The sequence below is a fragment of the Pollachius pollachius genome, assembly GCF_949987615.1.
Source record: "Pollachius pollachius genome assembly, chromosome: 5".
Classification (NCBI taxonomy): Eukaryota; Metazoa; Chordata; class Actinopteri; order Gadiformes; family Gadidae; genus Pollachius; species Pollachius pollachius.
This window is the reverse complement of record NC_136938.1, coordinates 14289496-14358041: the sequence shown is the minus strand read 5'-3', so window position 1 is coordinate 14358041 and position 68546 is coordinate 14289496. Positions and strand designations below refer to the sequence as shown.

Sequence of the window (68546 nt, the reverse complement as noted above, 5' to 3'; positions counted from 1 at the left end):
AGGTTCTTCAATTTGGAAGGAACTTTACCATTTTGAAGAAACTCATCGGCTTGCACACTGTTGAAGTCTCCACAAAGTCCACACGTTAGGCCCTGATACTTCTCGCTCATTTCAATCTGCAAGACACAGACAAACCTATCATTACAGTACTGTATCTCTGTGTGAAAAATCATCATGTGAATGATTGATCTCCTAAATGGGATAAAAAGCATTTGACGTATTTTTATTGCATGTATTGAAGTGGTGCCGCTCTCTGCTGACGGCTGAGGGGTCATTTTAGGATATAATCAATCTATCCACGGCTAAACGCTCAGTGAAATCCTTTGTTCATTAGCTCTCTAAAAGTCACACACTCCAACACACACACACACACACACACACACACACACACACACACACACACACACACACACACACACACACACGCACACACACACCCACACACACACACACACACACCACTAGGAGACATATGCATGCAATTAATGTATAATCTATGACAGATATTTGTACTGCTATGTATATTAGTACATTCTGAAACGTGTAAATTAAAGCAACTATATTGCTTCGTCATGTGAAATCAAGAGTTTGTTTGTGTGTGTGTGTGTGTGTGTGTGTGTGTGTGTGTGTGTGCTTGTGTATGTGTGCATGTGTGCTTGTGTGCATGTGTGTGCGTGTGTGTGTGTGTGTGTGTGTGTATGTGTGTATGTGTGTATTTACATCAAGTGAGTCGTCCATATTCCAAAAAGCTATGATTCCCAGTTTAGCTTTGATGGTTAACGAAGAGAAGACCTTCTCAATGGACACACCAGATACGATGGTTGGCAGAGATACCCTGAAACAGACAGGGAGCTCCTTCAGTGATGAGTGCATTACTGTATGACTGTGTACAACTAACATTTCACCTCCTAACACCACTTGAGTTTGACTTTTCAAGCTGAATGGTGGTTCTTTCCAAATGAGTAAACCCTGTATTAATGTCTAAGTGAAATTTATTTGATATGTGTGTAGCCAAAGTTAACTTTTAATCCTTAGCTGGTAGGATTGGGCATCATAGGGTAAACGTACTCCTGGCCATTGACGACTACTAAAGTCTTCGTCAGCTCAACCACAGTCCCATCCAGCTTCATGACGATCTCAGTGATGGTAGCGGTGCCGTTGACTATCTGTCGTCTGATCTGGATGTTGAAATCCTCATAGCTGTTCTTGCAGTCTGAGGTGAGGACATAGTTGCAGGTGGATGGCAGCTGGAAGAATTCTCCGTCAAAGGTCTTTAAGTGAAAGTTTCCCCAAGTCGAGCACACTCGGTTGATGTGGAATTCTAAGGAGGAAACAGAAAGTATTAATAGCCTTTAGTCCCCCCCCCTATTGTCCTATTTAGATTTACTTTAGCCACTTAATCTTGACCTATGTCTTGTGAGGATTGCCCTAAATTAACCCAGCCTTAAGGCACCCTAAACTTATTGGGCTTATCTGTCCAGCGGCCATGTTGTTGCAGTTGATGGGCTCCTTAGGAACATTTCAATTAATAGGGTTAAGTTGCATGACCGGAGGTCTTTTTTAGTCGATTACTATAGCGATGACTCCAGAGCAATTAATGACCCATGTGACTTGACGGATATCACGTATGATGATAATTGGCTGATGTTAACCATGCCTTTTGCAAAACAACACGGCGGCAAGAGGCCCATAATTTTCCAATTTCTACCATTTTGGGCATCCATGTTGTTTTGTCAGTAGACTACATCATACTTTAGCAGGTAGAACCATCGACCCCAAAGGTCACAAAGTTATGTGACCTTTGTTAGCTGTGGTAATTTAAGTCACAAGCCATTTTTATGCCACGCCCCAATTTAACAAACTTGCATATTAAGCAGGACTTAAATCAGAATGGGTACTGGGTACTGGTTACACTATTATGATGACCTTAAAAAAAAGTTTTTTACTAAAAGTACTAAAAGTTAGTTGACAGAAAGAAAGAATTAAAGAAAGAATGTACTTCCTACAATATTTGTTTTACGTACTGACATAACATCAATCACACCAATTTATTCTAAACTTAGCTTACCGGACATCTTAAACCCTTAAAATCTAGTCAATCTTTACACAAATTGTTAAATTCAAGGGATCCAGGTGATTATTAAAGAATGATGAATACAAATGTGTATATATATATATATATATATATGTATATATAAAGATTCACCAACCAGTGTGAGCGAAGGACGAGGTGAAAAGCAGCAGCAACAATAGAAGCCCTACTGGGAAAATAAGTTTAGTCCCCATGGCTGTCGTGAGGACCGATCGACTGTGAGACACACCTGAGAAACAGGTGTCTTTATAAGTCGGTTGAGGTGGGGCTTTCCTTACTCATGTACGTGAATATGCATATTCCGGGATGTGTGTCTACAAACGTGGCTTAGTCTAACTCATAAAACCCTCCTTTTACCTACAATGCAGAGTGTGTGTGGTGTGTGTTTGTGTGTGTGTGTGTGTGTGTTTTGACAGCGTTGACATTTGAATCTAGCATACACCCATTAAACTCAGGCACATTGGCGTAAGAGGTGCACTGTCCAACAGTGTCAATCACTACCCTAGTGAGGCTCTTGTCTTATAAGAGACTACGCCGTTTTTTCTGTCCCAACAACCAGCATTGCACAGTGTACTGAGTGCTTTGCAGTCAACAATTGAATCAAATATATTACACTTGAATGTAACAAAAAAGAATCAGATTGCTTCCTTTTGTCAATAATTATAATATTGATTTGAATTTGTTAATGTGACAAGCCAACCTCAGGACATCGCAGCACTTGTAATCGAAACACCTGCATGCTCACGCATTTAAGTGGCACTGACAAAGGCCAAGCTCATACTGAAATTAAAGATGAGACCATATTACTACTTGAAGTAAAATTCTGGCTAAAATTGTAGTTGTTGCATGCCAACTGTAGACATAAATGAACTTTTTTTGTTCTTTCCCAAGAACAGATGGAAGGGACATAATTAAGGGTTCACAATGCACTAACCTTCCCTATCTAACCTTAAGGCTTTATCATAACAACCGACTCCCTTAATAAATACATCATCGCTGTGACTTAATTTATAAATAAATGTATTCAGCATCTGTCATCTTCAGGAATTTAACCTTCACATCGAGGAGAACTGTAATGAGCTAGATTTTAGAGTAGAAGTAGCAGTTAATATATATATATATATATATATATATATATATATATATATATATTACATACATATTCCGTTTAGGTTGTGTGTTAGAATGAGTGTCCCTTATATCTACTGTAGAGATAAGCTTACCAATGAAGTCAAACATTCAAGATAAGGGAATAGATCCAATTATCTTATGTATATAGATGGAACCTACAACTAATAAATGGTGGGTCTAATCGTGTCTGTAGTGCCATTAATTGGCCAACAGAGCAGAAGCTTCACTAAGATGTACAATTGGGGTAATGGAGCTGTAATGTATTTGCTCAAAAAAGGAGCAAGTGGATGTTTGTTACCAATATGACCTTTACAGCTACCAATAGGACCTTTATTTAAAATAGAACATTTGATTTGTTTGAGAAGTGGTCCTTCTTAAAACCACATAAAAGTTGTGGTTACTATGTCATTGAAAAGTGATAAGATTGTCAACAGTGTCAAAAAATTGCTTACGCTATATTGAGTAACAATGATGAACTCTACTGTCTAGTAGTGGAGATTATATAATAGCCTAGTCTTCCGAACAAAGATTAACTATGTTTTATTAGGTAGGCAGAGTAACCTAAAAGCCATGTGTTCATTATCTTTTAGCAACTCTTAAATTTAAATTAGTAAAGGTCATTATTATTGAATTGTTATTATTTATATTAATTCATTCAAAAGAGGGTTTTATATCCATTTTAATTCTTCCACTATTTCTGGAATGGTTGCACATTTCATTTTTCTTTCTTCTTTTGTGCAATTTGGCAAATTCATCTAGTTTGATCCAAATTGAGTCCAGCTGCCGGAAGTCTGCCTTCACTTGATCAAGAGCCAAGCTATCCAGGTCAAGAGAACTGCAAATATTTAGAAACATGGAACAGGTGCCACAACACACAAACAACGAAGCCTAATGCACGGTACAGAAATGCTTGTAGGCTAAAACCTAGGACCTAAACCTAGCTGTCAGAAAATGATTATGAAGATACGATAAGATAATGCTTTATCTATACCAATAATTATTATAATATGGAAATATGATGATCTGTTGAGCTGTAGGAACCTAAAGTTGGAGAAATACAGTGAATTGTATTGATTTAACTGGTTGAATAAAATCTTATTTTATATCTTACACTTTATATATATTCTTATTGATAAGATATCACTTACTCAGGGATCAGTGATCACTTTAAGCACCCAATATTCACAGGCATTTGATCATCTTATAAACCACTTTGTCTTAAGTGAATTGACTTCCCTACTACCTCAACCAACGAAAGGATTCAATAAAATTACTAATAATAACAATAAAAAGCACTTTTTAAGTTTTGATAATTAAGGTAAGAGCTTAAATAAAACAGCTAGCTTTGGAGTTTATTTACAATTGTTATGCTGAATAAGCATACACATTCTTGCATTTGAGAAAAACATTCATTGTTTCACCTGACTCACTGAGCAATACAAAACAAAAAGCAAAATGAGCTTGCTATAATCTGTTCAGCAGTATTAATTCTTAATATCTTAGATAGGGAACACAATATTGTCCATTGTCTCAGTGTCAACATGACTCGTGTTGCTCTAAGGAGGACTGTTGCAGTGGTGGCGTTGAAATTAGAATGCATTTGTATTCATCGTTCTGTGAGTCAGCACTCCAAATCCAGGATATGCATCCTGTGGTGCTTCCTAATGAAACACAGCTTTCCTTTTTTTCATTTTGGTAATTTAATAATTATTTAGGAATGTCCAATGGAATAGGTTTGGGCCTTGGAACACAATCTGTGCTCAATGATTTGTAGAAAACTTTACATGAGCTCCAATAAAAAAAACAAAAACTTTAACTTTTCACTTTATAATATGTTTAGCATGTTTCAGTATGTGTATATATATATATATATATATATATATATATATATATATATATATATATACAGTGGGGCAAAAAAGTATTTAGTCAGCCACCAATTGTGCAAGTTCTCCCACTTAAAAAGATGAGAGAGGCCTGTAATTTTCATCATAGGTATACCTCAGCTATGAGAGACAAAATGAAAAAAAATAATCTAGAAAATCACATTGTCTGATTTTTAAAGAATTTATTTGCAAATTATGGTGGAAAATAAGTATTTGGTCACCTACAAACCAGCAAGATTTCTGGCTGTCACAGACCTCCATCTTTAAGAGGCTCCTCTGTCCTCCACTCGATACCTGTATTAATGGCACCTGTTTGAACTCCTTATCAGTATAAAAGACACCTGTCCACAACCTCAAACAGTCACACTCCAAACTCCAGGATATGCATCCTGTGGTGCTTCCTAATGAAACACAGCTTTCCTTTTTTTCATTTTGGTAATTTAATAATTATTTAGGAATGTCCAATGGAATAGGTTTGGGCCTTGGAACACAATCTGTGCTCAATGATTTGTAGAAAACTTTACATGAGCTCCAATAAAAAAAACAAAAACTTTAACTTTTCACTTTATAATATGTTTAGCATGTTTCAGTATGTGTATATATATATATATATATATATATATATATATATATATATATATATATATATATATATATATATATATATACAGTGGGGCAAAAAAGTATTTAGTCAGCCACCAATTGTGCAAGTTCTCCCACTTAAAAAGATGAGAGAGGCCTGTAATTTTCATCATAGGTATACCTCAGCTATGAGAGACAAAATGAAAAAAAATAATCTAGAAAATCACATTGTCTGATTTTTAAAGAATTTATTTGCAAATTATGGTGGAAAATAAGTATTTGGTCACCTACAAACCAGCAAGATTTCTGGCTGTCACAGACCTCCATCTTTAAGAGGCTCCTCTGTCCTCCACTCGATACCTGTATTAATGGCACCTGTTTGAACTCCTTATCAGTATAAAAGACACCTGTCCACAACCTCAAACAGTCACACTCCAAACTCCACTATGGCCCAGACCAAAGAGCTGTCAAAGGACACCAGAAACACAATTGTAGACCTGAACCAGGCTGGGAAGTCTGAATCTGCAATAGGTAAGCAGCTTGGTGTGAAGAAATCAACTGTGGGAGCAATTATTAGGAAATGGAATACATACAAGACCACTGATAATCTCCCTCGATCTGGGGCTCCACGCAAGATCTCACCCTGTGGGGTCAAAATGATCACAAGAACGGTGAACAAAAATCCCAGAACCACACGGGGGGACCTAGTGAATGACCTCCAGAGAGCTGGGACCAAAGTAACAAAGGCTACCATCACTAACACACTACGCCGCCAGGGACTCAAATCCTGCAGTGCCAGACGTGTCCCCCTGCTAAAGCCAGTACATGTCCGGGCCAGTTTGAGGTTTGCTAGAGAGCATTTGGATGATCCAGAACAGGATTGGGAGAATGTCATATGGTCAGATGAAACCAAAATATAACTTTTTGGTAAAAACTCAACTCGTCGTGTTTGGAGGAGAAAGAATGCTGAGTTGCATCCAAAGAACACCATACCTACAGTGAAGCATGGGGGTGGAAACATCATGCTTTGGGGCTGTTTTTCTGCCAAGGGACCAGGACGCCTGATCCGTGTGACGGAAAGAATGAATGGGGCCATGTATCGTGAGATTTTGAGTGAAAACCTCCTTCCATCAGCAAGGGCACTGAAGATGAAACGTGGCTGGGTCTTTCAGCATGACAATGACCCCAAACACAGCGCCCGGGCAACGAAGGAGTGGCTTCGTAAGAAGCATTTCAAGGTCCTGGAGTGGCCTAGCCAGTCTCCAGATCTCAACCCCATAGAAAATCTTTGGAGGGAGTTGAAAGTCTGTGTTGCCCAGCGAAGGCCCAAAAACATCACTGATCTAGAGGAGATCTGCATGGAGGATTGGGCCAAAATACCAGCAGCAGTTGTGTGAAAACCTTGTACAGACTTACAGAAAACGTTTGACCTGTCATTGCCAAAAAAGGGCATGTAACAAAGTATTGAGATGACCTTTTGTTATTGACCAAATACTTATTTTCCAACATAATTTGCAAATAAATTCTTTAAAAATCAGACAATGTGATTTTCTAGATTTTTTTTTTTTCATTTTGTCTCTCATAGCTGAGGTATACCTATGACGAAAATTACAGGCCTCTCTCATCTTTTTAAGTGGGAGAACTTGCACAATTGGTGGCTGACTAAATACTTTTTTGCCCCACTGTATATATATATATATAAATATATATATATACATATATGTATCAATTAATTTTTTTGTTTGTTGGTTTAATCATGTCTTATATTTAATGTCGATTTTTGAGAGGCGAGCGAAGGGAGAGAATTTCTAAGAATTTCACATTGCTTTGTCAAATTCGTAGTCTCACTCATCAAACCCTCCTTTAACCTACAATGCAGACTGTCGAATTCCTCAACATGTTTTCTTGTTTTTCCTTGTTTTTCTTCTTTTTGTCATGTTCAAATTCCGCTCTCTCTGGGGATTGCTAACTGGCGTACACAGCCCACAGGAAGTATGAAAATGGAAATTGAGTTGTATTACGGATAACGGTACAAATCATGACCCAATCTCAATCTAGGTCCCTGGGCTTTTAATGGTACTAATCAATTGCAGATGCATGTGTTTTCTTGTTAACGCATGGGTTACATCCTCAGTCTAGTCAACACAGTGTCACCCCGAGTTCGTCAAAAATCGACGCTTGTTTTGGGCTTTTGGCGTTAACTGCTGCACAAAGGGTGTCCTTGTGCGTCTTAATTCGACACAGGAAGTTTTCAACTCCCTTTCAAATCCCTCCACGGCTATATTTGACGGCCAGGGAAAGCGCTCCTGCAAATCTTTTTTCGTAGGATGGTAGGCACTGAAACGGGTTAGGGTTAGGGTAGTAGAGGTTAGGGTTAGGGTAGTAGTGGTTAGGGTTAGGGTTAGGGTTAGGGTTAGGGTAGTAGTGGTTAGGGTTAGGGTTATTATCACTGTTTGACGTGGAGGGATTACATTTGAAAAAACCCTGCGTCGAATGTAGACGCACAAGGACACCCTTTGCGTCAGAAGTTAACGCCAAAAGCCCCTGAACAAGCATTGATTTTTGACGCACTCAGAGTGAGACTGCGTTGGTTTAGTTCAATTACACTTTTTTATATGACTAAAATATTGAACGGTTCACATATACCTCTACTTTTATTTATACATGGCGCCTACGGCATTTATATCTGTTAGAGATGAATGAATAAATGTATATAGTTGTTGCAGAACATCTCTCTTAAATTGTCCCACCTTGGTTTATTTGCTCTCCATTCATCGTTTTCCATGACACCATGGACTGTGGCCAGGCCTTTATTGAGTACATGGTTTGCTTTCAATGACGAATCTGACTTGATGAATGTTGAACTAATTAGCCATGGCTATTTACCAAGGCTCTGAATACTTGTACTATACACCCATCGTTCAAAGAAAGGCGGGACCTCAGGCTGTGTGCTGGATGTAGTTATGATGCTCTGACGGTATTCATCCTGTCTTGATGCTGTAAGAAGCCGCAGTGTTTTCAGGAGCCTCTGGAAAAGACAAGTGCAAACACATGCATGCACGCACTAAAGTGTGCCGACACGCTACTTTTATCTGTGTTGTGCATTACCAGTGTCCCTAAAGCGCCGTCGCAAACCCTGTCTACAAGAGGACCATCTCTACACTCACAATATCAATATGAGAACTATCATTTTATAGACCCATTTTATCAACTAATGTTGTGGTGTCCCGCCCCTGGTTGGTTCATTTAAGTACGTTTGTAAAAACAATAGGCTATGCTGCAGCCGACGCCACATGCTATACAGTGTATGTCGCCTTTAACCGTACCATTTCATTATCTCAGGGTATGTATGTTATTTCATGGGAGACCACAAATAGCTAAATAGCCCTTCTTTGACAGTGGTCACACAAGAGAGGTTTTGAGATATCCAGCCTTGAAAAAATAGGTAGACCATTTTTTTTACATTATTATCCTTACTATTATGGTGAAAATACGATGCTTTAAGTTATCATAGGCTGTAAAGTGAATCGGCCACTTCTCCAACTGTTAATATCTATGAGATTGAATAAACTCACTGTAAAAGCAAACATCATTAAACAAAAAGTTTTGTGGATGTGCTGTGGAAGACTTACACCTTTTAAACTGATTAAAAATAGTATAACGATGTGCAAGGGAGCCTAATTAAGATGAATAGTTATCAATAATGTCTAAAACAGGGCTTACCAGGTTTTGTCTCATCGCAACCCTTGGCAAAGAAATGTATTCAACTCTTATGACAATGAAAGGCAATTGATTTGGCATGCATTTCTCTGCACAACACCTGTATTGTGCTTGACCCCAGCGTTCCGACCAATGTTCCAGGAGGTGGTCGAGCTACCTTGACTGCAGCATCCCTGTAGGACTGCATGAATAAAGTTGAGTAAAGAATTAAAATACATCCAGTCACAGGGGGGCATACAATTGGGATTCAGTTGGAGATGTGCAAGTCATAAGAGTAGGGATTTTACAGCTTGTTGCTTCGGTACCTGGCAATGAAGATTTGTTCAAATGGTCTGTTGTTATTCTTTTCCACAACCTAATGTCCACAAGACTGCAGAGGTGTTTCTTCGGAGCCGGTGTATACAAAAATGATTATTTCCAATTCTGAGATGCTGTTGACAAAGTTTTCCAATTAGATAATTAGATGCAAGTTACATTCCTGTTTCTACTTTTAGGACTGCTATTTATTATTATTATTATTTATCTAATAAATATATTTCATTCTGAATTGTTTCTCCTTTTTATTGTGGTGCAGTTTCAAGAGAATAAGACATAAGACGGGGTGACATATAACTATGCCATGCAGGTGTTGCTTTGTGTCCCAAGATATAACAGTGCTAGCCCTAGGTTTGTCAGTGTTGGTATACCAAGTTGACAAAACGACACTAGCCATTGAATTTGTATGGTGGTATGGTGGTTAGCACTGTTGCCTCACATCTTGAAGATCTCAGGATCAAACCCCTGTGGGACCTTTCTTCGCTTGTATAATTTCCTCGTATACACATTGGTTTCAGTCTGGTGCTCCTCGAGTCATACATGTTAATACTCCTGATGTTGCCATTGAACAAGGCCCCAACAGCAGACCTTGAGTTGTTCCAAGGGTCTCTCTCTGTCTACTATGGACCTCCTCCTCAAACTTAATCAAGGACATGATTAAGTCTGAGAACCTTTTATTGTCTTATTTACATCTAATTGTCTAGCCACAGGACCCATGGGGCTATAGTAGGATGTTGATGTTGATGTTTTTCCTCAATATAGTTTGAGAATAAGACAATCCTGCATGCTATACAATTAACATTATGTTATAAGACAAATACTGGGGCCAGTAATTACCATAATGAATAACAAAATTCAAGAGAAGAATCTGGAATTTGCCCCATTTGTTCAATTAGAGGCAGGGTGAGGTAAAAGAACCAAAAGGTGTGTAGAGGTTATATTTGCTTGCTTTAGGTCCTTTGGGTCACAGGGGGGGTTTAGATGGAACATTTTATGTCCTTTTATGTGATGTTTGTATTAGTAGCGGTCACTGCTGTGGTCATTTGGTCTTCTACTTGCCAGAGAGACCAATATGGAAATTAAATCACTATAAGCTGAAGCTTGATGTTTCATACCAGTAAGAATTCAAATTAGACCACCAGGTCTGGTGGTGCAAAGAAAGTCTGCAATTGTTGATTTAATGCATTTACACACACACAGACACACAAACAAACATGAGCCACACACGCAAAATAAAAATAGACGGAAGCACAATGAGCTGCATTGAGTGGGTTTAATTGTTGTAAATAATGAAGAAAAAACGAATATGACAATAATAAAATCTAACAATAACATTGCATAACTGCGAGACTATATATAGATTTGTATTCCTACACACTTGATGACTTCCAAAAAAGTATATCATATGTTAGTATTTCGCTTAATACGAACAAAAATGAATAGGCCATAGGTTTGGTTCTGTAACGTGGTGTCATGTGATCTCCCTCATCTCCTCCGTCGGCTGGACTTCAACACCCCGGGCGAGGCTGCGTGCCCCACGGCGCTGCACTCGGTCTTCAAGCATCCACAGGTGTTGATGTGGTCGTACGTGAAATCCACCTCGGTGCTGTCGGGGCAGATCAGGCGGACCGTGCGCTCAGATGTTGAAATCTCCCGACAGCAGGTGCAGGTATGCTCCAGGGACCTCCTCTGGGAAGAGAAGCTAGAGGTGGAGGTAGAGGTGGGGGTAAGTAGGAAACACAGAAGGTGTGTTGAGGAGAACCGCATTGATTATCATGTAATAGCAATGCAAAGTTGTTGGGGGTTTGATGAGTTGATGAGTTATAGGTAGGAAGGATGCTTAAGGACAGTGGTTGACTTACTATGTGAAGGTTCCACATGCTCCACCGCAGGATGTCATATTGATAAGCTCCTTTGAGAGGCAGCCCATGTTCTCAATAGTGATGGCTGTTGTGGTCAAGTTGCACAGGTCACGTCTCATGCCTGGGCCGCATGGAAAATGAAAAAGAGCAATTACAATGAGCAGACGGCAATATGTAGAAATGTTTATTACATTTAAATTTAAGTTTTATTTAAATATAAGAAAAAGTCTTCAAGGAAAACAAACGCACAAGTATAGCAGCATCCATCCAAGAGAGTTTCAGTTCCCTAGGAGGAAAGAGACAGATATCAATTCTAACTACCAATGTGTCAGTAGGAGAACATCCCTAACCCTAGGGTTATTGGGGTAGTAGACATCAGTTTCCATGATTAATTGTTGTGTGTGTGTGGATGCATATGTGTCTGTGCTAAATGTGTTAGTCTGCATGAAATTGTGCATGTGTGTGTGTGTGTGTGTGTGTGCACATTTGCATACAGGTATGCATTCGCTTGGGTTGTAGGGAGGACAGATGATCTTGGCCTCAATGGTGACCAACTGACTGGCAATCTTCAGGCACTCAAACTTCAGACATGGGAACCCAGGTGCTGTCCAAATGCTACCAGGCTTTATGAAATGAGAGACACAGGATAGTCTTGATGGTTTCCTTATGATGTCCTTACACAACCATACATATCTATATCCATTCTGGATGGCACATAGTCACATGTATATCACATGTTCATGTGTATGCAAGTTCGTACACATACCAGGAACGTGTTTGTGGTGTTGTCGGGCAGCACAGCAATGCAACTTGTTTGGACACATTTTCCACAGCAGTGGCCTGCAATGGTCTGGTACTCATAACCCTGGAAACATAGACAGGCACAAACATAAAGATACGTACATGCAAGCGTGCAAGAACGGACAAACGTGCCCACACACACAAATACATTTAGGACTAACAACAAAGTCACAATGAAAGAAAAAACAGAGGTGTATGCACTAGTGTGTGTGTGTGTGTGTGTGTGTGTGTGTGTCTGTGTGTTTGTCTGTGTGTGTTTCTGTCTGTCTTTAAAAAAGAGAGAAGTGGAACTCTTACCAGGGTGCAGAGTGTGTCACATGGTATAGGCTGGCATTGTGCTAAATTTAGTTTGGTGCTGTTGTCGATCATGGCAGTGCAGATGCACTTCTCGCATGGAGGTCCATTCATCTGGTCACCAACCTATAGAGTTTTGGAAGTGGGTACATTTCTGCTTAAGCACCCTTGTTCAGACTGAATCCTGTGCCAGCCATCTCTAAATGTAAGTTATCTTAACATCGAGATTAGTGCGAACTTCTAAGATAAAAAAAATCAATCTTAAGCATCCTTGAGCAAACCCATACACTTATTTACCCCCAAAATTATTCACTGTAGGTTTCTATTGAGGAAATGATGTAATGTATTAGCTGTTCCTGTTGGTTAGAACTTTAGCGAGGTCATGAGTATATCTTATTTGAACTAATCAGAAATCACCAGAAATGCTCCTGTATCTCCAGTTTGCAGATTTCTTACCTGATACGTGTGGTTTCCGTAAACACACACTCCCGGTTTTGGTGGAACTGCGGAAAAAACAAACCGTGGGTGAATTTAAATAGTGAAATGAATAGTTAACTCACATTTCCCACATTATATCGGTCTCCAACAGATTTAATCAAGAGCATTTTTCATATCGATTTTTGGCCAACCCCCTTAAGGCTAGACATGCAATGTCTATGCACTCACCACATTCAGGCTTGGGGCAACAGGCTCCCATTTTTATGGAAAGGCTGTAGCCAGGAGGGCAGGAGGGAATAGGTTTGCACTCCTGTGGATTGCACTCTGTTAGAAGAAACAGGTAGTTAATGAAAGAAAACCTGCTTGTCCTGCTTCCAAAAACAAACTTTCTGCCTATTATTTTCATGAATATTATTTTGCTTATCAAAAGCGTGCCTAGTGCTAACAGCATTCCCTCGAGTGTTGACTTAATTAAACACATAACCTCCTTTCTTTTAAAATAAGACAATTTCCCATCCAGCATCCCCTGTGGTAATAATTTAATGAAATACATAACCTCTTTGAAAGGAAGTGAAATGTGTTGATACTAAAGCTTAAATGTGTTGAAAGTAAAACTGATTTGAATGTGCAAAATAGGCCTTATTCACCTAGCGACCATCTTCTAGATGATAGCTTGGAGGGAAATGTAATAAATTGGCCACTAGGTGATTAAGGCCTATAGCAGATTATTATTTTACCACACTCTTACCACACATCTGCTTGGAGCAACATTCCACCGTCTCTGTGACTGTGATTTGGCCCTCTTGAACACAACTGACAGGTGGTAGTATTGGGCATGACATATTCTGGCACATGTAGTGTTCCCTGCCCAGACAGGTGCACACTTCACAGCCCTGTTCCCATGTCTCATTGACCTGTAAAAGAAAAGTAGACGCAGGCGCTTTAATGGTCTGCCTTACGCTGGGCGGTTATTGGACGGTATTATTGGACAGTATAATATTCCTGTAAAAAGGGAAGGAGGATGAAGGAATTCAATATTTACCATCTTCCATTCACCATTTTGCAAGATACAAATATCTGTCGGGAAAACAAAAGACACAATATATTGAATCAACTAAGTCTACCAATCGATTGAGTTCTGAAATTAGGCCCATATGACTCGGCTCCTGAATTCACTGTAAAATGTTTACTAGATAAGGGGTGCTACAGCATGCATATAGTGCTATGCTTATTTGTGAGCGCTTTATGGGTCTGAATTAAATAGTAAGACATTGCTATTGAAGCAAATGGCAAAATGTCAATATACATAGCAAAAGCAATGTAATTAGGTCTCTTACCACAAGACGGCACACATATGTTTGAGGCAGAGTTGAGCTCAACAGAGTCCGGTGGGCAGTAACACCCCTCCAACTTCATGTAGTCCAAGGCAGTAAACACGTTCTTGTTGTAGATGAACTCATAATTGTATCTGGATGTAGAAAATGCACACACTATGTCATGGTCGTAATTGTCCCCACACGAAGAATGATCCCATGCATTTTATATCATAAATAGGTGTTAACAGTATAGCCAGGCACCGTCAAGATAAAGGTAGGCTACACAAGCCATGAAGCACTAACAATTATTACATTGAACACCTGTTATGCAACTAGACATATCTGATACTTATTCCAATAATGCGTTGTATTCCCCGAGACCACTGCCACATCCTTAATGTAATACTTTGCTCAATCAAAACAATAACAAAATACAGTCGTTTGATCGTCGTGAAGTAACCTGGGATAATGTGAGTTGCTGTCATACCACCATTGAGAGTGAAAATCGATCAGACGGTGACTCATGTTGATGTGCAGGTTAATAGTTACGATGTCATTTCATTCTAATATAATTTCCGCAATTAACTGATGAAGTGTCATTTTGAGGCTTCCGATATCGTGCTTTTCGGTGCTAAGCATGGCTCGAACAATGGTAAAGGTTCGACACTATTGTTTATTCAGAGATACAAGGTAAACGGACAAATATTCAGTCTACATATGTGTGGACGGAATGGTAAAGAAGCCACGTCTATAGCGTCTGATTTATCTCAGAACCCTACAACTACAGTATATATGGTGTTGTCTTGACCACTTATGTTTAGAAGCATAAACTATTCAGAACTTGCATTAGCATTACGAATGTTTGGCCCTATCAGTTAAAATTGTTAGCTTTAATATCGTGTCGTCTAATGCGTTAATATGATAAATGAATTTACCTGATAACATAACGAGAAGACAGTCGGGCAGCAGCACTACATTGTTCGGACAATATTTATACGCAATAGGCGAATTACAAAGTACACTTTACTAAACAATAGCCTAACTAAAATTTCAATTAAAGAGATGACTCACGTTTCAAAATGTTCCCAATGGATTAAAATCTGTTATGAAGTGTAACTCGATAACTACAAGAGCTGCTTGGCCAATGGTGCTCTAGTGTGGCTGTAGCGCACATAGACCGCATATAATACAGGTTAACCCGAACTAACATAGACCGTATGTAATGCAAATTAAACAGATTTGCATGCATTGGTTGATTGTGTCAGTGGCGAGCAGTGACTTTGACGCGACCAGAAATTAAGGAGTAATGGTCACAGCTTCGGGCACTGGTGCGTGAAACAGTAGTATCTTGTTAAATGTGAAATTCAGCTCAAGTTTATTTCCACCACACGGTGGAAATAAACGGTCAGGCAGCAATTTAGCCAATATGCCCAGAAATACTGTAGTCTTTCAAAACGCCTGCACATGCGCTACATTTGCAGTTCATATGGACCGCTCGCCACTGGTATGTTGATGAGGGGAGAGCAAGACCAATGTTTAGCACGCAGCCCTACAATGAAATTATATTTGATCAATGGGAAAAACTATCGAACGCGTGAGTCGTCGTTTAAGGACATTAAAAAAATTAAGTAGAGTCTATGTATGGGAAACACTTCATTAGATTCATTGCTGGCGTGACCTAGGCCTACTTGTTAAAGTATGACATCGTAGTTCGCTAGATTGCAACTGAGCATGAGGCATCAAAAACAACAAGCATTGTTTTTACGATACCTGTGATCACAAGTAGGCTCCACCCAAGGGCCGCAGGCTTCATACACTTTGGGACTACCGCAAGTGTATTCTGTAATTACAAAATAAGAACAAAAGGGTTGATGCAAATAGAGACCTATATACACTGAAGGCTTGAATAGATAGAAAAGGTGCGATTGTGTGTGTGTGTGTGTGTGTGTGTGTGTGTGTGTGTGTGCGCGCGCGCGTGTGTTTGTGTTTGTGGGTGTGTGCATGTGTTTGTGTTTGCTTGTAAAATTTCATGAACATTCCTCGCGTGTGCATACTATGCTGAGATGAAACACATTGTACTTTACATTCCTATTGTTAACAGCTCTAGTGTGGGTTTGAAATGAGATCTAAGGCCCACAATGCAGTCCGGTCACAGGTTTGGTTTTAACTCAATATCATAAAATGACATAGTACACACCACAGACTCCATCAGTGGCATTCCTCCAATCTATGCAAATACCGGCTTCAGCACATGCATAAGCGTAGGTCTGTATGCTTGTGCAGCCAATGATGTCAATGTCCATGCTGCAGACGTCGAATTTGCAGGCCACCACAAATGGCTCAAAAGGAACCACCTTATGGCACTCTCCAAACACACTGGAGAAGGGATTAAATATTGTGAGTATAGAGAATACAGAGACTGACTATAGGAAGCCAGTGTACCACTGTAGTACATTTAAGGTAATTAGCAGACGCTTTTATCCAAAGCGACTTACAATAAGTACATTGTTCAGAAGAAAGAAACAATATATCGCTGTTGGTACAGTAAGGATGTACATAGAACCAAGTGCCAATCAATAACAATTGTTACGTATACAATAAAGATAGCTAGGGTAAGATGCTACACAATGCTAAGTACTATATTAAAAAACATACAATACATGTGTAAGAGGGTGGTCGAGGTCGAGGGAGGGGGGGGGAGAAGAATTTGAATTTCTAAAATGCGATTTCCTGCATTCTAGTCAATTTTAGGGTGACCTGCGGGACATTGGCAAATCCTAAATCTCTGAAATATCAGTGCATTATCATTATCAATTTAATTTAATTTTAATTTTAAATAATAATGATAATGCACTGAAGTATTATACATATGCACACAAATAAGTACTACATTGTTTTAGAGGTTTGTCCGCATCTATCACTCTGGTAGAACTCATTTAAAAAGGGGTCAAAGTTCAATGAACGTGGATATTGTAATGACCTCGCCGGTGACATAACAATGTCCAGTCATATGTATTTGAAGGAACTTTTAACGTTACAAAAACCAGGTCACTGAAACGGGTAATCAACGACAACAATCCCACACCAAACAACAACCGGTTACCCGGGCAACCCCCAACCCGGTCCCTTCGACGTGCAAGCCCCCACCCTCCTGTTCTCCCAAGGCCCTCCCCCAGCTGACCTAATGATTCGCCCCCCACACTGATTGACAAGAAGAACACTGCAATACATGCACACAGAACAACTGGCGTAACGGACAACGAAATACAATGCAACACATAACACACAAACTCTTTAAATGTCCCAGGGTCGCTACAATATGGGCGCAAGCTGAAAGTAAACAAGACGGTCTAGCACCAGCCACGCATCGGTAACATCGTTAACATGTTGGCTGCTGGTCAAACAGCGAATGCAGCAACGCGATATCTGTACATTTCTTATCTAAATCCTTAATAAAGTTTGAGTTTAAAATAACCGATATGTCAGACATAGATATGTTTTACCTCTTCATGATATTCAGTGGACCTCAACATTTAATTTCATTTGGTAACACACAACACTACAATATTGGCTGAGACAGAATCGCAATCAGAAAAACGGATTTCTGACATTTTAAACAACGCTGGTAATCTATTTTGTGTTAAAGGAGTAATTATCATAGCAGCCTAGCTAGCCCATGCAGGCTAGTTAGCACTAGCACCAGCACATCAAGGTAATCTCACTGACCTGAAACATTTGACAGGTCATTGGCAGGGGCTGCTGCTGCTACGGTATCACTGGATGTTGGTTTAGAACAATAATTTCTAATGTCCATGGTAATGTTTGTTCCACACCCTGAGGCTACTTTAACAAGACTGTCCCTAACCCTAACCATGAGGCTACTTTAACAAGACTGTCGCTAACCCTAACCCTAACCCTGAGGCTACTTTAACAAGACTGCTGAGAGACGTGAATGGTTAGAAAACGTCACGTTGTCCAGGCAACCGTTCTAAACAACCGAACGAGAGATGGCATTTTCCATTGCTTCCATGTGTTGTTGCTTTCAAAATGAAAATAAATCAATTTCAAGAGGTGAAAATCACTACCAGTCGAAACATGAGGTAACATGTCAGGGTTGTCATAACTTCAAAAGCTTAAAAAAGATCCGGGACTTTTGACGTGAGATTCGGGGCTTCAGTCCCGAAAGCCACCCCAAGCTCCGCGCATGGTCTAGTTGAACTCTGAACTACTACATGTACGTTAGTATTAATGTGAAACCGGACAACACTTAGTAAAATAGAGTTAAAAACATCTACTTGAAATCAATAGTGTGATGAATTGATTGAAAACACAATATTTAGAAACCCACTCATGGAGGGTCGGTGTTCTGACCTGCTGCGGATGATCTCACAGAGAGTCGCCTTGCAGGGGGCAACGGTCACAGGGCTCGTCGGAGATGGTGTAGGAGGATGCATGCACACACTGTTGTTCAGATGCCACTCATGGCCCATGTATGGACAGGACAAAGCAATCTCCCCACTGGGCAACATGCAATCATTTGTTCGGTTGTTGTCGCAAGTACCTAGAGGAAGCCGTGCGATGATCAATTTCGGAAGTGTTTACGTAATAATCATTCACATGGCACCACAAACTATTGTTAGCTGTGATGAAATGCAGTAAACAGTTGTAAATAAAAGTATGTCATTATAGTTAAACCATTATAGTTTAAAGCTAGACCTCGGACATGCACAGCAAGTTCTGGAATATTCTAAATGTCCTAGGGACGATATAGAGTATGAGATATAAGGTAAGACAATAGACTAGACTGACCACACTGTCCCTCTGTGTTATGGTTGAATTTTTCATATGGTAGGTTGACGCTGAACATGAGTCCTGAGAAGGTAATCCTAGCTCCAATAGCGTTGATGACAAGCACCGTATCTATACCACTGGTCGCTAAACCAAAGTCCTTATTTTTGAATGCAGGATTCACACGAAGGCCATCCACGAAAACCTAGGGCAAGAACATTGTTAATAAACATTACAAATAGTCTTTAGCTTTGTAGCGACAATATTTGCAGAAAACAAATACTGTTTTCAGATACTGGTTGGGGTGAGTTGAAGAGCCAACTAATGATTGTCAACTAACATGTATCAATATATTTTGAATTAATATAATATAAATTCAATAAATATGCAATCAATTTAAATTACCATGTTGGTGAAAACACCATTAATGTCCTTCTGGGTAATAAGGATTGTGTATTGCTGGTAGTATACAGTTAAAGACTGTGGGCAGGAAAGACCATCGGCTGCACCACAGTAGAAGTTCTCGATCACAACGCTGAAGTTGTAATTGGGGTGGATCTCCTTTACGAGCACGTAGGAACAGTTGCCTTGGAAACCATAGTAGGTTCCATCAAAGGTAACATAATGGGGGTCTCCCCAGCCATAGCAGATGCCTTTATAGAGAGAGAGTTTAGATAAAGATATAAATATACACGCCAATATATTCAATAAAGGGAGTTTTTGTGCTCCTCATGTCAACATTCTGTTGAATTTGTCATGCAGAGGTTTTCATAAAACAGCAACTCAATAATCAGATGAGACTTACATTGGCATTCATAGTGGGGGCAGCAATCACCCTTGTCATTAACTAAGACAGCGGGAAAGTTGTTAGCGCACACTATCGGTTCCAGTTTTTGACATTCTGTCACGTTAGTGGACACGTGACCATCAGAACACAATGCTGTAACACAATTGCTCTCTTTCCAATGCTCTCCGTTCTATGGAAAAAAATAATAATATAAGTTAGGTGTACAATCAAGATGATGTTTTGACCCAATAGTGTTTAAGTGAAAGCTACATACAAATATTGAATGGGATCTCATGATGTACCTTTCTGGGAGGATTCAGGTGAGGGCACGCTTTAAAACCTCCAGGACTTGTGGTGGTGAAATGCTGGGTTGTTGTAGAAGGCCTACTTGAGACCCGATGTTGTGTGGAGCTCTCAGTTGTAGTGGGAACCGCAGTGGTAGATTCAATACAGTAGGAAGGCTTTGTAACCACCACTTGGCAGGTTTTATTGATTTTTTTGCAGTGAGCAATATAGCACCAGCCTCCATGGTCAGACACATTGTATATCATGGAACCTAAAGATAAATGAAGATAGTTGGATGTGGTTAAGCATCTACCCTGCATTTGTGGTGTTGTTACACCATTAAGAAAAACTTCAATAATTTTGTTTTGATATTTTCTGAAGTTAATGTTTTCAAAGGGATCTAACTGTACATTGGGCTGAATAAGGACATTTGCAGCATGTTTTGCAATCTTGGCGCCTTTGAAAACATCAGCTGATTTTCTTGGCAGACAGGTGTCTTTAAACTTTTTCCTCAGGTTATAACGTTAAATTACACTGTTGAATGGTTGATTTTGAACGTGTCCTGTCAGGTTTATAACAAATAGACTACAACAGCCAATATAGTCTGAGATTGAGTCTCTGTTACAAACCCAGTGTGTTAAGTACTCACCAACTTGATACTCTGTGCCATTATAATGGCAAGCGCAGGTGACGACGTGACCGGTGGTTGGAGAAGATGTGCTATGAGTCTCCACCGATTCAAAGGTGGTTATTGGCGTAGTTGTTGGTAAAGTTTTTGATGTGGTGGTAGGTGTTGCCGAAACTGTAGCAGTTGTAGTTGTCAAAGTAGAAGGGGAGGTTGTTGAAGGTTTGGTTATTGGAACCGGTGGTGGCGTATGTGGCACTAGTGTACTCTTCATTGTAGTGATGGTAGATGTTTTAGTTGTAGGTGTGGTTGTTGCAAATGGTGTTATTGTAGGTGGCACTGGTGTACTCCTCATTTTAGAGGTAGGGGAGGTGATAGTAGTAGGTGTGGTTGTTGTAACAGTTGTCCTAGTAAGTGGTGTAATTGTTGAAATTGTAGTTGTTGTGGGTTTGGTAGTAGTAGTAGAAGAGGTTTTTGTGGGAGTGGTTGTTTTAGGGGTGGTTGTTGAAACTGGGGTTGTAGTTGGTGGAACTGTTGTGGTCGTAATTGTAGTTGTAGGAGAGGTTGCAGTTGTAGTGTGATGACATGAACAACACCTGACTCGGATCTCATAATCCAAACACTGTTTCTGGAGTCCTTGTTCATTATTTTGACATTGAAGACCGACAACTGGATTACAAGTAACAGCCTGTCCTACATCGGAGAGGGGAAGATTTGGGTATAAAGCAGCTCTACACTGAACATCTTCTGGTGCTGGGCAAATGCTGTAGCCAGCAGCAATGATCTTCTGGATAGATTCGTCCTCTCCACCATTTGGACCAGTTGTTGGTGCTCCAAGATTTAACCAGTCTGACCATTCACAGGTCATTATACCCGAACAGGGTGTAGTGACTGGGCTTGTTGTAGTTGGTGGTGTAGTTGTTGTTGAAAAAGGTGTTGTTGTGGGTTTGGTAGTAGTAGTAGAAGAGGTTTTTGTGGGAGTGGTTGTTTTAGGGGTGGTTGTTGAAACTGGGGTTGTAGTTGGTGGAACTGTTGTGGTCGTAATTGTAGTTGTAGGAGAGGTTGCAGTTGTAGTGTGATGACATGAACAACACCTGACTCGGATCTCATAATCCAAACACTGTTTCTGGAGTCCTTGTTCATTATTTTGACATTGAAGACCTACAACTGGATTACAAGTAACAGCCTGTCCTACATCGGAGAGGGGAAGATTTGGGTATAAAACAGCTCTACACTGAACATCTTCTGGTGCTGGGCAAATGCTGTGGCCAGCAGCAATGATCTTCTGGATAGATTCGTCCTCTCCACCATTTGGACCAGTTGTTGGTGCTCCAAGATTTAACCAGTCTGACCATTCACAGGTCATTATACCCAAACAGGGTGTAGTGACTGGGCTTGTTGTAGTTGGTGGTGTAGTTGTTGTTGAAAAAGGTGTTGTTGTGGGATTGGTAGTAGTAGTAGAAGAGGTTTTTGTGGGAGTGGTTGTTTTAGGGGTGGTTGTTGAAACTGGGGTTGTAGTTGGTGGAACTGTTGTGGTCGTAATTGTAGTTGTAGGAGAGGTTTCAGTTGTAGTGTGATGACATGAACAACACCTGACTCGGATCTCATAATCCAAACACTGTTTCTGGAGTCCTTGTTCATTATTTTGACATTGAAGACCGACAACTGGATTACAAGTAACAGCCTGTCCTACATCGGAGAGGGGAAGATTTGGGTATAAAACAGCTCTACACTGAACATCTTCTGGTGCTGGGCAAATGCTGTAGCCAGCAGCAATGATCTTCTGGATAGATTCGTCCTCTCCACCATTTGGACCAGTTGTTGGTGCTCCAAGATTTAACCAGTCTGACCATTCACAGGTCATTATACCCGAACAGGGTGTAGTGACTGGGCTTGTTGTAGTTGGTGGTGTAGTTGTTGTTGAAAAAGGTGTTGTTGTGGGTTTGGTAGTAGTAGTAGAAGAGGTTTTTGTGGGAGTGGTTGTTTTAGGGGTGGTTGTTGAAACTGGGGTTGTAGTTGGTTGAACTGTTGTGGTCGTAATTGTAGTTGTAGGAGAGGTTTCAGTTGTAGTGTGATGACATGAACAACACCTGACTCGGATCTCATAATCCAAACACTGTTTCTGGAGTCCTTGTTCATTATTTTGACATTGAAGACCGACAACTGGATTACAAGTAACAGCCTGTCCCACATCGGAGAGGGGAAGATTTGGGTATAAAACAGCTCTACACTGAACATCTTCTGGTGCTGGGCAAATGCTGTAGCCAGCAGCAATGATCTTCTGGATAGATTCGTCCTCTCCACCATTTGGACCAGTTGTTGGTGCTCCAAGATTTAACCAGTCTGACCATTCACAGGTCATTATACCCGAACAGGGTGTAGTGACTGGGCTTGTTGTAGTTGGTGGTGTAGTTGTTGTTGAAAAAGGTATTGTTGTGGGTTTGGTAGTAGTAGTAGAAGAGGTTTTTGTGGGAGTGGTTGTTTTAGGGGTGGTTGTTGAAACTGGGGTTGTAGTTGGTGGAACTGTTGTGGTCGTAATTGTAGTTGTAGGAGAGGTTGCAGTTGTAGTGTGATGACATGAACAACACCTGACTCGGATCTCATAATCCAAACACTGTTTCTGGAGTCCTTGTTCATTATTTTGACATTGAAGACCGACAACTGGATTACAAGTAACAGCCTGTCCTACATCGGAGAGGGGAAGATTTGGGTATAAAACAGCTCTACACTGAACATCTTCTGGTGCTGGGCAAATGCTGTAGCCAGCAGCAATGATCTTCTGGATAGATTCGTCCTCTCCACCATTTGGACCAGTTGTTGGTGCTCCAAGATTTAACCAGTCTGACCATTCACAAGTCATTATACCTGAACAGGGTGTAGTGACTGGGCTTGTTGTAGTTGGTGGTGTAGTTGTTATTGAAAAAGGTGTTGTTGTGGGTTTGGTAGTAGTAGTAGAAGAGGTTTTTGTGGGAGTGGTTGTTTTAGGGGTGGTTGTTGAAACTGGGGTTGTAGTTGGTTGAACTGTTGTGGTCGTAATTGTAGTTGTAGGAGAGGTTGCAGTTGTAGTGTGATGACATGAACAACACCTGACTCGGATCTCATAATCCAAACACTGTTTCTGGAGTCCTTGTTCATTATTTTGACATTGAAGACCGACAACTGGATTACAAGTAACAGCCTGTCCTACATCGGAGAGGGGAAGATTTGGGTATAAAACAGCTCTACACTGAACATCTTCTGGTGCTGGGCAAATACTGTGGCCAGCAGCAATGATCTTCTGGATAGATTCGTCCTCTCCACCATTTGGACCAGTTGTTGGTGCTCCAAGATTTAACCAGTCTGACCATTCACAAGTCATTATACCTGAACAGGGTGTAGTGACTGGGCTTGTTGTAGTTGGTGGTGTAGTTGTTGTTGAAAAAGGTGTTGTTGTGGGTTTGGTAGTAGTAGTAGAAGAGGTTTTTGTGGGAGTGGTTGTTTTAGGGGTGGTTGTTGAAACTGGGGTTGTAGTTGGTTGAACTGTTGTGGTCGTAATTGTAGTTGTAGGAGAGGTTGCAGTTGTAGTGTGATGACATGAACAACACCTGACTCGGATCTCATAATCCAAACACTGTTTCTGGAGTCCTTGTTCATTATTTTGACATTGAAGACCGACAACTGGATTACAAGTAACAGCCTGTCCTACATCGGAGAGGGGAAGATTTGGGTATAAAACAGCTCTACACTGAACATCTTCTGGTGCTGGGCAAATGCTGTGGCCAGCAGCAATGATCTTCTGGATAGATTCGTCCTCTCCACCATTCGGACCAGTTGTTGGTGCTCCAAGATTTAACCAGTCTGACCATTCACAGGTCATTATACCTGAACAGGGTGTAGTGACTGGGCTTGTTGTAGTTGGTGGTGTAGTTGTTGTTGAAATAGGTGTTGTTGTGGGTTTGGTAGTAGTAGTAGAAGAGGTTTTTGTGGGAGTGGTTGTTTTAGGGGTGGTTGTTGAAACTGGGGTTGTAGTTGGTGGAACTGTTGTGGTCGTAATTGTAGTTGTAGGAGAGGTTGCAGTTGTAGTGTGATGACATGAACAACACCTGACTCGGATCTCATAATCCAAACACTGTTTCTGGAGTCCTTGTTCATTATTTTGACATTGAAGACCGACAACTGGATTACAAGTAACAGCCTGTCCTACATCGGAGAGGGGAAGATTTGGGTATAAAGCAGCTCTACACTGAACATCTTCTGGTGCTGGGCAAATGCTGTAGCCAGCAGCAATGATCTTCTGGATAGATTCGTCCTCTCCACCATTTGGACCAGTTGTTGGTGCTCCAAGATTTAACCAGTCTGACCATTCACAGGTCATTATACCCGAACAGGGTGTAGTGACTGGGCTTGTTGTAGTTGGTGGTGTAGTTGTTGTTGAAAAAGGTGTTGTTGTGGGTTTGGTAGTAGTAGTAGAAGAGGTTTTTGTGGGAGTGGTTGTTTTAGGGGTGGTTGTTGAAACTGGGGTTGTAGTTGGTGGAACTGTTGTGGTCGTAATTGTAGTTGTAGGAGAGGTTTCAGTTGTAGTGTGATGACATGAACAACACCTGACTCGGATCTCATAATCCAAACACTGTTTCTGGAGTCCTTGTTCATTATTTTGACATTGAAGACCGACAACTGGATTACAAGTAACAGCCTGTCCTACATCGGAGAGGGGAAGATTTGGGTATAAAACAGCTCTACACTGAACATCTTCTGGTGCTGGGCAAATACTGTGGCCAGCAGCAATGATCTTCTGGATAGATTCGTCCTCTCCACCATTTGGACCAGTTGTTGGTGCTCCAAGATTTAACCAGTCTGACCATTCACAAGTCATTATACCTGAACAGGGTGTAGTGACTGGGCTTGTTGTAGTTGGTGGTGTAGTTGTTGTTGAAAAAGGTGTTGTTGTGGGTTTGGTAGTAGTAGTAGAAGAGGTTTTTGTGGGAGTGGTTGTTTTAGGGGTGGTTGTTGAAACTGGGGTTGTAGTTGGTTGAACTGTTGTGGTCGTAATTGTAGTTGTAGGAGAGGTTGCAGTTGTAGTGTGATGACATGAACAACACCTGACTCGGATCTCATAATCCAAACACTGTTTCTGGAGTCCTTGTTCATTATTTTGACATTGAAGACCGACAACTGGATTACAAGTAACAGCCTGTCCTACATCGGAGAGGGGAAGATTTGGGTATAAAACAGCTCTACACTGAACATCTTCTGGTGCTGGGCAAATGCTGTGGCCAGCAGCAATGATCTTCTGGATAGATTCGTCCTCTCCACCATTCGGACCAGTTGTTGGTGCTCCAAGATTTAACCAGTCTGACCATTCACAGGTCATTATACCTGAACAGGGTGTAGTGACTGGGCTTGTTGTAGTTGGTGGTGTAGTTGTTGTTGAAATAGGTGTTGTTGTGGGTTTGGTAGTAGTAGTAGAAGAGGTTTTTGTGGGAGTGGTTGTTTTAGGGGTGGTTGTTGAAACTGGGGTTGTAGTTGGTGGAACTGTTGTGGTCGTAATTGTAGTTGTAGGAGAGGTTGCAGTTGTAGTGTGATGACATGAACAACACCTGACTCGGATCTCATAATCCAAACACTGTTTCTGGAGTCCTTGTTCATTATTTTGACATTGAAGACCGACAACTGGATTACAAGTAACAGCCTGTCCTACATCGGAGAGGGGAAGATTTGGGTATAAAACAGCTCTACACTGAACATCTTCTGGTGCTGGGCAAATGCTGTAGCCAGCAGCAATGATCTTCTGGATAGATTCGTCCTCTCCACCATTTGGACCAGTTGTTGGTGCTCCAAGATTTAACCAGTCTGACCATTCACAGGTCATTATACCCGAACAGGGTGTAGTGACTGGGCTTGTTGTAGTTGGTGGTGTAGTTGTTGTTGAAAAAGGTGTTGTTGTGGGTTTGGTAGTAGTAGTAGAAGAGGTTTTTGTGGGAGTGGTTGTTTTAGGGGTGGTTGTTGAAACTGGGGTTGTAGTTGGTGGAACTGTTGTGGTCGTAATTGTAGTTGTAGGAGAGGTTTCAGTTGTAGTGTGATGACATGAACAACACCTGACTCGGATCTCATAATCCAAACACTGTTTCTGGAGTCCTTGTTCATTATTTTGACATTGAAGACCGACAACTGGATTACAAGTAACAGCCTGTCCTACATCGGAGAGGGGAAGATTTGGGTATAAAACAGCTCTACACTGAACATCTTCTGGTGCTGGGCAAATGCTGTGGCCAGCAGCAATTATCTTCTGGATAGATTCGTCCTCTCCACCATTTGGACCAGTTGTTGGTGCTCCAAGATTTAACCAGTCTGACCATTCACAGGTCATTATACCTGAACAGGGTGTAGTGACTGGGCTTGTTGTAGTTGGTGGTGTAGTTGTTGTTGAAAAAGGTGTTGTTGTGGGTTTGGTAGTAGTAGTGGAAGAGGTTTTTGTGGGTGTGGTTGTTTTAGGGGTGGTTGTTGAAACTGGGGTTGTAGTTGGTGGAACTGTTGTGGTCGTAATTTTAGTTGTAGGAGAGGTTTCAGTTGTAGTGTGATGACATGAACAACACCTGACTCGGATCTCATAATCCAAACACTGTTTCTGGAGTCCTTGTTCATTATTTTGACATTGAAGACCGACAACTGGATTACAAGTAACAGCCTGTCCTACATCGGAGAGGGGAAGATTTGGGTATAAAACAGCTCTACACTGAACATCTTCTGGTGCTGGGCAAATGCTGTAGCCAGCAGCAATGATCTTCTGGATAGATTCGTCCTCTCCACCATTTGGACCAGTTGTTGGTGCTCCAAGATTTAACCAGTCTGACCATTCACAGGTCATTATACCCGAACAGGGTGTAGTGACTGGGCTTGTTGTAGTTGGTGGTGTAGTTGTTGTTGAAAAAGGTGTTGTTGTGGGTTTGGTAGTAGTAGTAGAAGAGGTTTTTGTGGGAGTGGTTGTTTTAGGGGTGGTTGTTGAAACTGGGGTTGTAGTTGGTGGAACTGTTGTGGTCGTAATTGTAGTTGTAGGAGAGGTTTCAGTTGTAGTGTGATGACATGAACAACACCTGACTCGGATCTCATAATCCAAACACTGTTTCTGGAGTCCTTGTTCATTATTTTGACATTGAAGACCGACAACTGGATTACAAGTAACAGCCTGTCCTACATCGGAGAGGGGAAGATTTGGGTATAAAACAGCTCTACACTGAACATCTTCTGGTGCTGGGCAAATGCTGTGGCCAGCAGCAATTATCTTCTGGATAGATTCGTCCTCTCCACCATTTGGACCAGTTGTTGGTGCTCCAAGATTTAACCAGTCTGACCATTCACAGGTCATTATACCTGAACAGGGTGTAGTGACTGGGCTTGTTGTAGTTGGTGGTGTAGTTGTTGTTGAAAAAGGTGTTGTTGTGGGTTTGGTAGTAGTAGTGGAAGAGGTTTTTGTGGGAGTGGTTGTTTTAGGGGTGGTTGTTGAAACTGGGGTTGTAGTTGGTGGAACTGTTGTGGTCGTAATTGTAGTTGTAGGAGAGGTTTCAGTTGTAGTGTGATGACATGAACAACACCTGACTCGGATCTCATAATCCAAACACTGTTTCTGGAGTCCTTGTTCATTATTTTGACATTGAAGACCGACAACTGGATTACAAGTAACAGCCTGTCCTACATCGGAGAGGGGAAGATTTGGGTATAAAACAGCTCTACACTGAACATCTTCTGGTGCTGGGCAAATGCTGTAGCCAGCAGCAATGATCTTCTGGATAGATTCGTCCTCTCCACCATTTGGACCAGTTGTTGGTGCTCCAAGATTTAACCAGTCTGACCATTCACAGGTCATTATACCCGAACAGGGTGTAGTGACTGGGCTTGTTGTAGTTGGTGGTGGAGTTGTTGTTGAAATAGGTATTGTTGTGGGTTTGGTAGTAGTAGTAGAAGAGGTTTTTGTGGGAGTGGTTGTTTTAGGGGTGGTTGTTGGAACTGGGGTTGTAGTTGGTGGAACTGTTGTGGTCGTAATTGTAGTTGTAGGAGAGGTTTCAGTTGTAGTGTGATGACATGAACAACACCTGACTCGGATCTCATAATCCAAACACTGTTTCTGGAGTCCTTGTTCATTATTTTGACATTGAAGACCGACAACTGGATTACAAGTAACAGCCTGTCCTACATCGGAGAGGGGAAGATTTGGGTATAAAACAGCTCTACACTGAACATCTTCTGGTGCTGGGCAAATGCTGTAGCCAGCAGCAATGATCTTCTGGATAGATTCGTCCTCTCCACCATTTGGACCACTTGTTGGTGCTCCAAGATTTAACCAGTCTGACCATTCACAGGTCATTATACCCGAACAGGGTGTAGTGACTGGGCTTGTTGTAGTTGGTGGTGTAGTTGTTGTTGAAAAAGGTGTTGTTGTGGGTTTGGTAGTAAGTGGTGTAGTCGAAACAGTTGTCGTAGTTGGTGGTGTAGTTGTTGTTATAGTAGTAGTTGTTGTAGATGTGGTCACTGTTACCAGTGGTTCAGTATTTGTTACTGGGGTAGTTTTCGTTGTAGGAGAGGTTGTAGAATGTGTTGTGGGTGTTGTAGTAGTCGTAAGAGTGGTTGTTGTCGGTGTTCTTGTTGTAACAGTTGTTATAGTAAGTGGTGCAGTTGTTGTTATTGTAGGAGTTGTTGTAGTCGTAGAAGGACGGCAGGTGCAGCACTTAAGTCGGATTTCATAGTCCAAACATTCTTTTTTGATAGTCTGCATATTGTTTTCACAGACTAGTCCAACCCTTGAATTGCAAGTTATGGTCTGCCCAAGATCTTTGATTGGTAGAGTTGGGTAAAGAGCAGATCTACACTGAACATCTTCTAGAGCTGGGCAGATGGTGTGCCCATCAGCAATGATCTTCTGGATGGGTTCATCGTCTCCACCATTTGGACCACTTGTTGGTGCTCCAAGATTTAACCAGTCTGACCATTCACAGGTCATTATACCCAAACAGGGTGTAGTGACTGGGCTTGTAGTAGTTAGTGTAGTAGTGGATGGTATAGTGGTCGTTGTAGTAGTACTTGTTGTAGGTGTGGTTGTAACCGGTGTTATAGTAGGTGTTACTGGTGTAGGTGAAGTGGTAGGAAAGGGTATTGTTACTTTTGTAGAAGTTTGTATTGTTGTTTGGCAATTCACTTTCCTACAGCATTCCACCTTTATCTCATAGTCATAACATATGGGTGGGTATTGATCTTTGTTTTCACATATTAATCCAACTTGTGTATTACACTCTACCTTTTGTCCCAAATCAGAGAGAGGCACACCTGGAAAATGTACTGCTTGACACTTAATAGCTGTTGGTTCCTCGCATATATCATAACCTTTCTGAAAAATTGTCTTAATGTTTTCAATATCCCCCCCTCCAAGGCCATACTCGGGATAGTCTATGCTTATCCACTTTGACCAATTACATGCTGTTTCACAGGTTTTCGGGCTCTCTGTGAGAGGTGTTGGAGTTTCACTTGTTATAGATGTAATTTGGGATGTAGTACAAGCATCATAATCACAGCACAGTACTCTGACCTGGTAGTTGAAGCAGAGAGCAAGCGGGCCCGCCTGGTCTTGGTTGTTACACGTTAGTCCGTGGGCCACATCACATTGCACAACCTGCCCCACCTTGTTTATGGTCACATTGGGGAACTTCTCGGCTCTGCATTCAATCTGACTTGGTTGATCACATATTGAGTGTCCAGCTGCTCGAATCTTTTCATAGGTTTCAGAGTCCCCCCCAGGAGTTCCAAGCGTAGGGAAGCTGGTATCAAACCATTGCGACCATTTACATGGTCTGCATGGTACGGGTTCTATTGAAGCAATACATCCAGGTTATTTAGTGCTATTGATTACAAAGTTAATACTTAAGAAAGTGACTAAAACTCTCAAGTACCTGAAGTGATTGTTGTAAATGTAAATGGTGTAGTCGAGTGGCTGGTTGTTATAGGGGTAGTTAGTCTTGGTGGGGTTGTAGAGCACTGGTAAATATCTCTTTCAATGGTACCATTCTTCGAACACACTGCTGTAATGCAGGAACCAAGCCCATCTGTTGTGTTGTAGATAGTCTCTCGAATTGCATATATCTTTCCATTGTATGTGCAGGTGCAGGCTGTAGATGGAGATTGGTTTATTTGTACATTTAGTCTGGAACAGTTACAAAATACTGTACTTGAATCTTCCCTTACCTTGGACATCATAGCGGCATTGGATAGTCATGAGGTTGCACAAGCTTGCAGGGAAATAAAATATATGACAAAATAAATATTGAAATGTTTTTTAAGTTTGGATAAATCAAATGGAGATGTTCCAAATTATTAAACCGCCTACCATGAAAAACAGTTTTTTGTTGTTGGCACTGTGTCACCGGTGTTAAAGTGGCCCAGCTCCTTATCATAGCAGCCACATTGGTCCTTTTGAACACACTTCATATTGTCCTCATCAAAGAATGGCTGCTCAGGAGGGCATTTTGGATAGCAACCTATGTAGGAGGAGGAGAAATGAACATCAACAGCAATGACATAAATGATGCTAATCCTCATCAGAGGGCGGCAAGGAAAGTCAGTTGGAGTTTCACAGACTCTGTATAATTTTGCTATCAATGTACAACTTTGGGATTTTTTTAACCTGGACACTATTTTGTTATAATCTTTTGGCAAATTATCAGAATTGTAATTGTAATGCGGAAAACAATTTTAGAAAATGTTCTAGTATTAAGCGAGAGGCTGCAGCCATAATCTCAAAAAATGGGTTGCAATGTAATCCATTGGGGCAATAATGCAGGAAATGTTCCTGTTGTCTCACTTTTTTTTTTCCCCAGTCAATTCATTAAGCAAGTCTTGGTTCGACACAATAACAAAAGGACCTCGATACAGTGAAAGATAAAGAAACAGAAGGATTTAAGAAAAATTTTAAATCCTTTCCATCATTTTTGAATATAATCTGAGAAGGTCAATGCCAAAGACAAACACTTTTAGGGGGCGTATATTGACAAGGTGGTGTAGAGCGCAACAGTAACCAGCCTCTTTTTGAACAGCTCTGGTTCCGGAAGTAAATTTCCCATTCATTTTCTCAATTGTATTAAATTACATTGTTTATATTGTTAATACAAGTTGTGTCATATATTCTGTGTGTGTATGTGTTTGTGTGTGTATGTATAGTGTTTCATATAGTGTATAGCATTGTCATCGACATGTTAGATTCCTTTCTTCCAGACTGCATAATAACGTTACTTGTTTTTAATACATGTGAATTCAGACTCGTATTCCAGTTACACATTCATTCAACATTATGTATTCCGAGTTATGCTACCAAAATTAATAAAAAAGCACTGCTAGTGCTATATCATATATTTTTAATTTTATTTTTTTATCATATCTTCTTTATCAACATATTTTTCAACAGGTAGAGCTAATTTCCTCTACATTTCTAAATCTCCATTCATCTAAGGGAAATCATGGTTGCTGTGGTAAGCGATCGAGTTCCGTTCTGCAGTCATCGACGACTTGACTTGTGCGGGTGTGGTTAACGTTTCCATAGTAACAGCGAGCTCCACCAATGAAAGGCGTCGTGTTACACTTTAGGATTATGGTTAGTGTAGTGGTTTTAAAGCTGTCGCAAGTGAAACATTTTTTTTTCTTAAAACTAGAAATTCACGTCTTTAACTTGTGGCTTCTACAGGAGCATATTCCATCGTTTCACAATATAACGGCATGTAGTAGGTATACTTTGGATGGTTACGACATTATTGCCTCTCATCAAAACCTCTATGGAGAAAATGAATGGGATTTTTACTTCCGGAAACCCACTGGCTCTATTGCCATTTTACACAAGGAATACATTGCAGCACATTTTCATTGATAAGTCTTTCAGATCCAAAATGATTAGAAAATAAGGTCCATGTTGAAAAATGCACAAGGTTTTACATCAATTAAAGCGGGCGAGAGATTTGAACCTAAACATGTTGAGCTTGAATTCAGAAATGAAAAACATGCATGCAGCAATGCGACATATATTTTGCATTAAAAAACATAATTAGATAATAGGTTGTACCTTCTAGGGGAGGTATTTGTGTAGAGCAGCCGCCGAAAGGGTTCCGGCAGGTTTTCAGGCAAGGTGAGCCACATGGCTTGTAGTGCCACTCACATCCACCAGGGGGATTATAGTAGTCACAGAATAACGCTGAAAAAATAGGTATATTTATGCCAGTTCACAGTATAATAAATTAAGTGCAACATTTTTGCCTAATATTTTGATTGAAGATCTAATGCTGAATTCATAGCATTGCATTCATCGATTGATACTGCATTCTATGTTAAATTAGAGACATCCTAAAAATAATCTCCAAGATTAAACCAGTCTGACCAATCAAAAGTCATTATACCACAGTAGTTTGGAGTAATCTAATGCACACATGCAGTCCAAAACACAGACCCCATTTACACCTGTCATTAACGGCTCGGCCCCAACAAACGACCCCACCTCTCATTCACTTTGTATTGAACGCGTGCCGGCCGCGTGCTCGTGATGGGCAAGGAACTCTTGTAAGGCGATAAATTTAGTTAACGGGTTAGGTTATGAAAATGAGCGCGTCTTGCAGCCCACGTTCGGTAATGCCATTGGACAATCGACATTCAGTGATTTTAGCAGACCATATTTAAAGCACTTCCATCGTCAAAATAGTAAACTCCCACAAACAGCCACTGGAGAGGCGTGCGAGGTCACACGTTTGGTGAATCGGATATTGCAGAAATGCATACAAATCCAGATTTGTATGCATTTCGGAACAGTCAAAGCATGTCAGTTGCTAATTGGCAAGACACTCTGACAGCTGACATTTTAGGCAGCAAAACAGCTGTGTCTCCTCTGTATCTGACGGTTTGCCGAGTATCGAAAGCGGCACAGTATTTTCATAATTAGGAACGTTTTTTCTCTTTACACTCGATGGGAAATGACGTGCAAGAGTAACATTTTATTATCAAATTCTGTTATTCTAATAGAGCAATATCGGATATTATTTAGCACACTGGAAAAGCATTCAAATGTTTTAGCAATGTATGCGTTTAACGATATCTGATTGATATTTGACTGACTTAAACACATCTTAATGCCATATGGAGGTCACAGTGAAGTCTTGAAAATTATTTCAATATTCAATGTCACACCCCGTTCTCAAAAGGGACGGTCAAGCTGCTTTGCCTTCACGTGCTACTTACGACAGATCAAAGGGGTTCTCCATTGTATGCAGGTTCCAGCTTCATTGCATGCTTGAGCATATGCTGCTACAGCAGTACAGAAACATTCACAGTCTCCTCCGCTGTCACATGCACATGAGTCAAACACACAGGCCTCGTAGTAAGGACTTGGATCCACCTAAGGAGAGATAATGGTGTCTGTTAGCAATGTCTATACTTTTCTATCCAGGGGGCAGGATAGTGTAGTGGGGAGTCAAAAGCCTACCTTTAGGCATCCTTGACTGGCCTAAGGTCTACCTGCTCTTTGATACCATAGTAGTATATAACATTTACTGCAAGTCGCATTGGATGAAAGTATCTGCTTGTGAACACTATTTGATTGACTCAGAGTTCCCGTGTAAAATGCTTTGTTGACAGTTGCTAAACAATTGCATACTTTTGTCTGTTCAAAGCAAAGACGTTAAAACAAATCTTTGCTTACATCACAACAAAACAATACACACTAGATCGAATTAGTACCATTGATCAATGATGGATTGTTTATATATATCAGCAAACTGGGGAAACGCATGTTTCGTGTTGTAACCAGTACTCTACTTCACTGAAATCTTACCACTGAGTGGCAGCCGGAGAACACTGTGCTCTGTATGATGCTACACTGTTTCTGTGCCCATGGCTGCCTGTAAGGATTCATAGCACAAGGGTTCTTTGGGGCCACGGCATTTGAACAGCTTGCAGAATCCTTCCAACTGTTTCCAAATAACAGCGGGTTGGTCACCACAGCATTGCTCCTTGTAGTCAGGTCATTATTGGCATTCCCATCGTAGTTACCACACAGACCACACACACGACCCTGTAATCAAACACATGCTCACTAGTTTCATTGCTGTCAGCCAGATCTACATTAGTGGTCCACACCCAGTCGTAAAGCATCCCTTGCTGTATCTTTCAGCTACCTTCCAATCTGGGCTGAGCTTAATAAATATGCTGGTCCTCTTGTCCCACATTAGGATGAGGCCATTGTTTGCTTCAATGACAAGGTAGATCCCCATAGTACTGATATGGAACGGTGTTGCATCTTCTTTTCCATTTGAGATCTGGTAGGTTCCTTCTGTCAAAATAAGCTCTGCGTTCTGGGATATGCACAAAAAACACAATCAGGCTCACTATGGCTTGGCAACAAAAAACACTGTAAAGTTGAGAGGTGGCATGATATATGGTGGTGGTCCTTAATGACCTGTGTCGGTATTCATTGTAAGTTGATTAGGATAAAAGTGTTTTACCTCAAGGAACATTTTGATGGTCTTGGAGCAGGTGGTCCCTGTAGATCCACAGGGAACGTTCTCAGTGATGACTCTAAAAGTCCCATTGCTTTGCCCTATGCAGTAGTCCTGAGGAGTATGGACAGCAGAGATCAATGCTATTGCGAAAAGTAATCTTCACTTTTTTGGCCCTGTACAAATACTATTATTATTATTATTATTTTATTTTTATTGTTTCCTGTAAGGATGTCTGAGTTCTATTGGAACTCCTAATTGGAAAGGTATCAATGTAATCTTTGTGATATTTCTGTGTCTCAAAATTGTTTTGATGTCTAAAAAAAAGAAAGACGATTCCAAAGTGAGTGTGACCAAATCAAATGTATTATATCTCATCTGTTGATAACTTATCATCCGTTGATATCATATTGATGCCCCATACTTGAGCCAGTGTGTATTCACAGCTGCCATCAAAGTTGAAGCTCTTCTCATCGAATGTGATGAAGTGGCCATCTCCGTAGACAGAACATCTGCCATAGCACAGGTTATTACTGCACTGCCATGACCTCTGCTTGCATATGCTGTGGAATACAGACCGGTTTAAGTAGAATAAAGGTTATGACGCACAATATAATCAACAAAATAAATCTACCCCTCCCAGAAATCAATGCAGTTGAGTCACTACCAAAAGATGGATTTTTACACCCCTAATCTACTTACTTTTATACCAAAAAATATGTTACGAGGTAATGTATTGCAAGATTTATTTTTCTTTTTACATTTTATTTAAATGGAGAAAACAAACCCGGGCTTCATACTCTGAAAGGACAACCATATTCACCATGTAGTTAATAAATCTTTACCATGTGTTACAGTCAATCTTAATGCTATCTCCAGGCTGGTATGTGGCGCTGTTGTGAACACAGGGACAGGATTCCATTGTGATACACCCTCCTTTACCGTCAGACACCATCCCCTCTGGACACACGCAGCCAGAAACGCACTGTGTGCTCACCTGAAGAGGAAACACTAAATTAAGCCGCAATCCATTCATGCACAGTAAAAAATATCGACACATTTTCTTAAGTGAATCTCGAGTCCAGCAGTCTTAATTTGTTATAACATAACTTATTAGTAGATACAGCACAGAGCCTGGGCAGGAAACAAAAAAGGGCAAGGGGTGGAGCTAGGCTGTTTTCCATTGTGTGGATATATTCTACCGAAGAGATACTCATTAATAGATGATGCTTTCAGAAGGAGATTTTAATAAATGTATTTCTACAGTAGCCAGTCTGCATGGTGTTGATTTGAAACCTAAAAATATGCTTTTTGACAGTTTACTAATGCTGGGTGGTTTGCTAATGCTTAGAGATCCCCAGCTCAAGCAACATGATTGGTCAAAATAAATATGAAAGAAAGTGTACTGCCCCGTTCACCAAGATTTTAGGTAGTCAGTAATCAGACTTTATATATTATCAAAAATGTATTTGTAAGACTGTTATTAAGAATTTCTTTTTCAATTTTCAATTAATTCAATTAATTCTAAGTCTTTTATTTGCATTCCTACGGAAGTAGACTTTCTGGTAATAAGTTCCATCTGGGACTGGACTCTTCAGGTAGCAGCATTATGGAATGGAAGACTATCTTACACAGGCCATGTCCAGAGTGGCACAGCTCTTCTGGCATTCGGTTCCCTTGGACCCGGGGCCCGCCATGGAGCAGTTGAAGAACACCATTGGGGCCACGCAAGCTACAAAGCATCAAAATACTCCCATGATTAAAACTCTTCAAAAATTGTAGACAATTCACTGGACACTCTTGGGTGTTCTATTTGATTGGTCTTTGAAGCTTGCAAATTATAGTACAGAAGGTTTATGTGTGTGTCTGCATGTATTTTATTTGTTAAACTCACTTGGCATTTGGTAAAGCTGTCCAATGCAGCTGAGTTTGCCGCCTTTACAGGAACTAGATAAAAAAAAGAGCCCATCAGACGTATTAGTCGAGAGAGAGAGAGAGAGAGAGAGAGAGAGAACCACTAGAACATACAAAAATTATCTATTGTACTACATGGTTTCAATCAAATGTATGTACTTGTTGGATTGTTTCTCATTTGCTTGATAAATAAGGTTGGGTTGATGATTGACATGAGCTATTAATTAACCATACCACACAACGCCGTCTTTGTTGACAACCTTTCCGGGCAGCACCACAGACTCCTTGTCGTAACATGGACAGCCATCAGCAGTCACACACTTTCCTGTGTCATCCAGGTACATGCCTTCCGCGCAAGTACACCCATCCACAGAGGAGAAGGTCAGGTGGCAGGTGAGGTCAGCCTGGCTGAGGCAACGACAGGTGCGGCTTTGCTGAGTGATGTCATAGCTGTAGACCAAGCTGGCCCCGCAGGTGGTGGAATACTTGCCTAGAGAGAGAGAGATCAGACGACGACAGTGTTCTTTTGCTCTTGTGTTTCTCTAGCCGTCTACTCATCATCATAACATACATTCCCCACTACTGAACAATTAAATCGTAAATATGCCAACATACACCAAACACACACATTCAAACAAAGCTTTCTAATACAGCAGTAATGATGTTAAAGATATGTAAGGCAGTTTCGAGATCCAGACAGATTAAGCTAGAACCAACAAAATCCCACCCCTCCCTTCAAGCCTCTCTCTAAGTCCATTCCTCCTCAACCAGATAACTTGCTTGCTATAGCTTTAGTAATGGTTATACCCTGCCTTGTGTAAGAAACTGGTGATGCATCATTTTTATTAGGGGGGCTTAGCACAAAGTGCTAAGCCTATTATAGTCTATTATATAGGCCTATAGGCCTATTATAATTGTCATTGTTGTTATTATTATTCTGCCAAAAACACCTACCCAGTGTTGTTTTTTGAGAAACTTTCCACAGCGGAACAGTGACCTTAGATGGCCACTGAAAGAAAAGATTGGTCCAATGGTGGCACTACAGCAATCTTCTGAAAATAAAAGCTTTGAACAAGCATATCTCCTGACCCCTTTGACTTAGTAATGAAGGTTTTCTCACATATGAGTCCCCCTTTTGGTGAACAACTTCGTATCAAAACCTTTGAACTATGAAGAATCCTCAAAAAATCGAATTAAAGGAGCCAAAAGGCAGGGTTATCTCAACCCAATCTTCCCCAAACTTGGTTCAGTTAAAGGCCCATGGGTCATGATCAGTTGCTTCTAAATGTATCTTGATTGGGACATAGGTGGCGCTTTAGCGATCGACTGAAAAAGCCAAATTTCACCTTTCATGAAACTTTCATGAAATTTGTCTATCCCAACAAGGAAAAAAATGTCCCTAAGGAACCCATCACCTGCAACAACATTGCCGCCAGACAGCCAAATTTGCCCAATCACCTTTATGTGCCTAAAGGTATGATTAAGTTAGGGCAATCGTCACCAATCTTGGTGTACTTAAAGAAACATAGTTCAAGATGAACCAGGCTAAAGTTCATTCAAATAGGACCATGGACCATAGACCAAAGATTTAAAAGAAGCAAAACTCCTCACCCTTTTGGCTCATGGTCATGTAAGTTTGAACATGATCACAAGACTAGGCTTGTGCCAATTTGGGATCGGATTGCATGTTGGCAATTGTAGGGGTGATTGACAACTTGTTTTTCCCAGGCCAATATTAGGGCGATTTTAGCTAACTTACTCTCTGAATTTATCTATAAACAGAGCGCAGATATACTCTGTCTGAATAGCACTCTGCCTCCTTCAAAATATTACTATTAAGATGCGCTTGACTGCAAAACCCCAGATATTTTCAATGTCCTGCTTTGCCAAATGTACGCATGCGCAGAAACGCAAAAGAAGCTTTGATAGACCACCGCAAAGGTACACATTTGGCAAGTGGGATATTCATAATGTCTAATGTTTTGCAGACAAACGCGTCTGAAAATGAATTTACAAATAATCTGTTCACCCGCCTGGAATACTTTGGATTAGAGCAAGCAACAAACACAGTCTCATTGTTGAGTTGTGAACATTTCTTTTTAATATATCAATGGTGAAATAATAGGCAGAAGACGGAGAGCTATGTTTCAACGTATTTAAATGTCAGAGTGATATCAGATCTCTACAATATGCACCCTACTGTGCCTTTACAGATGTTTCTGGTGGAGAAGAATGTCAAACTAATTAGCTCTCCTAACCCTAACCCTAGCTCTGTTAACCAGTGACGAATACATTTCAAAACTCTCTTTCTATTTCCATGGATCTGACAGCCAGCATCTCTGTTCTTCGTATACATGCTGCTTATTAAAACGTTGCTCTTTGCTCCATAAGGGTAGTTTATGTTAAATAAATATATACAATTTGGACGTTGATATTATAGACACACAGAATTTTAAAAGGGAGCCGTTTGATATGAGTTATACCATAAACTATTCATTTGATTTAAAAAAACGCATAAGATAACCGTAAAACAAAAACAAAAAGGTCTAATGGTCTGTGTTGGGCTCCTTGGAGCTTTAATCATGATTATAATTATTATTAAATACATTTGGGACTCACCACATACACCGTTTCTCCAGCCTGGGAGTTGGATGCCCGCTGCAGCACACGCGTGCACGTAGGAGGAGATGGCAGCGCACATGCAGGCCTCGCTGTTCTCACAGTTGCAGCTGTCATACATACAATTCTATAGCAGGACAATGCAGAAACAAGTCACTTATAAGTGAGTCCCTATTAAAGATGTTGTTACTTAATTCGTAAAGCTCCCACCACCCTTCAAATTAAATAAATATATAAATCAATCAAATCTGTCTCAAATAAAATGTGATAATAATACAATGCTTAAAGGGATACTTCACCGATTCAGAACCGGTGTTCTATCATTATAAAATCGCTAATGTAATATATAAAAAAAGCTTTTTTTCCCCTTAGTCTAACCCAGTCTTCCCTTGGCCCAGCTTTCCTGATCTAATTTTCTCCTGAGATGGCATCAAATGACGCGTTTGACGTCATCTCAGTAAAGCTTTGCTTGCCTGCTAGAAGGGCCGAGGACTACAAACCACTGGTTCCGCAAATTTGTGAGCCCACCAATAAGGAATGAGGGGGGGCGGGAGCTCGCGTACGAGATGTGAACACAATATCCGCCATGTTTCTTCACCGCTTAGCTAGAGAACAAATTTGCAATGTGAAACAGCCAAAGTGGATTTTGAAAATATATTCTTGGATTCGGACATTCAGGGCTATTTGTACGAGGCAGAATACAGTCAGGAAGAATTGGGAGAAACAGACGTCTGAGCATAGAGTAAGTGTTGTTTTTTTTACTAACACATTGGCTACAATAGTTTTGAGTCCCGGGGAACTTGACAATGTAGTTATCCGAAAGTAGCCAATCTTATTGGCAGAGCATAGGCTACGTTACGTTAGCTTTTCTCAGGCTAGGATTATTTTTTTTTTTTCACATTTATAATACATAGAATTATTTACTTAATATAACCTTCATATCTCCACCGGTGAAGCATCCCTTTAAATGGACACCTCACGCATTTGCATTAAGCTTAGTATCGTTAGAACCCAGTCATATTTTTGAATGGTCTTGCATCATTCCCTCATTTCCCCCTGAGACGGGAGGGATCCGTATCTGCCTCTAACACTTTAAATGATGCAAAATGTTGATTTTTGCGTCATTTAAAGCAGGAAGTGTGGGGGGGGGCTCTAAAAAATACAAGTACCTCATTTTCAAACCCGCTTAGGGGATGGGACCCACTAAGCTAAGGACCTCTTACATATCAGTGTCAGTTGGTAGAACTATGGTATGGTATGGTATATACGGTATAGAGAGTACACCGGTGTGAATTTGCGCTACGGTATGGATTTTGACGTTACCGTGTGACCGGCGTGACCGGTAGATCACACAAGCGTTAAAGAAGCAATGATGTAGTACCAGACACGCAGTCGTTTATTCATAATATCATCCGGCGCACACAGCTTTTCGCCGTGTTCTATAAGATATTCTAAAACACTCCGGGAGCTCCGGCTGGAGAACTGGAGCTCTATATCTAAATAATATAATATAATTCATAGACATCTATGATATAATATATAATATCACGGCCCAAAACTGTGTGCTCCTCTGGATAATATTATGAATTAACGACTGCGACTACATCAATCTGAAGTCGCGGTTCAATCTGGACTTCAGAGAGTTAAAGCCAACGTTTCTTCCCCCAATTCCTTCTCCACCATGACCGAGAATCAATACACGGGTCTTACTTTGCAAACCCGCACCCACCCGTACCCGCAAATAACATTCCGCATCCGACCAGACCCGCTATAAATTAATACCAACGCCCGACCTGCACCCGAAGGAAAATTAGACACATTAGATGGAAGTACACTATCTGGTGTTTGGTGTGGTGCAACATATCCAGAAAAGGCTCTCTCGCAATCGCAAAACCTGTGACCGACCCGCGCTGTTCAGGCGTCCGACCCGACCCGCAGCCCTGTCCGACACAGTAGGTTACATTATTTTTTGCCCGTTTCATCCAAATTGTGCCGTGATATTATATATTTTATTATATAGATGCCTATATATTATATAATATGATATTATTTAGATATAGAGCTCCGGGAGTCCGCAAACGGCAAAAATCTCTTCTCCTCCATGCTGTAGTTCACACTGGACTGCAGGGAGTGAAAGCTGATTGACTGTTATGTTACGTCCCTCGGGAAGTGAACGCTGATTGGCTGTTATGTTACGTCCCTCTGGGATTGAACGCTGATTGGCATTGTGGGAGTTGTCCTCTTCAATTCACAAGCGCCAAAAAGTCATTGTCTGCCTTTTCTCGGTCAAGAAGGCACCAAATTAGAAATTAATGTTACTATTCGACTACACATATGACCCACTTTCAATATAGATTTATATCTCCACCGGTGAAATTCTCCTTTTAAAAACACAGGATGGGTGACTTTATAATCAACATTATTTATAAAGCACCTCTGACTTGCTAAATTAACTGCTAGAACAATTAACAGCAGGACAAGGGTGGATGGAGGGCAGTAATCAATCAATACAAATAAGATATACAGTGAAAATAAAAACACCAGTTACTCACGAGATAAACGATACAATGCTAAATAAGTACACAACGAAAGACAAAAACAAATAGAAGTGGTAAAAAAAAAAAGGTAGATCCATGCAATGGTGCAGCTTGGGGCCTACTCACATATCTGTATGATTCAGGGCTGAGCTCAGGATGGCACGGCGCGAACACACCGCTAGGGTCGGTCAGCAGAGTGCACCAATGCTTGGCATACTTTTCTGTAGAGGACCAATACACAATACACACTAGTTAGAGATTCAGAAAGAGACCAAAGTGGTCGGAGTTAGCCTATTAAGACATTTATTTCAGTGAAAAAATATACACAGGCCTACAGAAAGTCCCAGTGTTGTTATTTCTCTTTGAATAAAGCCATTAGTTATAGGCCTCCCTCAGAGGAGGTACTATAGTTGGCTGTAGATAGTATGTTGGGTCGATGAATATAAAAAGTTAGTATAATTTAAGAGATTTTCTCTTGTTACATTTTGAATATCTACCATTTTCTAGACTGAGACTGCATGGGTCCTCAAATTTGCTTTTAATGTCGAGGCAGCTTGCGTGCGTCTTCCAGCTGTTGGCGAAGCCCACAGGCGTGGCATCCACCACGCCGCTCAGCTTAAGGAAGTCATCTGCCTGGTTCTTGTTGAAGTTTCCACAGAGACCTGCAGACCAGCACACAAAAAAACAAAAAGAGGAGAAAAAATAAACAACAATTAAAATAAATAAATATAAAGGTTAAATATCATATGTGGATTTTGCTCTGGAATGTTTTTGTAATAGAAGAAACAGACGCAATAATAACATTATACAGATATAGAGGCAATAAAGGTCACAAACCACAGGTTTTGCCCTGGTATGCATTGTTGACAGTGATGTAGAGCTGCATGATGGGCTGAAGCTGGACCTCCAGCTGCAGGCCAGATGAGGTGTGAACCAGCAAGAAGAATGAAGATGCCCTGAAGGCATATATCCCAGCTTGGGGACAGAAGGAAGAGCCAGAGCTGTGTTAGGTCTCATCACATTGCCAAGAGAGGACACCTTCATAACGTAAAAACTCTCACACTACACATTATGATCAAGCATCATCATTATGAATCTCCCTTACCTCTCATTTAGGTGAAAATAACATTTAGGTCTGGAATATACCTTGCTAACCTTGGCCATACAGAGGATGATTAGGCCTTTATAAATAACATCAGCATCAATTTTGAAATTATTATTATTATTATTATTTATTTGTTTTTATTTCATAGTCAGTCAGAGTAATTTTCACACAATGAAGCCAAGTAGTGCCACTTGGAAAGTGTAGCAACACAGAACAATATATGTCTCACCAGCAGAGAAAGGCAGCTGAGAGTAGATGCCATTAACATACACCTTGCCACTGGGCTGGATACTGATGACCTGCGTGGAAGAAGAGAGGATGTGATGGAAGCCTTCCAGCCCACCATCTTTGTATCCATCAATCCTTACATATCTGTTATCACCATAGGTATTTCAGGTCACAGCGGGGATGGGATTCTGTCTGTACTAGACTGACAAAAGGGGTTGTGTGCGCGAGTGTGTATCTTTAAGTAGCCTGTTCTCTTACTGTTTTCTCGGCGGTGAGGGCTATGGTGACAGACTGCAAACAGGTCTCACTATCAGTCAGTCCACACTGCGCCAGGTCTCCCTGGATCTGAAACTGGTTTCCGTTGCAGTCCTACAAACGCAAACACACTTGGTCATTCTCCACCTGGACATCTTATGGGGTTGATAAATACATACTCCCCCCAATTTCACATTTCAATATTTTCTTGTTGTTCAGTGTAGATTTGTGTAACAGGATTTGTCAAAGGCTGTCAAGAGCAAAAGTCGATTTTGATAGCAATATTGTAGCAATGCATAGTATCTTGCATCCCAACCAAACAATGGTTTAGAATGGTTATATCAAGATTACGCTATGTCTATGGTGACTATGAAGTCAGTTTATAGAACAGTTAATTGACAATTACTTTGTTGACTCAAATAACATAAAGTTCATAAGCAGAACATAAATATATGGAAGGATTTTTTGTTACTTTTCTTGTGGTGGTTATATTTTCTGAACTGCATGCATTCACATATTCAATACCTTGGCCAGAACGTAGGAGCAATCTCCATGGAAGGTGTAGACCTTGTCATCGAAAGTGTTAATGTGAGACCCTCCTTCTACAGAGCATGTCCCCGGACACTCCCCGTCTCTACAGTCCCACTGTCCGCCTCCATTACACGTACTGTAGAAACGCACGCACACGGGCACACATGCGTGCAAGCGAAATGAATGAATGATCACAAAAAATACAATAGACCTATTCCTTGAATCTCTCCTGTCATTGTGATTGTTATTTTTGAGATGGTAGCTTATTAGCAAAGACATGATATGGATTGTATTCAGAAGACATGTACCATGTCTTGCAGTTGCTGGGGTAGGACTCCCCAGGCATGTAGGTCTTGCCGTTGTAGCTGCATGGGCAGCTTTTCAGTGGAACACAACCTTGGTTGGTTACGTCGTCCACAACCATGCCTGAAGAGGACAAGGACAAAGCGTCACACAATCATTCTAGAAAGGGTGTGCATGATGTGCACAGCTGACCATAATTCCTATGTAAAGAGATCAACCCTTGATCTAAGTTAAAGGAATATAGTCTATTTAGTTAATAATATTACAAATGTATTGCATTGATTTATCGTTCATATTATCTGATGTTAATTGTTTTCTGTTAAAATGTTATGAAATGTAAATGTTAAATATTGTTATTTGTGGTTGGACGTGCATGCGTGTGGGCTGACCTTCTGGGCAGAAACATCCATCGGTACAATGGCTGTCACAGGTCTGGCTGGCATCAGGGTTGCTGCATGTGTTAGCGCAGGGACTTCCACACTCGTGGTACTCCATGTTGAAGGGACAAGTCTTCCCTGCAACAGCATCATCCCATGCCCATGTCATTCACATCAAATCTACACACCTAGTATTGATTTAAACCATCCCTTCGACAATCACAATTTAACCAATGAATGATTGATTTGAAGCTGCTCCAAATAAAAGATTTGGGAAGCTGAATATTCTGTCTATTAGGAGCGTCCCTTGGGAGCGCCATGGATGCATTTCCATAAACGATTAAGATGGCTGCCACTGATTTATTACACGTTTTATTGCTCTAATTGGTTGTAGGTCTAACGAATTTAATTGAATGGGTATGAGACTGGTTTGCATTTGCGATTTGGCAATGTAAGGCTAACAATTCACTGTATTACACATTATCATTTATTTAATTGCCAAATCCGGCAGTTGGAAATGGAAAGCTATCATATCGGATTATTCTCAGATAAACACCCTTTGTGGATTGCCCTTCCTCCCAAATCTGTTCTAGTTTGCTCAAAAGTGGTCCTTACAGCAGAACTCCTGGGTCCTCCACTGGTTTGGTTTTCCGCCGGCATGAACACACTGTCTGGAGAACTCAGAGAGTGTGTTGCAGAGGCACAGGGGGTTGGGGTTGCTCTCTGTGCTGGTAGTGCTGCTGCTGCAGTGACAGATATCAGCCACACAGGCACTAGCGAGGGAGGCAACATCTATCAGACCCTGGCAGCTGGTGAAGGCTGGCGCTGCGAATATCTGCTCGCAGAGAGAGCTCTGGAGGGAAGAGTGTAGAGTTACAGGTTGATGATTAACATCATCAATTGTTAAAAAAAAATGTGTTGGGAAACTTGTTCAGACATATGTTTTTTTATGGAATCCTTTGTGATGAGTTATGGTTCAGCTACTTGTGAGCTGGTGTGTGCTCTTACCATGTTAGTGCATTTATCCACGGGAACCAGTTCATAGTCATTGCAGGTCTCTGTTGGGCCGTTCATTTGCCAGAAGCTTGCATACTCAAGAGTGGAAATCTTGACAGCTTTGGATATGTTGAGAGAAACATATTGTTGAGACAATATTGATGTTTGATTGATCTTCTTCCATTAATGATCATTAGGAATATCACAACACAAGATGGATTTGTATTGCTGGTCAAAAAACATTTACCATGGCTGTAGAATTCATCGTGTATACCATTGAAGTCTCCACAAAGACCACAAGTATGATTCCTGTACTTTGTGTCTAGTTCGACCTGTATGGCAAAGCAACATATTCATCACCTGGGGGCTTGTTTAAAGAAGCTGGATGTCCAAGTTAACATAATATGTTTCAGGTTCTGAATGTAAAATTTGTAAGGAGAGAGATTAGAAGAACACTGCTGCATTCCCCTGATTGGTCATTTATGAACAATCGGGGCAGCATTCTACATTTTCATTTAGGGCATTTATCCAAAACCACAACCATGCAAGGCTACATACAACACATCACTAGTTAGGTTAAGGTGTCTTGTTCAGGGACGACACAACATTTGGCTAGGAGAAGCTGGGTATTGAACTAGCAGCCTTCCGATTACAAGTCAACCCGCTCTACCTCCTAAACTAAGCTGACAACTTCCAAAATCGATAGTGGCTCATACAGAGGCCGGCTCATACAGTGTAACTCGAAAAAGACAATCCGAGAGGTGATTACAATTGCTAATATAATAAAGGATGGATCTGTCACCTTTAAGTGTGTGATCATATTAATTAATCTACTTCAATTTAGACAAGACACATGTATAGGTCTTTATCATTGAGGACAAACTATATATCTTGGATTACTTTTCGATATAACATGGGGTGGATCTTTGCGAATTTTAACAATAGCCAACCGGGCTAGTAGACCAAATTTTAGTTTAACTCACGCTTACACAAAGATGTTCGTTACCATGAACCAATTGATCTAAACCAATGATGATAGAAAGAAGTTGCAACTGCAGGCGTGGGCTATGTTATCTTGGAACTAACCTGCAATCTACCTGGTTTACTCATATTAGGTTTACAGAAAGATTCATCATTGAAACTGGACTGAGAGTATTCTAGTCTTGGTATCTGAAACGGAAATTCTGGGTTCCCTTGAATTCTGTCTTAAAGGTACAATATGCATATTCTTACATAAACTAGGGATCTACATTAATTCCTCAGACTCTGCAGCAGCAACGGGCAGATAATATAATCTTATTGTATCAAGTTGCTATAATTATTAGTTTCCTACCAGGAAGGAATCTTCCTCATTCCAAATGGCACTCAGTCCCAACTTTGCTTTGATTTTGATGTGGGTGGGCACTCTCTCAATGAGGACTCCTGATTGGCTGTATGGCAAAATTGCGCTGGAGGAATAAAGAGAAATATCAAGCATATCCTATTCAAATCTCATTCTCAGGCCTGTTAAAATAAAGCATTAGAAAGTGAGCCATTTCCCACATGACATAACTCACACACATACTGTAATGGCCATTTGGAGTGTGCATGACTGTACTATATACTGTGGGCCTCCTCCTCGCCTTATGCAGTCTCAATCAATCAATCGCGATACACAAATGAATGTTTATTTTACAAAATGGCCTGCTAACTCTGCAGGAGTAAGAACCTACGTCTCGCCATTGATAACTACAGAGCCCTTGGATAGCTCCACCGCCATGCCGTCCAGCTTCATGACCACACTGCTGATGGTGGGCGTTCCATCGACCAGCTGCCTCCTCATCTGGATGTTGAAGTCCTGGAAGCTGCTACCGCACAGAGACGTCAGGACATAGTTGCAGTTCGAGGGCAACTGAAAGAGTTCCCCATCGAATGTCTTGAAGTGGAAGTTGCCCCAAGTACTGCACACCTGGTCATTGTGAACGGGGCTTTGGCCTAGAAGGGGAGGAGAGAACATAGCATGTGGAGGTGTTCAGCATACAAAGCATGATTGCATTATCAACCCCATTCCATAGAGATTCGTTCACATAGAAGAACCATCACTACCCTCGAAAAGAAAATTGAGGCAAAAAGCAGCATTTCAGACTCTTGATTTCTCAGCTAATCAAGTAGCATATTTCATGAAATGGAGAACTGGCTGCTTACATCCTGCAATCCTATCCACAATCTTAAACACAATATCTCCAGTTATCACACAGAACAACACCAATAACTACCACCATTACTACTAGTTACTACTAGTTCCACTCTTGCGTCAATTCTCAAATCCTAGTATTTCTTCCAAGCTTCCTATCTAGTATAGTACCCCTTCAATTCCTGCAGAGAAACCTACCGCTAAAAGAAGATGCAAAAGCTGCTGAAAGTGTCAGCCAGAGCAGCCAGTCGTTTGCCATGTCGAACCTGTGGTACATCGTGACCACAGTTAGGTTTGAGGAGGACGGGGAGGCAGAGCCAGGTCTTTATACCTCAATGGAATGTCTCAACATTGGACAGGTGCAACATTTACCCGCCCATAACCTCCCTCCCTCGCTCACACCTCTTCTTCCTTCCTTCTTGCCTCAATTATTCTCTGCTCTCTCCAATCGCTGCCCTGCCACACCCACTCCCAAACCCAAGGCTTGTGCCACCAGTGACAAATGACGAGGATCTCTAATTAGGTGATGACGCTGAGACGCCTCCTCTGGCCTGTGCAGGAGGCAGGAGGGAGGGGCAGGTTGGATACAAGGATGTAGGCTATTTAAATATGTTGTTTTGTTCTTCTGGGAATAAACAGATACATGGTTACATTTTATTAGATTTATTTAGCTTGACACTAATGTCCAGAGCAACTAATGTTAAGTGCATTCAACCATAAAGATACCATCCAGAAATTCTAAGTTTCATTCAATACATTGAAATCTTCAAAGTAAACTTCTTTGTTTACATGATTTGCTTCATAAAGTTTGAACATTTAAAATAATTGTTTTATTTTGATAGTTTCCAGAAGTTAACCATTTCTTTAGTTATATTAGTTGAACCTAGCGTGGGCACCCCGATAAAGTTTCATTGCACGTTTTTCCTACATATTATCCAACACCCAAAGTGACAATCAGTTTTAACTAGTGAGTATAATAGACTACACTAATGCTGATGTTATGTATGAGTAGTCAAGGGCAGAACTAATAAACTGCCTTGGACAATTAAAAATGTCACGCACACTTTCCACAAGTGGTTTCTCTGTTTATATTTGTTTTAATAGATCATGTTTTGACTCATGTGATAAAAGCTAAAGAGTTTGCAAGGCGTGTGCAGATGCCATAACAGATTAACAGTTGGCACTATTGTTTCGTTATCAGTCTATCACATTCAATGGATATACGCAATATGACTCAGCATGAATGGGAAAGCTTGAGATTACTTCTTCTTGTTCACAGAACAGCACACAATTATGGATCCATTAGTATTGTTTTACTGTCCACCCAAATATAGATAGTGGGTAGGTCTCACAGCGGGTGTGACCTGAAATCTTAGTGGTACTGGCTACTATATTCAAGTCACATATTTCCAGGTTTTAATCTAATGATGATGGTAAAGGTGCTTTGCATCAAATAACAACAAAATTAAAATTTTGGATGAGTTTTGCAGGAGATGTTGATATATTTCAGCATTTATGATGAGTTGGACATAGTAGCACAGCCATTTGCAAATTTCTTTGGACAGACCTGAACAAAGCCCTCATTAGCGGACATGAGAGTCTGGACCTCCACGTTGTCTGCGTAGTTCATAAACATAAACACTGAATAGGATAGCAGTAGCTCAAGAGGTAGAGGAGGTTGTCTTTCCTTAAGGTTAGATTCCTGGTTCCTTCTAACCAAATGTCGAGATGACACCTAACCTGAGTGAGTCATGATTGTGTGTAAGAATGGATGACTGATAGGCACTAATGTGGCTACAGATCAGAAAAGTGCAAACTCAAACTTTGAACCCAAACTCAAACTTTAATCCGAAGTCGGAGTTGTGACCTCGTCAGAAGGAGACGCAGGACGTCAGTTGCTCTCAGGTACTTTTTCATTTATTTCATGTTTGACATCCACCCACCCTTCATGTTAGTGTTTTTTAATCATCCTTACATAAGTTTATACTGATTTTGTGAGTTTAGGATCAGTAAAGTATACTGCCAGATTAAAATTAAGGAAGCCACAAAAAATATTTTGTTTAGACTAATGCTTGGCAACCCTTACTGTTTGATTTTGTGATTCGAGGAGACACGCAGGGAGTATTACAGTTGTATCATCAAGGAAAATCATATCTAGGGACAATTCAGTGGTCTCTTGATATTGATAGGGACTTATCCTACCATCCAGGATGTATCCAATGTCCCCAGGATTCCGCAAGTGTAGCAGCCAATGAGTGTGTGTGCAAGCTGTGCCACTCAACTTGGACTACCTTGTCCACACCTCTTATGACATATCTAATCACAATTTCACAATGTATCCAACACATACTATCATAATTTAACAACTTTAAATAAGTGTAATGTTGCTATGGTGTGACCAATGACTTGCATCTGAAAATATATAAAGACAAAAAGTAAACTGCCTGGAGTATGGACTTTGAGGTATTTTCATTATATCCAACATGATTCACAGTAATAAACTTGATAATAGTTACTTACCTTTGTAATTAAGGTGCTTCCTTTTATGTGAAAAATGTTGCACCTTATAGGACTAGAATGAAACCTTATATAAACGTTGCAATATAAACTATTATATTAAAGGATTATAAATCTGTAAAAAAAGATATACTATACATACATACATCCATATACAGTGTATTTACATGCATACATTTATATACATACCCATCCATCCATACATATTCACATATATATAGGCCTGTACACATATATATACACATACATACATACGTTCATATATAAACATATATACATACAAGCTTACCGTTACACCCCTATTAGATGTGTATCCCACAAAATCAACACAGTGAAAAGTGGAAAAAGAACTGCTTGACAAATGGATCTTTAGCGTGGCTGTAGCGCACAGAAACTGAATATAATACAGGTTAAACTGACTAAACATGGACTGTATATAATACAGATTAAACAGACTTTCCATATGTGTATATTGGTGGAAATGTCATGGTCTGTGTGTCTGTTTCCTTGTCTTGTTTTGGTGTGTTTCCTGTTTTACTTTGGTATCTCTGTCTTGTTTCTCCCCATGTCCGGTCAAGTTTCCCTCCTGTGCGATTACTGCTCCCTCCCCTAATGTGTTTCAGCTGTTACTCGTTGTGTGCCCTGTGTTTGGTATATAAGCCCTTGTCTTTCCTTTGTTCCTTGTCGGATCATTGTAGTTTGTGGTGAGTTGTGTCCTGTGTGTTACCTGTGTTCCCGGTGTTACCCATGTTACCTGCGTCACCAGTGTTCTCGGTGTTCCTTCCTAAATTACCCTTTACCTGAACTGTCTGCTATTGGGCCAAGGGCCAAGCTTTAAGACATACCAAAAATTTGTTGACACAGTGTAGTGGACTTATTATCTCACACTCTATGCCTCTATAATATACAGGCATAGATTGGCATTCAGAGGCATTCATCCATATAGGGTCTATATGGATGAACTATACATAGTCTACAGTCCTCTTTAGTTTTGATAAAAACATTGTGTCTCTCTTTACGATCAGAAGACTGAGCTTTTTGGATTTCTGGCGACACTGCTCAGTGGTATTCATGAAACCCACAACCACCATTCTATCCGAGACCAGCTAGAAGACCTTCTCGTTCCTCACTGCTCCATCCAGCTCCCTCTGCACTTCTTTCTTCCCCAAGAATGCAGAGGAACGTCTCCATCTGCTTGTTGGCCCAAGCTAAAGGTTTGCGCGACATGTCCGTTGTCCAGAAATAATAACTTGCGGTTACTGTGTTTGTTTGTTTTTATCCCCCTGTCGCCCGGAAGTGACAATTCTGTTGACCAATCAATGGAGGGAGTATGTAGCTCGAACTTGTTGGCACCCTTTCAGACGTCTCAGTACCCCAACAGAGGAGTACTGCGAGATGAGTAGGGCTTATCACGGCTAAGTCCGGACCCTGCCCACTTTTGGCGGTGGAAACGGAAACCGTGAGCATTGCATACCGAATCGACCCACACCCACCGATGAAAACGCGCCATAAGTGCTAGTTTAAGTATACTGTTTACAATTAAAAACTGTTGTCTGTTACATTCGGTTAATACCCTAGCCATCATCTCCAGCTCTCACATAGCTCTATAACAAATAAAACCATGTAAACCAAGGAAACCATGACAAATACTCCAGTTTTGACCAACCATTTAGTAGGGCTTTTTACCCCCTGACACACACACAAAAACACCCATTGCAGAATTGTGCATTCTTTAAATTTACCTTTTCCTAATCAAGTGTGTTTGTGGTAACATTTTCTGACAGTCAAACAAGCATCTCTTGTGTGGATAATCCACTCAGGAGGTCCTGTGTATGAATCTAACTGGTGTTTCCTGGTATAATCTCAGGTTGGCTAATTCATTAACTATACTAATGACCCTGACGTGACTGGGCTTGACTTCACTGACTTGTTAATAACTAGGTATACAAGATCATAGCAGATTGGGGTTTTGGACATCAATTGTTTGGGCTCAAACCCATTCGACTTTTTGACTGTGGATCAAACACCTTGGTTTAAATTACGTTACATAATGTTGTTCAACCTACCAAAATTCTCCCATGTGAAACCCCTTTTCCGTGAAACCATTGGCTCCCTGTTGTAGCTCGCATCAGATTCAAGACGAGGGTACTGGCCTACAAGCTGGTCAATGGAACTGCCCCTGCCTACCTCCAAGCATTGGTCAAACTGCACACCCCAACTCGAGCGGAGCTGAGTGGTAGTTGAGCCGAGTAGTTGAGCCAAGGCTCAACTACCTCAGCTGGACGCCTGGGACCAACATCGCTAAGAGCAAGCAAAGGTCGATCATCAAATGCTCTCACACACACAGACACACTTCGTCACCCTCTTAAAGTAATGGCCTAAGTCACCTTTTTGCCAAAATGATTTTCTTGCCTAAATCAGCTCTTTGTGATGCTAGCCACCTCTGGTAAAATCCCCAACATCCTCAGTTGAACAGATCATGTCATGATCAAGAAAATCATTTTGGCAAAAAGGTGACTTAGGCCATTACTCTAAGAGGGTGACGACTTTACACTCTCTGACTCTTGTACAGGAGTTATGTCGTCGTGCTGCTCCTCTTATCTCATATCAAGCTCTGCCCGTGTCGCTTGGAAGCCTCACTCTTATTTGCCATTATTTCATTATGTAATTTATCTGAAAATAAAATTTAAGTTAAGAAAAAGCCAGGAAACATCCTGTATTTATTTTGGTGGGGAGACCCTCCAACACATCCTTACCCCTCAGTACGCTAACACATATACACATATCGGTCATGCAATCCATATTATTATTTTTATCATTATTTCTCTTCAGTCTCATTAAAGGCTGCCTACAGATGTACACACAGGTACAACTGTGAGGAAACTATTCCTTACCAATTCCTTAACAGACTGCAGATTGTGTATGCAATGCACTCCTTCACTAGATTACATTGAACTCCTGTTGACTTTGGTGTGCCGCAGACGTCAACCACAAAGATTTGAGCCATTTCCTTTTACCTGTCTGGAGTGGCAGCGATCACTTGGGGTGAGGAAAGGAACACGTGGGGCAAAGACAATGTTACAGATAGATGCATATTGTCATATAATACAGAGGGACTTCTAGGACACTAACATGCAGGCGTGCCAAATTGATATGTCATTATGTTAAATGTTATGTTAGTATATGCTTAACGTGAACCTCCTAAAATGGTGCAATTTGATTGGCACTCTATCTCGGGATATTGGGCAATATCCCATGATTGAGATCTCAAACTCAGGATATTGTTTTCAGCGCGCATGGCGGTCATCTCGTCACGCTAATAAAAACAAATAAATCCGGGCAAAAAGTGTTATCTTGTTTATTTTTGGAGTGTTCACGTGTAGTATATACTAATATACTTATACTAATACTATACTAATATGTATATATATACAAATTAATTCTAATTCTTAATTATATGTTCATAAATAAATTATAATAAATAATTAAATCAAAAATAGTTCGATATTGTGTGTGCATGCATGTGTGTATGTGCTATTACAAAGGTTAAAGGTTTTACTGCTATTTGAATGCCATTTTGAATTTGTGTTCAATTGCAATTTTTTGACTTTGTATTAATACTCACAAAAACTAATGCAAAAAACTAGATTTGGGAAAAAAATATAACCGATTTCCTAGGGATCTAGTTTTATTTATTTATTCTCACATGGAGTTAAAATCAACTCAATCTAAGTGTGTATGTAAGACCATCGAATACACTCTGTGCCAGGGTTAAAATTACTCTTTTCCGGGAGTTGATCTTTAAGCCCTTTTCAGGAGTTAAAACTGAACTCTTTTGGGAGTTCACTAATCCCATGTGGGGTAAAATTCAACTCTCACCTTGAGTTAATTTAAATGTGAACTCCTTAAAGGACTCCTTTAAGGCTAATCACACTCACACCTGGGGCCCTATTCTAACGGTCTGAAACGCAAGTGCGAGGCGCCAAGCGCAAGTAGCTATGTGGGCGGTTCTATGGTGATGTTGCTATTTTACCAGCGCATAAATGACTCTTGCGCCCAGCGCAAATCTAAAAAGGGTTGGTCTGAAGTAGCCTAATTACCTGTAGGTGTGGTTTGGGCGTAACGTGCAATAAACCAATGAGAGTGCCAGCTCCCATCCCCTTTAAGAGCCATGAGCGCATTTGAATCTGACGAGTTGATATTTTGACAGCGTGTTTGCAGTCTCCGATGAGACAGATGCATGACCACATGAATTTCAAACTTCAAATGGCTAAGTTTATGGCCAAATGATATGGCCTAATTCACACATGGAATAGCGTTTTCTTCCACAACTTCAGAAATATTGATTCCTAAAATAAATTTCGGCAAAGAAAACTTATATTTTATGATATACGCAATACATTAACAAACATTGTTTCTTACCAGTATTGTATGCATTATCGTTATCGACTTGTGTTCCTAATATGCATGTGTCCCCCCGTTAATATACATTGCCATGGACTGTATTATGCGTTACGTGTTTAGTTTGCGTGTGTTTAAACAGATGCACGCACGCACGCCCGCCCGCATTCATTAATTATTTTACACATACACACGCGCGCCTGCATTCATTCATTGTTTTTATCACTCACTCGCGGTAAAACAATGTTTTCTCACGATCAAATACTCATCAATCCTAAAAGTTATGGGCTTGTACACGATGTCTGTGTCAAGAAAATATGTGCTTGCTGTACGGTATTTGCAGATGCATTGATTTAAAAGTACAACTTAGTACCGCAGTATCAGCTGTTCTTTCCCAAATAATTGACCAAGAATGTATGGCTAGGTAGATGAGAGGAACAAAGTGTATGCGCGAGGTACACAAGCAACATTATGCATGCAGCCTTAAAATAGCATCTGAACAACGCGCCACTGACTTTAAACCACGTATTTCTTTGTTTGCGGCGCAATTGTTTTCTGAAACTGCAAAATAGCACCAGGGAACGCCAGAACACGCCTCCTCCTTTCGCCGAACCGCCCCTTGGGGCGCAAGATCATTCCCTAATTTACCGATGCGTGGCGCAGGAGGGAAAAGAACGCTCCGCGCCAGTTGCAAACTAGCAACGACACATGCGTCAGTGTAGAAAGTCCTTTGCGCCGGATGCAAGATAGGGCCCCATGTGTTGTTTCTCCCTTTCCATCTAAAAGGACCACAATGGAAACAATCCTTTGGGCTTTATTGAGTCACTGTCTTTCCAATCAGATAACTTCCGGCGCTGCACTGTGGCTGCCCTGCTGCTGCCCTGCTGCTTCTCGCTTCTGGCACTTTTGTTTGTTTGTTTGTTCGTTATCTTGAGAGTTTTATTGTTTGGACATTTGGATGTGTCTAATCACTCACTGCAATAAAAACAACCATGGACCTGGCTTGTTGGTGCACGATCGGAACCGCGGGATCGTGATTTTAAACACTTGTCTGGCCCATGGACACTTCCATGACCATGTCACTGGCGTGGCAGGTGAAATCCAATATAGCAGAGAATTCCTCCTACTGATACGAGATCGTTTATCTACGGATCATGCAGCCGTAGTAAACTCTATGCCAGACTATCTCGGACCAACCCAAAGAAATGAACTTCCCGGACAAAGCGCCAACGCGGATCTAAAGGTGGTATTCGGCGAAGACTAAGGAGACTGAAAAACAAACTTCCTCTGCCCATCACGCTATTAATCAACTCCCAGTCCCTAAAAGCGAAAACAGACGAGCTGACAGCAAACATCCGCTACTTGCATGAGTACCGGAGCGCCTGTATCATGGCTATCACAGAGACATGGTTGGACAACAACATCACGTCCAGGGAGGTTGGACCCCTTGGCTTCTCTGTGTTCAGGACTGACCGGGACCCCACAATCACCAGAAAGTCCGGTGGGGGCGATGTCTGTCTACTCATCTGGGATGAGTGGTGTCTGATAGTGGAGGTGAGAGAGAGTTTGTGTACTCCTGATATTGAACAGCTGTGCATCTCCATTAGGCCTTTCTATCCGCCCAGAGAGTTCCCTCAGATGTTTTTTACTGTCGTATACATTCACTCAAAGGCTAATTTTGACAGGGCACTGGGCATTATTTTTAATCTCGCCCACAAACTCGAATCACTGTCTCCTGATGCCCCTAATTTTATTCTAGGAGATTTTAATAATTGTCCGTTGAAAAAGTGCTTACGTACATATTATCAGTATGTGGACTGTCCCACCAGGAAAATAAGTTTTTAGACCTACAGTGGGGCAAAAAAGTATTTAGTCAGCCACCAATTGTGCAAGTTCTCCCACTTAAAAAGATGAGAGAGGCCTGTAATTTTCATCATAGGTTAACCTCAGCTATGAGAGACAAAATGAGAAAAAAAATCCAAAAAATCACATTGTCTGATTTTTTAAGAATTTATTTGCAAATTATGGTGGAAAATAAGTATTTGGTTACCTACAAACCAGCAAGATTTCTGGCTGTCACAGACCTGTAACTTCTTCTTTACGAGGCTCCTCTGTCCTCCACTCGTTACCTGTATTAATGGCACCTGTTTGAACTCCTTATCAGTATAAAAGACACCTGTCCACAACCTCAAACAGTCACACTCCAAACTCCACTATGGCCAAGACCAAAGAGCTGTCAAAGGACACCAGAAACACAATTGTAGACCTGCACCAGGCTGGGAAGTCTGAATCTGCAATAGGTAAGCAGCTTGGTGTGAAGAAATCAACTGTGGGAGCAATTATTAGGAAATGGAATACATACAAGACCACTGATAATCTCCCTCGATCTGGGGCTCCACGCAAGATCTCACCCTGTGGGGTCAAAATGATCACAAGAACGGTGAACAAAAATCCCAGAACCACACGGGGGGACCTAGTGAATGACCTCCAGAGAGCTGGGACCAAAGTAACAAAGGCTACCATCACTAACACACTACGCCGCCAGGGACTCAAATCCTGCAGTGCCAGACGTGTCCCCCTGCTAAAGCCAGTGCATGTCCGGGCCCGTTTGAAGTTTGCTAGAGAGCATTTGGATGATCCAGAACAGGATTGGGAGAATGTCATATGGTCAGATGAAACCAAAATATAACTTTTTGGTAAAAACTCAACTCGTCGTGTTTGGAGGAGAAAGAATGCTGAGTTGCATCCAAAGAACACCATACCTACAGTGAAGCATGGGGGTGGAAACATCATGCTTTGGGGCTGTTTTTCTGCCAAGGGACCAGGACGTCTGATCCGTGTGACGGAAAGAATGAATGGGGCCATGTATCGTGAGATTTTGAGTGAAAACCTCCTTCCATCAGCAAGGGCACTGAAGATGAAACGTGGCTGGGTCTTTCAGCATGACAATGACCCCAAACACACCGCCCGGGCAACGAAGGAGTGGCTTCATAAAAAGCATTTCAAGGTCCTGGAGTGGCCTAGCCAGTCTCCAGATCTCAACCCCATAGAAAATCTTTGGAGGGAGTTGAAAGTCTGTGTTGCCCAGCGAAGGCCCAAAAACATCACTGCTCTAGAGGAGATCTGCATGGAGGAATGGGCCAAAATACCAGCAGCAGTGTGTGAAAACCTTGTAAAGACTTACAGAAAACGTTTGACCTCTGTCATTGCCAACAAAGGGCATGTAACAAAGTATTGAGATGACCTTTTGTTATTGACCAAATACTTATTTTCCACCATAATTTGCAAATAAATTCTTTAAAAATCAGACAATGTGATTTTCTAGATTTTTTTTTTTTCATTTTGTCTCTCATAGCTGAGGTATACCTATGATGAAAATTACAGGCCTCTCTCATCTTTTTAAGTGGGAGAACTTGCACAATTGGTGGCTGACTAAATACTTTTTTGCCCCACTGTATATTATGGAACTGTCAAAGAAGCCTACTCTGAATCATTGCTCCTACCACTAGGGGCATCTGATCACAATATGGTTTACCTCCGGCCTACATATCAGAGACTCCTGCAGAGGGAGAAGCCCCAATAATGCTCAGTTAAAGTATGGAATAATGACAGTATTATGGCTCTGCAGGGTTGTTTTGATTGCACCAACTGGGATACTTTTAAATACCCTGATATTAATGAACAGGTAGAAACAATATCTGACTACATTAATTTCTGTGTAGACACAGTCATACCCATAAAAACGAGTAAAATATGGATAAAAAAGCCCTGGATCTCCAACAAATTAAAGCATCTTATAATTGAAAAGAAAAAAGAATACTGGAATCAAGATGACACAGCCAAAACGGACATACAGAGACAGATTAAAAGGCAAATACAGTTGGTTAAGTACAGTTACAGACAGAAGATTGAGGCCACCTTGGTGTCAGGCAACTCCCGTGAGGCATGGCAGGGGATTAAGACCATGACCAATGTCCCACACAAGGGCAGAGGGAAACCTTCCCTGGTCCTGCCAGCTGAACAGCTTCTTCTGTTGCTTTGAGAGTGGCAGCGATGCTGGAGCTGGCATCATGCTGCCCCCTCCACCCACTGCATCTGTCCTAAACATCAGACAATCGGATGTCTTCCACCGTTTTAGTCGCTGTAACCCATGGAAAAGCCCTGGCCCTGACAACATCTGTGGAAATACCCTTAAGCACTGTACAGAACAGTTAGCCACTGTGTTCACTGACATTTTTAACTGCTCCATTAACCTCTGTAAAGTCCCTACCCTGTGGAAAACATCTACAATTGTACCTGTGCCAAAACTGCCAAGACCCACAGAGTCCAACGACTTCCGACCAATAGCACTGACATCCCTGGTCATGAAGTGCCTGGAGCGTCTGGTAAAGAGGTACATTGTATTCCAAACCCACAAACTTATGGACCTCCTGCAATTCGCTTATCAAGCCTCGAGGGGGGTGGATGATGCAATCTTGACATTAATGCGCCTTTTGCACACTCACCTTGAGAAACCAAAGACTCATGCTAAAATTTCATTTGTGGATTTTACATTTGCTTTAAACACCATGCAACCTAACATGCTTGCAGACATTTTAGCCAGTGGATTCAATCTTAATACAGGTATTATTTATTGGATCATGAACTTTCAGTACAACAGTAGAGGCCAGTGGGTCAGAGTGGGCTCATTTCTGTCCGATGCGATGACAAGATCCACAGGCTCTCCACAAGGATGTGTTTTATCCCCTTTACTATTTATTTTATACACAAATTCATGCACTAGCACTTTACAAAACAGGCACTTTATTAAATATGCAGACGACACAGCCCTAGTGAGTCTGCTACGGGATGAGGAGGTAGATCATGGGCCAGTTTTAGACTCCTTTCTAGAATGGTGCAATAAGTCACACTTAATTTTAAACACTAATAAGACCAAAGAAATGTCCATAGATTTTAGAAAGTCACAACAATCCACCGACACTTTTATCAATGAGGAGACTATTCAGGTTGTCACTAACTACAAATACCTTGGCATTGTACTGGACAACAAGCTTAAATGGGACGCAGCAAAGAATGTACTTTTTAAAGAAACTGCTTGTTTTTAATGTCAATAACAAATTGCTCCAACTGTTTTATACTGCATTTATTGAAAGTGTTTTAACCTTCTGTATTGTCTGCTGGTTCGGAATTGCCACTGAGTCACAGAAAAAGACAATTAGAAAAACAGTTACAACTGCCAGCAAGTTACTTGGGATCACACTACTGAGCATTGAACACATTTACAAAGACAGACTGGTGAAAAAGGCCAATAACATTGTTTGTGACTATACCCACCCCTTGGCATCCCATTTTAAACTACTGCTATCTGATCGTCGTTTTTGCCTACCCCTTATGACCAAGAACAGATCCAAATTCTCTTTTGTACCACAAGCCATAAGAGCCTTAAATCTGTCAAAATAAGCTATGTCCAGCTGGCCGGGTCATATCCAAGGGTGTATAGTGTATTGTAGTGTGTGATGTATGTTCTTCATGTTATGTCTGTCGGTGTCTGATGTATGGACTATCTGTCTGTGTCATATGTCTAATGTCCTGTCATGAAGTGCGACTGTGCCGCAAACCCAACTGCCGGGGGGGACAATAAAGTTTTCTACTACAACTACTACTTATTGTGTTTCTTAATCCTTTTGAACGATTCTGTTAATTGTTGTTCAATAAAGTTTTCAATCAATCATTCAATACCTCAAGTTCTGCCTCTATCATAGAGGGCGTGTTAGTCTGATTCAGGAGTTCCTCAATGTGTTCCTTCCAGCGTTCAACTACCTCCTCAGTTTAGGTCAACAGAGTTACTGTACACAGCTTGGATGGTTCCCCGTTTCCCCCTCCTGAGGTGCCTGATTGTCTTCCAGAAACACTGCTGCCGACCGAAAGTCCTTCTTCATGGCCTCTCCGAACTTCTCCCACACCTTAGCCTCCAACATGGCAGCGACTGCAGCCCTTCGAGCCTGTTGGTACCCTGCAACTGCCTCAGGAGTCCTCCGGGATGACATATTCCGGAAGGCCTCCTTCTTCAGTTGGGCGGCTTCCCTGACCGCCGGTGTCCAGCGCGGTTTACGAGGGTTACCGCCCCTTGTGGAACCTAACGTTGCGTTCACACCAAAACCGAATTTGGCCGCCTGGTCGCATGGTCGCCTGAGTTTGGTCGCGCAAGTAGTCACAAATCACTCGCGGGAGTGATTTGTGCAAGTTTGAGCACGCAAATTACTCGCGTGTGTATGAGGAGGCTTCTGACCTATGGCTCTGTGTTTGTGTTTATTTCGTTCTGCTTTGTTTTATCGAGAATTCTGTTGGCCTGTTCAGATATGAAAGGCATGAACTATTACATATTCGGGACACACTGCAATACTTTCCGGCTCCTGACCACTGGAGAGATGTTGCTGCAAATACAAGCAATGTTAACAGTCATGCCAACGCCGACAGATACAAGCGACCTCTAAGCAAGAGAGGCAAACAGGCTGGCATTTTGGTCCGGCTGAGGCGGAGGACTCACCGCTCTACGCTGCCCAGCATGATCCTGTTGAACATCCGCTCCCTGGCCAACAAACAAGCAAGCGGGCTGGCTATCCTCATCCGATCCAACTAGGATGCCGCCAACTGTTCTGTGATTTTCCTTACCGAGACGTGGCTCGATGACAGCACCCCAGACGAGGGTCTTCTCCTGCCGGGCTACACTCTACTACGTGCCGATCAATCGCAACAGGACTCACATAAAAAGTCACGTGGGGGTGTCTGTTTCTACATCAACAAAAGGTGGTCCACAAACTCAGCTGTCCTCACACGAGCTGGAATGTGTAACTGTACAATGTAGATCCTTCTATCTTCCGCGGGAGTTTTCCTCTGTTATTCTCGCTAAAGTTTACATCCCACCTAAGGCAGGTGCCAAGTAAGCATGCAGTGAGCTGGCAGCTCAGATAACAGGTGGAGAATTCAAATCCGGACTCTGTGGTTTCAATTCTTGGCGATTTTAATCACGTGGACTTAAAAAAAATACTGCCCCATTTCAAGCAGCAGATACATACTGCTACCAGGAGAGAAAAGACACTCGACAAATGCCACTGTGTAATCTCTAATGCATACCATTCTATAGCATGGCCCCCTTTGGGCCGGTCGGACCATAACACCATCTTCCTCATCCCTCGATACCGTCAGAAACTGAAAACCGACAAAACAAAATCTGTCTAATCAAGCACAAGACAAACTCAAAGATTGTTTTTCCCTCACTGTATGGTCTGTCTTTAGGGAGGAGTTCCCTACCCTAAACGTGATGTTGTCACTTCTATTTCACTTTGCTGAAAGTGTATGTATTCCCACTAGGTCTGTGACTGTTACAATAACAACAAACCATGGTTCAGTAAAGATATTAAAATGTTGAATTTAGAAAGAAATAAAGCTTTCCAGAGTGGAGATGTTGGTCAGTACACCATTGCTAAACTTTATTGCTAAACGGGCTGTTAAAAAGGCTATATCAAAATACAGTATAATAATAATATACAGTATAAATAACTTTACAGTCAGTCCTCTCAATGACACACCTCCCCCCGAACCATCATTTCTGATAGAAGAGAATGAAGTTAGGCATCTGTTGAAAAAACAAACTGCAGGAAGGCAGCAGGCCCCGACCAGATCACTGCTGCAACTATTAGATGGTGTGCTGACAAGCTATATATGGTCTTCTCCGCCATTTTTAACTGGTCTCTCAGAGAATGTAAAGTTCTAGTGTGCTTTAAATCTCCCATAATCATCCCTGTGCCCAAAAAGTTGTATGTGAGTTGTCTTAATGACTACAGACCAGTTGCTCTAACATCAGTCATTATGATGGTGTTTGAGAGACTAGTGGCTAACCATCTCCCTTCTGAGTCACTTGACCCTTTCCAGTTTGCATATAGATACAACAGGGATGCTGTTTCTCTCTGCACTCACAACATCTTAAAACACCTGGAAGGAACAGCTACATATGCACGGGTATTTTTTATTGATTTTAGTTCTGCTTTTAATAACATCATCCTAAAGAGATTGTGTGACAAACTTCAGGGGCTGGGTGTTAAGGTATCCATGTGCATATGGATCCTTGACTTCTTAACTGACAGATCTCAAATTGTTAGGATCAATAATCTTTAATCTAAATCAATGTGCACTAGCATTGGTGCCCCCCGGGGATGTGTTTGGTCTGCTCTCCTGTACTCATTTTATACTAATGACTGCATTTCTCACCATGACTCAGTCAGGATTTTTACATTTGCAGACGATAACACTGTTGTAGGCCTCATCACCAACGAAGATGAATCATCTTACAAAGCAAAAGCCAAAAGCTATGTGCGCCTCAGACATGGAGGAGAAAGTGATAGTCAAAGCCGTCCGGCCGCCGCCAAAGCTTCAGCGGCAGTCCGACAGCTCAGCTCTGGGAGTACAATCCCTTTCTCCTCAGAAATTTATATCTCACTCAAAAATCATGTACAGACTTTTTTCAAAGTTTGTATGCGTGTGGGAGCACCAAAGACCAAAAACAACACCCCAAATCCCAGGAAAAGTGTTGTTTTCATAATATGTCCCCTTTAACTACTTGACCCTCAACATCTCCAAGACTAAGAAGATGGTTGTTGATTTCAGGAGCAAAAGGGTTAGGGTTCTGCATCCCCTGGTGGGGGGGAGTTTCAGGTTCCTTGGGACCACCATATCCTCCAATCTTAACTGGAACTCTAATGTCAGCGATATTGTGAAAAAAGGTCAACAGAGACTGTTCTTTTTAAGACAACTTAAAAAAAGTTTGGAATGCTTCAATTCTATAGGGCTGTGATAGAGAGCATCCTAACTTTCTCTATCACTGTGTGGGGGGAGGGTAACTGTTCAGCGGATTACAGTCTGCTCTGAACAGGTTAGTTAGGTCAGCATCCAGAATCATTGGGCTAGACCTCCCCAATATCAGTGACATCTACATCACCCCTCTGGTCAAAACTTGACATAAAATAGTCTTTGATTCTTCACACTCCGCTAATTCCCTTTTCAGCCCTCCACCATCAGGCAAAAGGTTAAGAAATATCAGGTCCAGATTCACCTGGTTCTCAAATAGCAACTATCCTCAGGCTGTGTTGGCCCTTAATTCCAACCAACACTCTTATATGCTCTGCTTACAATGCTTACTATGTCCTCCTCCTCAGGGTATTTAAATGCATTAGCACTTTGTCTTAGCAACCTTCATTTATTGTATTTTCACACTGGTAAAAACATATGTGTCTAGTTATAATGTGATGTCTTTTGTGTATGTCCAGTCAGACTTGTTGTCTCCCTCGTTCTGTGTGGTATTGTACTGTCCTGTGTGAGCCAAATCAACAAAATGAATTCCAGACGATTTGCGTTGTTTGCCAATAATAAAGACTTGAGAAACTTGAGACTTGAGAGAAACTGACGCAGTCATTTAGTATTCATAATATCCTCCGGAGGCGCACACAACTTTTGCCGTGTTCCTTAAGATATTCTAGAACACTCCGGGAGCTCAGGCGGGAGTGCTGGAGCTCTATATCAAAATAATATAAGTTAATATAGATATCTATATAGTATAATATATAATATCATGGCCAAAAGATGTGTGCGCCTCCGGATGAAATTCACCTGGAACACGTCTTTATGTTGACTTTGTATGGAGTCGCATTGCCCCGTCTATTTTGGTGTGAACGCAGTGTAAGACCTTGAGGCCACAGCTCACCACCGCAGCTTCAGCAATGGAGGTTTTGAACACCGCCCACTCCAGCTCAATGCCCCCAACCTCAACAGGGATGGAAGAGAAGCTCTGCCAGAGGTGTGAGTTGAAGATCCCTAGGACGGGGGCCTCCTCCAGACGTTCCCAATTCACCCGCACTACCCGTTTGGGCTTACCAGGTCCGCCCAGTACTTTCCCCATTCCCTGATCCAACTCACCACAAGACGATGGTCGGTTGACAGTTCCGCCCCTCTCTTCACCCGAGTGTCCAAAACATGCAGCCTCAGATCGGTTGACACGATCACGAAATCGATCATCTGTCTTCGGCCTAGGGTACTCTGGTACCAGGTCTACTTATGAGTATCCTTATGTTCGAACATGGTGTTTGTTATAGACAATCCATGACAAGCACAGAAGTCCAACAGCAAACAACCGTTCGAGACTGTGCGTAGAGGTAAGCCCCACCAGATCTAATTGGTAGTGTTCCCCCTCCCTCACAAGCTCCGGTCCTTTCCCCACAGTGAGGTGACGTTCAACGTCCCCAGAGCCAGCTTCTGCCGCTCGGGTTCACCCGACCCAGGGGGTATTCCTGCAAGTGGTGGGCACACAGGACAAAGAAAGGGGGGGTCCCTTGTCGCTTTTTCGGGCTGTGGCCGGCCGGGCTACGTGGCAAACACGGCCACCAGGCGCTCGCCGATGAGCCCTCCATCTGGGCTTGGTTCCAGACAGGCCCCCGGGCTTTCTCCGGGCAGGGTCTCTCCTCCTCTTTCTCGACTGTTCTATGGGGTCTTGGTGAACCATTCTTAGTCTGGCCCCTCACCTGAGACCACTCTGCCATGGGAGACCCTACCAGGAGCACAAGGCTCCAGACAACAAAGCCCTCAGGTCCACAGGGACACGCAAACCTCTTCACCACGACAAGGTGATGGTTGTAGGAGAGGAAGCAGGGCTACGGCCTTCAATAAAACTACAGTGGAGAGTTTCTTTGATAATCTGGCTAAAATGATGGACAGGTCACAGAATTAACAAGAAGACAAGACAAGACAATATAGAACATTTTAGTACATTTACAACAGACTGGCAATGTGTTTACCTACCAGCTACATTAACAAGGACATGTATTTAGGGCTGTTTGCTGCAAATGCTTTTTGCATTACCTGTAAGGTTTAGCTTTTCAGATTCTGATCTTGCTCTTTCATGTCCTGTATGTTTTAGAGGCATAAATTCCCTCCAAAGGAAAGAAGCAAGTTGGTGCAATATCTCTCATCATCATATTCTGAAAGAGGAGAGCTTGTGACTATCAGACAGGCCAAACCCTGAGCTAGTCTGCCGCTGCAGATGATCCCCCCTTTCAACCTCCATCACTGCTGAGCTGCACTGCCTTCATCGTGCCCCAAACATGGATGTGCTTCACCAAGTGACACAGATTTGTGAACTAGCCAAACTGCACGTGTCTGCAGATTAAATTCTACCCTTACCTAAAAGTCCACGTCCTAGGGCACAAACAAAGCAAAAGCATGTGCAGACATTATCCTAACATATGCACCTGAAGAGCAGGAAATTGAAAGAGCTCATGAAGAGAGAAAATATAAACAGCAGAGGAAAAAGCTAATTAACATCAAAGAAAAAGGAAAGCTCAAGAAACAAACCAAAAAGAAAATCACAGTAAACAGCAGCTCTGAGGATAGCTATGTTCCCATCCCACTTGTTGACACTTCTGAGTATGAGAGCTCTGAGGATGAGTGAGTCCAAGATTTCTAAGAAGAATCCGGGTCTGCATGGGTAATGGGAAACCCACTTTTGTTTGCTTTATATTGTTTAAATTACCTTAAGAAAAATAAATAAGATTATTTATAAGGGTAAGTGGTCAATTTACCCCAAGATGGCCTCATTTAACCCTAAACTGGGGCAAAACCACATTTTTTTTAGAAGTCATATTTTCATGGACCTGTCATAGATGCATTGTTATTATTTTGATTGACAGCAGACATCCTGAAATAAAGGTAGATGTTTTAATTTTACTCCTTTATTATTTGTCCTTGCCTGGAGGACAACATAAATAAAGATTTGTTAATCTTACCTCATTCTACATAGTTGTTTGGTGTGAAAAAGGTCTGAGATAGTTTCAAACAATGTACATATGGAAAGTCTATTTTATAGAGTCCATGTTAAGTTAGTTTAACTTTTAGTTAAACTAACTAAAAGTTATCAATTTGAGTAAAATAAATTTTACTCAAATTGATCAAAATGGATTTATAGCGTTTTGGAACCAAACTCTACTTTTTGTTCCAAATGTGTTTGAAGAATGTTCTTGCAAAAAAGGTTTTGATTATTAAATACGGATCTTAAAAGCATGTTATTCATAAAAAATATTGGTATTCATTCGTGATCTGGGACACGTAATTAAAACTTTCCCCTTTGATTCTGAGAAATTGTGACAATTGACGGATATATTTAATGCAGGTGCGCTGCTCTGTAGGCAAGCCGCGACAGAAAAAAAGGTAGCTGCTTCATCTCTTCTTTTTAGAATGAGTTTGAAATTTGTGCTTTTGGCACGAAAAAAATTGAAATTACGTGTCCCAGATCACGAATGAATAGATTAAATGACGTGAGGTGACAGTGTCACGGATTTCCGTGAGACTGGGTTGGCTGATGAGGTGTCACGCGCTGATCGTAACATGCACGCGCATTTGGTGCCCTCACCACTGAAATCATTCCGGCGCCACTGATTTTATCTCACATGTATTCAACTTGATCACATTAGCTATTTGTTGAAATCTTCACTTCATTTGTTTCCAACCATTTAAAAATTTGGTGGTGTGCATGTTTACAATGTTTACTCCGCTTAGACCCGGTTCAATTCCCTTCACTTGATTTAAGCCATTTAACATTTCTTCATCTTAAACTATGTGGCTTCAGTATCGCTTTAAAGTTAAATTGATAAACTGTTAGTGTTCCGATCAATTTTTTTCAAGGGGTCATTCAAATTAAATTAATTTCATTAAAATATAACTGCAACCACCAAAGTATAGGAGTATAGTAGTATAACCTGTCGCTGTGTTGTAAGCTGTACTGCAGCCAATTTATATGGTAGTTTATACTGACAAGAGGATCTGTGTGTGTGTGTGAGAGAGAGAGAGAGAGAGAGAGAGAGAGAGAGAGAGAGAGAGAGAGAGAGAGAGAGAGAGAGAGAGAGAGACACGTCATGTTTGTTCTACCTGCATCTTTTGTTAACATGGGCAGGAACCAGTTTAAGGTCATGAGATGAGTGTGCTCAAGTAGAGATCAAAACCACACCTGTTTTGTACACACTGGAGGGTGGTGTGAATCTGTATATTCATGCACAAACACGAAGCCCATAGTAAGCTAAGCCCTCTGCTGCTATAAGTATGGCACTATTCAATAGCGTGATCTCAAGGACAAATCAT

At 41.2% G+C, this 68546-nt stretch overlaps 1 protein-coding gene across 1 annotated transcript; it reads right to left on the bottom strand.

Moving 5' to 3' along the window:
- Nucleotides 1–11211: 11211 nt before the first annotated feature.
- On the bottom strand, nucleotides 11212–48726 carry LOC307075794 (mucin-2-like; the record flags this gene model as incomplete). Its single annotated transcript, XM_079736488.1, has 39 exons — nucleotides 11212–11428; nucleotides 11589–11709; nucleotides 12148–12211; nucleotides 12355–12453; nucleotides 12687–12809; nucleotides 13140–13186; nucleotides 13870–14035; nucleotides 16642–16813; nucleotides 18809–18998; nucleotides 19247–19430; nucleotides 19631–19878; nucleotides 29453–29620; nucleotides 29918–30015; nucleotides 31271–31421; nucleotides 32993–33121; nucleotides 34156–34312; nucleotides 34748–34987; nucleotides 35091–35267; nucleotides 35418–35525; nucleotides 35836–35974; nucleotides 36257–36408; nucleotides 37043–37143; nucleotides 37306–37358; nucleotides 37560–37815; nucleotides 39945–40071; nucleotides 42608–42702; nucleotides 42979–43143; nucleotides 43319–43456; nucleotides 43816–43885; nucleotides 44073–44183; nucleotides 44595–44736; nucleotides 44909–45026; nucleotides 45293–45418; nucleotides 45896–46133; nucleotides 46289–46395; nucleotides 46524–46608; nucleotides 47610–47706; nucleotides 47989–48250; nucleotides 48648–48726. The coding sequence occupies 39 exons, from the start codon at nucleotides 48724–48726 to the stop codon at nucleotides 11212–11214; spliced, it is 5520 nt and encodes a 1839-aa protein (XP_079592614.1).
- Between the last annotated feature and the right edge of the window lie 19820 nt (nucleotides 48727–68546).